The sequence below is a fragment of the Oncorhynchus clarkii genome, chromosome 5, assembly GCF_045791955.1.
Source record: "Oncorhynchus clarkii lewisi isolate Uvic-CL-2024 chromosome 5, UVic_Ocla_1.0, whole genome shotgun sequence".
NCBI lineage: Eukaryota > Metazoa > Chordata > Actinopteri > Salmoniformes > Salmonidae > Oncorhynchus > Oncorhynchus clarkii.
In genome coordinates, this window is record NC_092151.1 from 11648886 (window position 1) to 11714187 (window position 65302).

The 65302-nt window shown below is 44.5% G+C and overlaps 1 protein-coding gene across 1 annotated transcript; it reads right to left on the reverse strand.

Annotated features, from left to right (window-relative positions):
• Positions 1 to 1376: 1376 nt before the first annotated feature.
• On the reverse strand, positions 1377 to 28398 carry LOC139409844 (apical junction component 1 homolog). The gene is made up of 2 exons (XM_071155230.1): positions 28241 to 28398; positions 1377 to 4936 (listed from the first exon to the last, which is right to left on the reverse strand). Exon 2 carries the CDS (start codon positions 4880 to 4882, stop codon positions 1580 to 1582), a length of 3303 nt encoding a protein of 1100 aa, XP_071011331.1. The 5' UTR covers positions 4883 to 4936; positions 28241 to 28398; the 3' UTR covers positions 1377 to 1579.
• Between the last annotated feature and the right edge of the window lie 36904 nt (positions 28399 to 65302).

Consider the following 65302-nt stretch of genomic DNA (forward strand, 5'->3'; position numbering starts at 1 on the left):
AATTCATAGCGTAATGAAAAATTGTCAATTTCACGCAGAAACAATATATATGTACGTGAGTCCCTTGTCAAAGAGATCTGTCTAAAATAACATTTTAGAGAAATGTTCTCTGTAACATTTCCTGGATACTGAGGTTTTGTTCGATATTTTAATCTGCAAACTAAGGCTAAATAAAATTATAATTATGAGACAACATAGCTGTTCATATCCCATTTTCTTTTTGAAGGTTCTCATTCTCATACAACAAATATCACACACGTAATCAACCTAGTGCAGCACAAATACACAACTAACTTCTTCAAGCATTTAAACTTTACATACCATACAGCTACTGTTGCCAAACCTGGCTCACCTTTTTCTAAGGACCATAACTGTAACAAATCTCGCTCGCTAATTCATATATATTATGCTCTGTAAATTATGTAAAAATAGCAATTTATAAACTAGCTTATGTGAGATTGCATGATTCCACGGTACCAACCATGTCTAAGGTTGATGAATGATTGACTTATTTTACTATTCACAGTGTTTCAAATTGAACAGTACAAGCCAACACCTATTGTGTATAACACACGACTGGTACCATATCAATCATTTTACGTTTATCTTCAAGTCCGTTATTGCTCCAGTAATTCTACCAAGCATACATTAAAGCACCATTGAAATAATTAAACTCACGTCAATAAAATCACTTTCAGGAATAAGGTAACAATTTACAGCACTACCAATCTAAGCAGTGAGACTTTGAAACCCCTTTCTAAGACAATTAGATTAGCACAGCTTTCCTCTTTTTTCATTAAACAGTGTCTTTCTGAGCATTCTGAGGAACTAGTAGTTTAAATCCACCCAAAGTATTGTATTTTGTTAATCTCATTCATTTCAATTACATCAAAAACGGTTTATTTTTGTTAGAGTTTAATAAAATATGTGACATTCTAAAAGAAGGATTGTTATGTCCTGTGGATACTGGATAATATAATATAATATTGTATAATATAATATAAATAGTATTTCTGTATCCTTTTATCAAGCGCAAATAACAGTTTTACTAGAATGTGGAAATGATCCTATTAAGCATTTTCCTTTGCATAGAAAGTATTTGAGTAGCTAAGAAAATAATACATGTTTTAAAATGTTCTGCATTATATGCCACTTCAATCAGATATGAAAAATAGTCACGTTTTACTTAGCCTCAAATAATGCATTTAGAAATGTTTAATTAATACAAAAAAAAAAGTTTTACTACCAAAAGTCCTGCCCCAAAAAGAATAATGCAGAATAATAGAATAGAAAATGACCTGGCACCAATACATGATTAATGTTGTGAATACATTTACTAAATGGTGAATTAAGTTCAAAGATGAAAATAAATAAATAATGGAGCCGATTGTACTCATATCCGCATCTGACAGGCAATATTCCAAGAATGAATAATACTGACCACACAGACATGAATATATCTCTTTTCAATAGTAAAATACATATCTACAAACATTTATAATAAATAGGCTTGATATATAGATATGTATAACAATATATATGTATTTCTATACATATATATGTACAACCAAAGGTGCACTTAAATAATGTCATCGAGGAGATGGGGGGTGCCTACCCAGTCCAGTGTTCTGGGCTCAGAAGCAGCCATGATCATGCACATGAACTGCTTACCAGTCCTCTTGTCAATGGGGTAGATGGTTGTGGGGGTGAACCTCCTGTTACTTTCCACAAACTCGCAGAGCTGCTGGTATACCTTTGGATATTCGTGGCGTAGAAAAACTCCTCGAATTCGCAGCTCCCGCTGGATGTTGATGAAGCAGATCTCCCTGGCCTTCCTGCCCTCCTCTCCCTCATTGTCGATGTCAGCCATTCCAGGGGGTGGCGTGAGGATCAACGTCTCCATATCCCTCTCTTTCTTAAGAACCTTACTCTTCTCCGGGCTGTAGGAGGCGAGCGCCACCTTGGCATATTTTCTGACAGTTGGGGCTTGATTCCTTGGTGAAGGTCCTTCAGGCATTTGTTCGCCAACGGCAATGGATACATTCAAGAGGAAACATTCGTTTGGGTCATAGTCCTTGCCTGCCTCCTGGAGCTCCTTGCAATACTCCCCCAGGTTGTCCTTGAAGCCGTCCAGCTCCCGTAGAGACAGGTAAGTCGGGGACATCTGGAGGCTCTCCAGGCCGTACTGTAGGAAGTTACCGGACAGCCCTGGGTTTGGGAATCCCAGGAAGAGCACTCCCCTTCCCCGGGAAAGGAAGCCAACTTTGGCAATGCGCGAGAAGGCTTTGTGGACCTCGACAGTCTCCCGGCAGTGCTTGATGATATGGCGGCACACGCTGCCGATTCGGCCATACAGGCAACTCTCTTTGTGAATGTCCCAGTCCTCCCGGCGGCAGTTGCGGGAGCAGTAGTAAGTGTAGCAGCTGTGGCAGGATTTGAAGTAGAGGCAAGCATTGAATAGGGTCTCTGTCCGTCGGCATTTGTTGTTTGAGCACATCATGCTGTCGTCCTCGTCTGGGCTCTGGTCTGGGGAGCACTCGTCTCCACTCCTCAGGGCATCACTGCTGCAGTCCATATCTCGAAGGGCGTCAGGGTTCATTCTAATAGAGGTGGGTTGCTTGTCCAGGGGTGGTTCCTCTGACCCTGCCTTTGAACCTTTTCTGGACAGAGATGCTGCTTCTTCTTCATCGATCAGCTTCTTGAGTTGGTCCAGCAAATCCTCACTTGGCCTCCTAGTGGCAGGGGGTTTGTAGTCAGTAACGAGATCAGCTAGAAGCTCATCAAGTTGCTCCAGGCTTTGCTGTAGAGAGGCGCTGTTGTGCGTCTTTTCTTTGGTAGAGTCCACAGAGCAGGACATAGTGTCTGGCTGAGAAGCTTCTGGAACCACAGCACTTTTAGAGTGCAGCACATCCCAGCTGGCTCTTCGTGCCTCAAATTTGTTAAGGTTGCCTGGTCGAATGTCATTATCAGTGATGGTGATCTCAGGGGCGACGAACCAGAGCTTACTAGAAGTGGTCTTCCCTGACTCCGATGTTGGGCTTTTGTCAATTAGAGAGTTATCAGACAAAGACAAGGCTGCATAACGTCTCGGTGAACTGGAAAGGTTGACAACTACTGGCTGTGGTCTGTCATCTTCGGACGCAGTGCGCTTTGCTTGGGCAATAAGATTCTCATAACTCCGACCCCGCTGAACTGGAATAGGCTGCTCCCTCTCCACACGGGAGTTGAGGATATTATCCCAAGACCTCGAGTAAGGTTTGGAATCGGTGCCGATTCGTGGTGGCTCAATGCACGGGTTAGCATACCATGGTGTTAGCGCTGGCTCTTGCCTAACAGCTCTGGTCGGGGTGACCTGAGAGCCATACGAGGCAGGGTGATGGGTGGAATAACCAGACACCTCAGAGCCGTACCAGTCATCTGGTTGAGGCTGGACGACTCGCGCATGTCGACGTCCCTCTGTATAATATGCCCTTGCTGGAATGTGATGCTCCTGTGAAGGTGTATACATCTCATTCGCGTAATATATCCGCGGGGGAACAGACTGAATTTGATAAGTCCTTAGATCATCTCCATAGAATGTTCTTGCCGGCGGGGTTTGAATGATATATGGCCCTGGTTCACTTGCTGCATAGGCTTTCGGATATGCAGCTTGAACTGGGTATGGGTAAGATTCTACCTCCGTGTAATAGGATCGGGCTGGTACAGTATGCACCACGCGGGTCCTTGGATCCTGTACATACTGCATTTTGGGAGTGAGGTTTTGGCTTGGCATACTATAGCGATCATCCTGATAGTAAGTCCTAGGTTGGGGAGGGGCTGTGGCCACATACCTCCCAGGGTCGTCTGCATAAAATAATTTGGTTGGCACATTGGGGCTGGAATGAGCCCTGCGTTCCCTGCCATAATAATCACCTGGGGAAGGCATTCTTTGCAGAGGCATCTCCATGGGCTGAATGTAACTATTTGGCATGCTGCGGGAATACTGGTATGCCTGCCCATACTCACCACCAAAAGAGTCAGTGGGAGTTGAGGTCCTTGAGAAGGTGAAATGGCGAGGTACTGTCAGGCTCCTGCTTCCTCCACTAGGGTACCTCTGCCAAGGTATGTCAACTCTGGGTGTAGCAGGCTTCCGTCCAGCATTTTGCAAGACAGCCACATCTGGTTTGATGTCCACCCGACACCTGACGTGAGGGCTGGTGGCTGGCTTGTCAGGCCCTCCTCCCTCTTCTACATGCTCAGCAACATAGTGGGGTGAATATCGGCTAGCATCACTCCTCTGTGGCTGGAGCTTGATGGGATGCACCTCATGCATTAGTGCCCTGGTTGCTGCGTAGGAGCACTCCCTACGTGGTGACACCTCTGGTCTCCAGTTAGGGTCCCTAGGTGCCCTCCGGGCCTCCCTACCCCTCCTCCCCATGGAAGGGGACTCCTCAAAGGACACAGGGGTAAGGTTAGTTTGGACTCTGGGGGCACTTTTTGACCTGGTCCTTTTCCTTTGCACTGGAGCAACCACCTCACTAGCCATGTCTGAGACCAATGGCTGAGGGGTCAGTCTGTGGTTGAAAATGTCCGGTGCAGAAAAGCGGTATCCCTGCTGGCGGCCCAAGGCATTCCAGGCCATGTCTGGATTAGCAGCATGCCTGTCAGCCCTCCTGTACGGGTGCTCCATTGAGAATGTGTGGTGTTTAGGGTACTCCAGTGACTTGTAGTCAAAGGTACGGCAGTGCCTCTTGTTATCCTGATTGTTGTCCAGTGTGCTTCGGTTTGGGGAATCACATTGTTCGGGGGGTTGGGAGGACTTGGAGTGCGAAGAAACAGGGAACACTTTTATATCTTTATACACAGTCGATACCAGTATGTCAGGCGGGTCTGTGCGTGTCATCTTAAAGGGACTCTCCTAGTTTCCCCCATCAAGTTGGTTTAAGGTTGACGTTCCCTGCAGAGGTAAAAATAAAGAAACATGTGTAAGCAAAATTCTTGTTCATGTGTGCAATGTGATATGCATCACATGTATTAAATATATACAAATTCATAAAGGATGATTGTCAGAGTAGAGGGTGAAGAGCTTGACGTAAAACGTGGGACCATTATATAGTACACTCACATAGACAAAGAACTGGAATTACCACAGATTGAAACTGGTAAATCAAAAATATTCTCGATCAACATGCATTTGCTGTTGACACTGCATCTAGCCCTAAGGTTAAAATAAAACATTACTCAACACTTTTTGCCCATGGTGTACAGGAGAAGCACACAGAGCTATCTTAATCCTGATCCCCATAGATAGACCGATTAGAGCTCTAGCAAGCAGTCAACACTGTCTATCTAACTGGTCCTTGTTTACGCTAACACACACCCACACAAGCTTCACACTAAATAAACCAGCGTAAATAATTCTGTCAAATCCCCAAATAAGATGAAATGAGTTACGGATGAGTTACGGATGAGTTACGGATGAGTTAAGGGTGAGTTACGGATGAGTTACGGATGAGTTACGGATGAGTTACGGATGAGTTACGGATGAGTTACGAATGAGTTACGGATGAGTTACGGATGCGTTAAGGATGAGTTGCGGATGAGTTGCGGATGAGTTAAGGATGAGTTAAGGATGAGTTAAGGATGAGTTACGGATGAGTTACGGATGAGTTAAGGATTAGTTACGGATGAGTTAAGGACTGAGTTAAGGACTGAGTTACGGATGTTTGTAAATAGAATGGCAGTTAAAACCCCATAGACATAAATAATAAGAGGGTTAGTAAACATTTCTTTATGCATTTTAATCTTAATGTTGTTTGAGTATTGCATAGTAGGTTTGATTCATAACAGGCCTGTAATGACTACGTAATTACTAATATCAAAGCCGTGTGGATGGAACATTAATGGTATCAATGTGTTACATCTGCAACTGTTTTTCCATTATCATAAAGTATTCATATTTTGTGTATAAATGTAGATTGTTTTATAAACTTTTATCGGATCCCCAAATTAATATAAACTGCTGTATATTCCTAAACTGAAAATACTCCATTTCAAAATATGTAACTTCTCTCACTAAATGTTCCATTTGCACAACTTCATTAAAACACTTTTCTCAACTACTTGTTCTTATCACAGTTGACAGCAGAACAGCAAGAAATGGATTCAAGGCTCAAAATAGTTTCTCTTGAGGCTTTTCACTTCATCTCGTCTTAGATAAATGTCAAGGGACCAAGCTGCCAACACTGCCAGAGACGGAACAACAATCTCATTTACTAACGACAACAACCATGACATCAAGAGTACACCAAAATGCAAGAACACCATCGATTTACAAACGCCTGAAATAGTACTGAGCTCACTAACATACCTAATCTATCTGACAACAGACAAAGATAATGGATTTATGATTTAATTAAATACTTGGAAGCATAGCATGTTTTAAGGATTTGACCTACAGATAACCTTTGCTCCCAGTCAATGGGGGTTTAGTTATATTAGGGCATGAGTAAATACAGGTGTTCCCACAGCTTGGTGCTAAATCCATTTCCTCAGTCTAGACAGATATGCAGTGAAAAATGTACTGTACGTTCATATGGGCACCTGCAACGTAGCAACACCGCAACAACACCAGCTCTGTGACTCCTATGGGGCCCCAGGTAAGAGAACCAGAAACGGTTACCGCTGCTACTTGCAAACCAAGGTGCATTATTCTACCTAAAGGGCACACGATTGTTGTGGTATAATGTGCAAGTTGATTGAGAGACAGCATGTAGATATACCTGAAACGCCTTGCTGGCACATCAAAAAGCATGACACACTATGATACACATGATACACCTATGGCTAAAAGCATTAATGCTTGATGTAAGGTGAAGACTTATAGAAAGGCTTATAGAAGTTGATGGCTAAATGTTAAATAAGACAATACTTGTCATATACAGTACTTGTCATGTACCTCCTATTAATGCCTTCAGCCAAACCACAAGCTGCAACTGTGTTCCTGTGACACACAAGAGGAAAAAGAAAACTGGATTAAATTCGCTGTCCTCTGTCTACAAGAGAGGGAGGTTAAAACCAAGCCCCCCCCCCTTCTTTTTATCCTTTAAGGGTTAACTGTTTTCAGCATTCATTAAAAACACGCTCAAGTGTGAGGAACAAGAAGCTCGTATTGTTTTGTGTTTCTGGTCCGACCTCAGGGATATGTAAATGAGGACCATCAAGCATCACACACGTTCCCCACAGGATTATGTTAATCCGTTCCGTGGTGTGTCTCACTTGGCGGCTTCTCATGATCCCTCAAGATCACGTGACCATCATGTGGCCCACAGCCTCAACCTCTGCAAAGAGATATCTAAAAACAACCCTATATACATCACACCGATCCACAACGGAATCCCCACGTGATCTTTCATGAATACGGCTGCATGTATACGTGCCAACGTGGGAAGGGAGATGCATTCTCATCTCTCGTAACAGGATTATCTCGCCCTGTTTTAAATGGCTCAGCACAACTGGAACATAAAAGTGAATGACAGAGACACACAGTTGGCAAGGACAGAGAAATGCACTGTAATAGTATTAGTAGTGACGTCAGTGTTTCCACTAAATTAGTTGCCACCACTGCAGTTATTATTTAAAAAAATGTTTTCGTTTCTGCTAAGACTCGCTTTTAACATCAGTGACAAGTTACAACAAGTTACATATCTTCCTCAGATTCTACCCCCGGACCCCTCCAGGAAGGAGATAACTAGCGTTAGTGCAATGACTGGAAGCCTATGGTAACTGCTAGCATGCTAGTAGATACCATAGACTTACAGTCATTTTGCTAGCGCTAGTTAACATTGGCTCGCGAAACGACGTTTAACTTCCTTCATACTGGATACAGAGACATAACAATCGTATCCATGAGTTCATCTGACTCTGGGGAACTAAATAAAGGGCTTCATTGCCAAAATCCCGATGTATCCCTTTAAGGTCTAGCCATTCTATTACTACTCTATCATAGCACTACTGGGCCTCTCCATCCACCTTTCTCTTCCACGGCACTATGCTTTATTGGGGTCTTCACATCTGATCGTAATCGTGTGAATGTGTGTGAATGGTTGCAGGTGCCAGCTGAGCCTACCTGCCCATACTTCTGCCTGCGCAGATGGACATGAATTATTCAGCTAAGATTCTTCCTGGCTGTGCAGTTCATTCATGAGCAAAATTCCTTACATGGCTCATACAATCGCTACGCTGATCTGGCATGTGCACCGTCCCTATTTGCCAATTATTACAACAAACCTGGTCGTTCCAAAATGCTATTTTGGGAGAGAGAACTAAGTGGTCTGCTGCTGAAAATGTATTCAATGCCATATGGATACATTAAAATGCACCCGCATTGCCACCATGTCTGTACCAAGCTCATGCAGGCAGGTTCTTTATACAGTATTGTCCCCATATAGCATGTGACACAAACATTTTGAAAAACAAGCTAACAAACAAACTAAACAGCGAAGATATGAATAAGAGCCTTGTCTCTCAATCTTGAGGGACCGCGTAAAACAACGAGCTTTGGTAAGAAATGCAGTGATGTCACTTTGGTGAACAAGCAGTGGTGTGTAAAGCGAACTCGTCAGATGTTCACGTCATTCAGCACATGGAAGGAGAAATAGGCCTATGCATTGTCACAGAGGGCTCTATTTTAACAAACCTAACACAATGGTCAATCTAAGCGTTAGTGGTAGAGCTATAGGTTCGAGTGGACATTCGCTGTGTCAGAAATATTTGGCCTATTTTCACAACCACAATTATCGGTGGACTTGCTGGCATTGGTGCAAAAGTGCTTAGTTTTGATAAATAAACAAGTTGGCCAATCAGAACGTGCTTCATGGGAAAATATGTGGTTGCTTCAAGTTGTGTATTTACGGTCTTTTATGTATTGCCTTGGAATCAACTCCAATTCCAATGTCAGGCCGTTATGGTTTGTTACAGGCACCATCATTTCTCCATGTGGGCATTTGATATTCAAACAACACAGACGATGGAGGGTTTTAAGCACATCCAAACATGTCACAGTAGCTGGACAAGGATCCAATATAAAGAGAAAGGGAGAATGTCCACTCTGTTGTACTGCTCCCAAATATGTTTCAAGAACATAATCACAACCATTTTACAGATCAGATCCCATTCACACAACTCCAGAAGTTGATCTGTACACGTGCCACGGACGTCGTCACCATAAAACCAAGGTGAATCATTCTAATATGTTTGGTTGTAATAAATTAAAACAAGCAATCTTATATTTATTTTTTTACAACAATAAATACATGTGAAATGTAATGATATTATAACATGACCAGGATAAAAAAAGACACTAGCCATTGCTGTTGAACCAGCCTTCATTATAGTAGGCCTGGGCTAAAGGCAGCAGTTTCTAAATAGGAATAATACAAGCACCAAAAGCATATTATGCCATGTGCATATGGGCAGTGTGTGTCTAGACTGGTTAAGCTGCGTTACCGATGTCAAAATTCAAAATGTTCTTAAGGACACACCTCAAATAGTTTCAACCCTCCTCAGGTCTGAGGAGAACAAACAAGCAACAAACGATAAGACAGGTAAATTACCAATCCTTGCGCAACTTTTTGAAAATAGCAGATCGCTGTCTTTAATTGGTCGAAAATGCAAACTAACGTGCGCTTGACACTTGCGCCTCATTAACGCCAGCTGAAAATACAGACCAGAATGGACGCGCTAAGGACTAGGTTTAAATGGTCTCTTCTACAACTTGCTGAACCCAGCTGTGTGCTACTACAGTATGTGAAGACACTAGAAGCACTTAAGTCACCAAGAGGCATCACGTTCCTGTTGAAAGGCAATGGTCGTTACGATTCAAAGCCAGGGAGTCAAATCAATGGCTCCACTGAAAGCCCCTTATCCATCTGAATGTGTAACACTTAAAGACTAGTGCACTTGGAGCATTCAGTTTCCCTAAGCATTTCCCCTGCCAACCATAGTATTACGGCCTTCACCTGTTTCTGTGTTAAACCATTCATTAAAATCTAATAGACACTGATGAGCTGTGTAACAGATCTGGAAAGATAAAGTGGTATGAGTGACACGCATTGTAGCAACTCCCCCCCCAATTTTAAAGATACAAATATTTTCATATACTGTATCTTGGCCAAATTTAGACTTAAGCAGCCTGCATTTTGAACAAGACGTCAGCTGTGCTTTCATGAATATGAGAACAGAATGTAAGAAACTTAACCTCGAAAAAATTTCCAAACAAAGTCAACCCCACCACTTGGCAGTTACTTACAGAGCTGCCTCTTCCTATAGTAGACATTGCGCTGTGCGTAGGGCCACGACCCCCCCCCCCTTTTGGAGGGGGAACTGTTGAATTACAAAAGTTGAATACACAAGGTGCCATTTTGAAATGTGGTAGTGCATCAGCAGTTTCCCACTTGTTATGTCAGTCACTCAACTAGCTATGTCAAAAAAATATATATAATAAGTTAGTCTAGCCAGCTATCTAAACCTTGGCCTAATTATCACCAAATTACCGATCAGGCATGCAGGGCATGTGTTCAGGGTCCCTGACCTGCAGGGGGCCCCCATTGATTTTGTTAGTCACTTGCACACAGATATCATATGAACATGGCATAAGTCGAAGGCAAACTGTGCTTTTTTTAAAGGAAAAATGTTCTCCCCTAGAAAATGTGCAACATTGTCTTTGCACACCATGGCAAAATGTGTAGAATTGCAGGTAATTAATTTTAACACTGCAAAAAAACGCTAGAAGTGGGCGGCACTGACTACTTACTATGACAATGGTGAGATAGCAGCGGATAGCTAATTGTAGGATCATAAAAGCCTCCATCATCACTTCCTCATCCACATGTTTCTGTCTGGTGCCACTGTGTTGCCTATTAAATCATATGCAGCCTTGCATACTGTCTAACCTCTTTCTGCCAAATGAGCTGAGTGTCAAAGTAATAGGTCAGCTCCATGAAAGACCTGGCTCTCCAGCAATTCCTGTGTAACCCGCCCATTTGTAAGATAGCACAATGGCCAACCTTGTGAATGGCATATAGAACCCAAGCCCTGCTCACAATTACAACATACTGTCTATCTATATACGTGCGATGACCTGGACCTTCACTGTGTACAAAACAGTGCGGGCACAATAAGGACTAGCAGTACTTCCTCGTCGTATGGGAATTTGCAATTCTATGCAATTCTATTTTGTGGGAATTGTTTGAAAGAAGCAAAAAAACAAGTGAGTGGTGCAACGGGATGTTTTGTGAGGACACTATTGGAGTCCCATCAGTGGAAGGCTGATAAGTGCCTCTCCAATGTCCTCCTATTATTGGCTCCCTCCTGTCAGATCTTTCATAGGACCATCTGGCCATGCTGATCTGCCTGGTGACCAATCACAGCCACTCCACACCTCCCTCTAACACCACACCCTAAACCTCATCTGACCTCTAGCCTGACTCAGGGGACCACCTGGGACTTCTTCACCACACACAACATTATCAAATGCACATTAGCAGACACTTTACAGTACATACATTGTCCCCTGTGGGAATTGAACCCACAACCTTGGCATTTACAAGTACCATGTGCTACCAACTGAGCCACATCAGAGTAACAACACAACTAAACCTTTGTTTACCTAATAACACCTGGGGCTTTTTCAGTGGCGTACAACTTTCCAGAGCTTTGCAGATACTGGGAAAAGGAAATCTCCCTCCAACATTATACAGACTGTAATGAGACATGTTTTTCATTCAGTGGCTTTCATCAAAACTCCTGAGAGTCTGAGCTTCTGACCATGGTAACGCCGCAAGATGTAGTGTAGTGTGGAGTATTCCTTTTCCACTGTCACTTCTTTGCACCTGCAGCTTCTCTAGCAGGTGTGCAGAGAATTATGCAGATCTGAATATAGGCTAATGTATGGAGGTGAGGCACTTCTTCATTCTAAATGACAGTGAACCATGTCTGTTCTACACCATGTATTTCTCTATAGGATCTTTCTGTGACATCGTGCCCTCAAGAATAGTCCCTCCTGGCCTCATGTAATGTCAATGAGCTTGGCCCTTCACAGCTACAGTATGACTGTCTTGTCAAGTTGTGAGTTGGAGAAGTACTTCTGTCTTGATGTGTAACATCTTCCAGCTGGTTGTCATTCTGCTTAGCCATCTCACATGCAATATTACAACACATGATGTTACATTGACTGTAGTCCACATACAGAGTGGACAAACTGCTTGCTGAGGAGCAGAGAGAGCCTTTCTGAAAAGGTATCACTCGATCACGAAACAGTTTTAGAAGAGCTAGGCTCATATATAGGATAGGGGAAATGTTCAATCACTAGAGCTTAATATGTCACTTAACTGCTACAGCTGTCCAGGGGCAGTCACTCTTAAGTGTATTGGTGTAGCATGATTTGTAATCGAAAAGACATCTGCTGCCCCCCCCCCCCCCCCAAACATGCAAGGCTACTATCATTCTGAAGTCTTTTTTTTTTAGATGATATATTATTAATGATCCAATATTATGAATTTTATCACAATTTCCCCAAAATGTTCATTAATGTAACAGTCCAAAACAGTTAAAAACAAATAAATGTTTTATATTTTTTAACATTGCTCCCCTAATGAAAAGGCCTGAGTTAAACATAACTGAAAATATAAATATTTAAAATGAAATTCTATTAAAATGAAATCAGACGTTTTTTCTTCCAAATCTGAGCTCTTTTAGCCATTTCAGTAATGAGAAGCCAAGTGGGGTGAGGGGGTGTTTGAGAATAATAACCTAATTCTGAAGGCATATAAATGAATAAACTAACTTAGCTTCCACTACTCCACTAGACGATGCATCGTGGGTAAATAAAACTTTATTTAAAACTGATTGGTTTTTACAGGAACTTGAAAAAGTATTACGTTAATGACATACATGTCCACAGAAACTGTGTTTGATTATAATAAATATTATAGTTTAACGTAAACTTCAACTGGTATACAATTTTTGTGATTTATGGACAAACTACAACATGTTTTGTGTTTCATGAGAATCACCCACATAGAGATCTCTTGATAGAGAACTTTTAGCTTGGAGTAGAGATGCTCTATTATAAGCAGTACATCAACCTCAACCCCCTTATCACCTTTGTTAGTGAATGAATGCGTCAGAACAGCAATGCAACGCATTCATCACCTCTTCGTCTTGATACTCTGAGACCTCTATTAGCAAATGCCTGTCTTGTCTTCATCACAAAAGCTACAGCTTTGTGTCACCGCTGGCTGGGTAACAACAGATGAGAATGAGTGATCAACGTTGAGTTTGGAGCTAAGCATGCAGAGGACACACTGGATGGTATTTCTACGAAAGGTTCTGTTGGGACGCCATTCGTGGCCTAGCAGTCCAGTTTACCATGCATTGCCAAAGGCCTCTCTCTCTTTCACTCTCTTTCCATCACCATATCCCTGTCTTTCTCTGCCCCCTCTTTCTCTCTTTATCTATCCCCCATCTCATTCCCCAGTTGCCCCATTTTCACAGCCCCTAACCGTTTTCGTTAATTCCATCGCAATCAGACTCTCTGACAGCATTCTATCTGCCCTGTCGGAGGCTCGTCCCATCCCAATATTTGTCCTGTCACTCAATCCACCCCTCCACTTTCTAATCTGTCTAATCCAGCCAGAGGCCCCGGGTACTGCATGAAGTCATCTAAACAAACCCACTAAAAACGCCGAGCAAAGGCACCCAACGCCACTCCAGTCTTTCCCCTAACATTGCTTTCCAGGCGGGGCGCAAAGACACACCAATGAAACATCTCTTTTAGGTGGATGGCAAGTTGCAACAGAGTGGTTGAGGAAACACTGAAACTGTATAAATAGAACAGTCAGATATTGAGATTGGACCACACTTCATTGTAAAATCAATAGCACCAAAACCGGGTTCTTCGTTACAGAATATCACTATGTTGCCAGGTTTGTCATATTGTGGCAATGTATGGTATATCCATTGAAAGGATTTCAATGGCCAATTTAAGGCTTGGACCTTCTTTATAGTCAAGTGATAATACATTTTTTTATATGTTAGGAGTGATAATCCAGATATGTAGCTGTTTATTCTGCAGCCCAACAATACAAGTGTGTTTCAGCCTTTCTATCTGTGAGAGCTGGACAGCACAAGCTGTCATGCTGTGTACTACAGTGGAAGCTATGTGTGGGGGGGTATACAAATGGTAAATCTCTTACAAAGGGACAACATATTAATGGGCGCAACCTTGACGTAATCTCATATTCTCTCCATCTGTATAGGTTGGCAAGCTCATGATCCAATCATCTTCTTACTTTAACCACCACATAGTTTTTCTTCCAAAGCGTGTGGCGGCCTCAGCCACGCTTCTGTTCCAGTGTTTCCCATCCTCAAAGGTGCAATGCATCAGTTTTACATCTGGTGGTCCTAGTGATCGCTCATGCTGACTGCGTCAATGGATTTGTCCTCGAAAGGAGTTCAGAATTATACAGTGCATTCGGAAAGTATTCAGACCCATTGACTTTTTCCACATTTTGTTACATTATTGCCTTATTATTAAATTGATTAAATTGTTTTTTTCCCCCTTTATCAATCTACAAGCTTTCCCCTTAATCAATCTTGTAGGTGTGACAAGCTTGTAGCGTCATACCCAAGAAGACTCGAGGCTGTAATCGATGCCAAAGGTGCTTCAACAAAATACTGAGTGAAGGGTCTGAATACTTACGTAAATGTGATACTTCATTTTTTTTCTCTCCATTTTTTACATTTGCAAACATTTCTAAAAACCTGTTTTCGCTTTGTCATTATGGGCTATTGTGTGTAGATTGATGAGGGAAATGTTTTTATTTAATAAGGCTGTAATGTAACAAAATCTGGAAAAAGTCAAGGGGTCTGAATACTTTCTGAATGCACTGTACATTCCAGATGTGCCTTTTATTGGCATATGTGTCATTTTATGTATGTTCAAAATACCTCAAATCAGTTTGTTCAGTTATTAAATGTTGCACAAAATGTTTGGAGTTCAGATATCCATAACTACACTTCAAGGGGAATTTCACCCTGGGGGAATCTGGGCTTGTTGTCATCATATCTGAGGCATTTCTAGGACAGTGAGATGTGTTTCACATATATTTGCCCTGAAGGAAGGCAGGTCAGGGCTTCGCGTGCTGAATGATACACCCTATGACGGCTTCCGGTGTATTGAAGGGGGGGGACGAGATCTAAAAATACATGTAGTCCTGCTTTGTGGCATTTCGCGAAGGCTCTATGTTACACGGATCGGACTATACATTTTTTGTGGGTGTAGATATGTTGTCCTTGTTCGATAGAGCCATTGGACTTCTTTCAGCGATGTTCCTATCGGTGGATTCATTGCTAAATATACAAGCAGACATATTTTTTCCAGTCTCTGAAAGGCTACAGCTTGTGTTGGGAGGTCTTCGGTTCTCTGGCCCCCGTCCCTCCCCCAAGACGGCCTTTATTTAAAAGGTGGACACTAACAACAATAATTTGAGCAAAACTGAAAGAACTGACCAGTTGCAATGGCTTCAAGTGATTCCTCTCATTAACATAAATTTGATGATTAAGCATCTCTTAGCTAAGAGGAATCGAAACAAAGACTTGAATTTAGCTTACATTTGAAGCTCAGCTACAGCCGATGCCAGCACCAAGAGGGCAGATGAGAAATACGGTGCCTAGCTAAGTAATTTATTTTTTCCTGAAAGCCACATAGCTAACTTTAGTTTATCTACTAAAACCCATATTGTCTATTGCTGGCTAATATACTGCTGTGTTACAGTGGGGGAAAATCAAATAATTCAGACAGCTTGTAGCTAGCTAGAGTGCTAAGTTAGCTAGCTAAACAACTACCGGTAGCCATATCTATGACTAAAAATACATATTTTGTATCTTGATTGTAAAACCTCTTCTCTTTTTAGTCATAGATATGGCTAACTACCAAACAGCAAGCTACAGCATTACAATCAGCCAACTAAACTAGGTTTACCAGCAAACAATAGCACATGACTGGAGTTGGCTAGCTAATTAGCCTGGCGCCTGCTAACAAATGCGCCACACCTCGCATTTGTAACTTTTTAGCAAACATTTCACATCAGCAACTTTAAATAATTTACTAGCTAGCTATGTAGCACAATTGTCAAGGGTTGACATTGGTTATGATTATGATTTCAATCACAAAATTATAGGCATGACGCAAGATACGATTCCAAACAGATGTAAATAACAATTATTGCATATCCAGCAAACTAGCTAAGTTTACTAGCAAACAGTGAGGAGAAACAATAATACAACAATTTACAGTTATAAACCTCTAAAATTGTAGTTGGTATTACTTTAAAAATCATTGCCTAAGCATGCCTGATAGACATAGCTGTAGGTAGATACTGTCTGCCTACCTACCTAAGCTAATTTGTACGGTCTGGTCACTGTGCAAAGGTTGAGGGTTATGCCCTGTCTCTTTCTATTAGTCTAGATATTGTTGTACATGTAATCTCTGTGTGTGTGCACATGTATGCATGTTCAACTAGTCTACCCTGAGGTTGACATTATGCTGGCATGGTTAAACTGTTGTCCAAACTGTATAATAGAGTATAATTTGTTTTGTTTTTTGTCTAACAGACAATACCGTGTGGTGCCTGGGCATCTTCCTGGAGTGGATTCTAGATACAGAAACATAATTCCTTTAACTGGGTGTGTCATTGTAGCATAACTGTTTCCTGTGAACTGTATCCCTCTCGAGGGATTAGACATTATGCTCAATTTTTCAAGCAGGTGACTCATGAGGAGCTGAATGGCAGCTTGATCATAACACTCCTCCCACAGCTTTACAAGTATTCCCTGAACTTACTGTATGTTTCTTTGGAATGGCAATTTCATCATGACCACCTCTCCCATCATCTGCTGATCACCAGTTCTCTTAGCTACAGATTGTTACACCAGATAATGTGATTTAACGTTGGCCTCAGTTTGGGGAAACAGGAGTCTCATAAAATGTATGTGACCAGCTGCAGGGGGTCAGTTAGAATTTAGAAAATTCTCCATTATGAAAATACATTTTTTGCTCCATAAAGTAATCCAATAACATGTGTGCCGCTATCATGTCTATTTCAACACTTCTCACTCATTGATCAAGACAGGCCTCTGTCATCATGACATGCAGCCCTTTGGGGTGGACACCCACCTGTCTCGATCAATGAAAGAAGACATGAAATAGACAAGATGTCTGCAAAAATCTTTGGGTAAATCACATTATCTGGTGTAACAATCTGTAGCTACAGTTCTCTGCGCTTGTGTCTCTACAGCTGAGACACACTCGGACACACTGAACTAGTGTTCATAGAATTGGTTTTGTATGTTACTTGTACCATTTAACATTGTTGTTGAGTTAGCATTACATAGTGTACACTCTTGTGTTTTAGAAATCCCAAAGAACGTTTGTTTATTTGTCAATCTGAATGTCTAGCATCTGTTTGGTGCTACAGAGCCATGCTTATACTGTATAAATATCTTCTGTGAATCCATAAAGGCTGACACATTTGAAAGATTGATAGAAAATATTCACATGTATTTTATGATGGTTCTACATCAGGGCTCTCCAACCCTGTTCCTGGAGAGCAACCATCCTGTAGGTTTGCTGATATTTTTTTAAATTTAACCTTTATTTCACTAGGCAAGTCAGTTAAGAACTAATTCTAATTCACAATGACGGCCTACCCCAGCCAAACCTGGACAACACTGTGCCAATTGTGCACCGACTTCCAATCACGGCCGGATGTGATACAGCCTGGATTCATGCTATTCAACCGATCACTGCCCGCACCTGCTCATCCGTCCAGCATAACTACTCTGGACGGCTCTGACTTAGAATACGTGGACAACTACAAATACCTAGGTGTCTGGTTAGACTGTAAACTCTCCTTCCAGACTCACATTAAGCATCTCCAATCCAAAATGAAATCTAGAATTGGCTTCCTATATCGCAACAAAGCATCCTTCACTCATGCTGTCAAACATACCCTCGTAAAACTGACCATCCTACCAATCCTCGACTTCGGTGATGTCATCTATAAAATAGCCTCCAACACTCTACTCAACAAACTGGATGCAGTCTATCACAGTGCCATCTGTTTTGTCACCAAAGCCCCATACACTACCCACCATTGCGACCTGTACGCTCTCGTTGGTTGGCCCTCGCTTCATACTCGTCGCCAAACCCACTGGCTACAGGTTATCTACAAGTCTCTGCTAGGTAAAGCCCCGCCTTATCTTAGCTCACTGGTCACCATAGCAGCACCCACTCGTAGCACACGCTCCAGCAGGTACTGCTGGCTTTGGTCACCCCCAAAGCCATTTCCTACTTTGGTCGGCTTTTCTTCCAGTTCTCTGCTGCCAATGACTGGAACGAACTGCAAAAATCTCTGAAGCTGGAGACTCTCCCTAACTAGCTTTAAGCACCAGCTGTCAGAGCAGCTCACTGCACCTGTACATAGCCCATCTGTAAACAGCCCATCTATCTACCTACCTCATCCCCATACAGTATTTTTTTTTATCTTGCTCCTTTGCACCCCAGTAACTCTACTTGCACATCCATCTTATGCACATCTACCATTCCAGTGTTTAATTGCTATATTGTAATTACTTCACCACCATGGCCTATTTATTGCCTTAACTCCCTTATCTTACCTCATTTGCACTCACTGTATATAGACTTTTTGTTTTATTTTGTTCTACTGTATTATTGACTATGTTTTGTTTATTCCATGTGTATTGTTGTATGTGTCGAATGCTTTATCTTGGCCAGGTCGCAGTTGCAAATGAGAACTTGTTCTCAACTAGCCTACCTGGTTAAATAAAGGTGAAATAAAAAAATTCACACCAGGAACTATAGTGATGACTCTTGCACTGTCAACTAGCCTACCTGGTTAAATAAAGGTGAAATACAAAAATTCACACCAGGAACCATAGTGATGACTCTTGCACTGAAATGCAGTGCCTTAGACCGCTGCGCCACTAGGCGCATATCTAAGCCGTTACACTTAGGCATGAACAAATCTACATATTTTCAGAAATGTATCATTACCTGATCATTTAAGTATCTGAACCCCCCCCCCCCTCCCCCCGAAATAATAATTTCAACAGAAATCCTTACATGATATGTACTATTCATCCTCATATGTCTAAATCGAAATTATGAAATGTCCAGCCAAATTATTTTACCTGTTCAGGTGCCAAAAATCATAGTCCTTCTTCACAAGAAGGTGATGTATCTGAGCATACATTTGCACCATATTCAGTAGTTGTCACGCTCTGACCATAGAGAGCCCTTGTTTCTCTATGGTGTAGTAGGTCTGGGCGTGACTAGGGGGTGTTCTAGTTTATCATTTCTATGTTGTGTTCTAGTTTATATTTTCTATGTTGGTGTTTTGTATGATTCCCAATTAGAGGCAGCTGGTTATCGTTGTCTCTAATTGGGGATCATATTTAAGTAGCTATTTTTCCCACCTGTGTTTGTGGGATATTGTTTTGTTGTTGTTGTTTATTGATTTATAGTTATTTTTTCTTTGTTTCACTTTGCAATAAATATGTGGAACTCAACATCCGTTGCGCCGTGGTCCCGTTCTTACGACAACCGTGATAGAATATCCCACCCACAAAGGACCAAGCAGCGTGAAAATGAGGTAAGGAAGTTATGGACTTGGGAGGACACGAGACCCTTCCTTGGCGGGAGTTGCCAAGGAGCATGGAAGGACAGCGACAACACCGGGGACCACGGCCACAGCAACCCCAAGATTTTGGAGAGCTGGCGGACGAGCAGCAGAGAGTGCCAGAGCCTGTTTGGGAGTCGGAGGAGGAATTTGAAGAAAGATTCCGGAGAGAGGTGGTAGCGATGAGAATGCTGCCGTAAAGGTGTGCTGAAGAGCGTGACGCCAGTCCAGTGCCATCTGCACCGGTTTCATGCACCGGTTGCGCCTTCCCAGTCCGGTACGTCCTGTGTCAGCTTCCCGCACTCGCCCTGAAGTGCGTGTCACCAGTCCGGTACCACCTGGACCGGCTCCACACACTAGGCCTCCAGTGCGCCTCCCCAGTCCAGTATGTCCTGTGTCTGCTCCTGGCACTCGCCCTGAAGTGCGTGTCACCAGTCCGGTACCACCTGGACCGGCTCCACACACTAGGCCTCCAGTGCGCCTCCCCAGTCCAGTACGTCCTGTGTCTGCTCCTGGCACTCGCCCTGAAGTGTGTGTCACCAGTCCGGTACCACCTGGACCGGCTCCACACACTAGGCCTCCAGTGCGCATCCCCAGTCCAGTACGTCCTGTGTCTGCTCCTGGCACTCGCCCTGAAGTGCGTGTCACCAGTCCGGTACCACCTGGACCGGCTCCACACACTAGGCCTCCAGTGCGCATCCCCAGTCCAGTACGTCCTGTGTCTGCTCCTGGCACTCGCCCTGAAGTGCGTGTCACCAGTCCGGTACCACCTGTACCGGCTCCACGCACTAGGCCTCCAGTGCGGATTTCACAGTGCAGAGCTTTCGGCGACGGTTCACAGTCCAGAGCTTCCGGTGACGGTCCAGAACCTCCCGGCGACGGTCCGGAACCTCCCGGCGACGGTCAACGGTCCGGAACCTCCAGGCGACGGTCCACGGTCCGGAACCTCTCGGCGACGGTCCACGGTCCGGAACCTCCCGGCGACGGTCAGCGGTCCGGAACCTCCCGGCGACGGTCAGCGGTCCGGAACCTCCCGGCAACGGTCAGCGGTCCGGAACCCCCCGGCGACGGTCAACGGTCCGGAACCTCCAGCGACGGTCAACGGTCCGGAGCTTCCAGGCAAGGCGTCCAGTCCAACTCCAAGGCCGGAGCCTTCCTCTGCACCGATGCCCAGTCCAGGCACGGCGTCTAGTCCCGCTCCATGGCAGGAGCCTTCCTCTGCGCAGATGCCCAGTCCAGGCACGGTGGCCAGTCCAGTTCCATGGCCGGAGCCTTCCTCAGCGCCGGTGCCATCCAGGCACAGCGACCAGCCCAGCTCCAAGGCGGGAGCCTTCCTCTGCGCCGGGGCCCAGTCCAGGCATGGCGGCCAGTCCAGCTCCATGGCCGGAGACTTCTTCTGTGCCGATACCCAGTCCAGGCACGGCATCCAACCCAGCTCCAGGGCCGGAGGCCTCCTCTGGTCGGATCCGGGGTCTGGGCTACGACCCGCACCGGAGCCGCCACCGACACTAGTCACCCATCCTAACCCCCCCATTTGGTTTCAGGTTTTGCGGCAGGAGTCCGCACCTTAGGGTTGGGTACTGTCACGCCCTGACCATAGAGAGCCTTTGTTTCTCTTATGGTGTAGTAGGCACAGAAAGGCTATACAAGGCACAGAAAGGCAAACATCGTCATATTTAATCTAAATCTAAATAATCTAAATCTTTCCAAAGTACCACTATTTCTGTTTAAAAATGCAGCATAGCAAATCCAGAGCTCCAATCAAAACATGTTTTCTGTAAAGATGCAAAAGTAGGCCAATCTTTGCTAAAAATGTATTTAATTTATTTAACAGAAAATAAAAGTTGCACACCCTCAATCCCCCTGTCTGCCCTGTTTGTTATGGACGATGGATGCAGATTGGGTCGTCAGCGATGGTCCCTCGCAGTCCAGATCCAACGTGGTGGCAGTGTTGGTCTGTGATCCACTCCAAACTGTCAATGCCTAAAACATGAATCCAAATTGTGTCGATATTGCAAGAAAATATTGTCATTTCACATAACCATCTACCTGCTTCATTCATGATGAGAAAACTAACTGGAACAAGCTAGCTATCTTATATTAACCAGCAATACAAATACAAAAACCAGTAATACAATATTAACCAGTAATTAAATGTTAGCTGTCACATAAAAATTATTTTCCCTGAAGGGAAAGCAATTTTGTTATTTGTTAGCTAGCTAGGCTACCAGTTAGCTTTTACTTCCCAAACAAGTCTGGATAGCTAGCTCTCCCTACTGGCTGTTTGCCAATTTAGCTAAATTTCTTGATTCTAGTTACTAAAATAAATAAAACATCTCACTTTAGCGTTAGGTGAGGTATTTTCTGAACAGCTTCTCACTTCTTTGTTTCTCCAGTCCTCAGTTTGAGCACACACCGTTTACACACTAATTTGTGGCGCCCCAATAAAAAAAAACGACAGTTGGAACTCTTGTTGCTAGGCTACCAGTTACAATGCTTTTAGCTTGAGGTTTGTGCACTCTTTATCTAGAGGGAAAACAAACATTATAGCTAGTGTCTGAAAGAATTATATGAATGTCATATTGGTCAAATTACTGACGATGTCGTCAACTCAAATAACCATCAGAAATGTATTTAGCTAACCAAAATGCATATCAAGACCCTAATATGGTCCTCAGTCAAGAGAATATGCATTGTATGTGCTGAGAAAATATACGATGTAGGCCTACTGTCAGTAATAAAATGTCCACATAGGCCTATCACAAGATATCTAATGAGTCAATATCTGCCCATACCATGTATGATATCCAATGGGAATCTAAAACTGATTTGTGCATAAAAGAAAAATATGGATTGAGCATGTGCTCATTTTCAGCATATCAAAAAGCATATCAATATCCAGATATGGACCTCAGCCAAGGGAAGCATATCTGGAATCAATCTAGCTTCATATCTTGAATGTGTTGAGAAAACCAAGATATGCGATGTATACAGTCAATATTCGTCAACATGAAGAGAGAACATAGGATGTCTCATATCTCAGGATATTCAATGAGTCACAGGAAATGCCCATGTGCGATATTGGGAGTAATCCCAATATCATATATGTCTAAAAGACACATCTAGATTCAGAATTTGTCAGGATATGGTGCAAATCCACAAATGTAAAATATGCATTGGAAATGGTCTGTATTCTGTAGAATATCAAAAATGTGTCATGTAAAGATATCCCCTGATATGGAAACATTTTGCCCAGTGATAAAGCTTGTAAACAGTGGGGATGTGTCATTGTTATTAGGCCACGGTAGGGTAGGGGCGAAGGACACAGAAGGCCATGTTTTTCAATTTGTAGAAACACACATTACATGGCATACTCCAGCCCTCAGGGCAGTTCAGCTGGCCTAGTGAGTCAGGCTAGCGGCTAACCATTAGCAACTGAGCTGTACTCAAATAAATAGTATGGATACTTAGCAACATGCTACACGTGGATAGTGTAGGTCAAGTGAGTGAAGCCCATTTTAATTTAGCCATGCAGTCAACCAAACATTGCCAGTGCTCCATGATCCTTAGAGCTGAACATAAAGGCATGGCCAGCTACAGGGGGAAATATCAGGGCTTTCATGTACTGGGTTATGTGTGAGACAGTGATATCTAGGCCAACATGGATGAAGGAATGAATGAATAAGTCATCACAGCTGTACAGTGAGGCTATGTTCAAGATCACTTGGTCGTCTTGGGTTTCCAAGAGGTTAGGCCTATGTTAATTGTAAGGTGTTAAAGTACATCATGTATTACTGGTCATGAGTTGAGAAGTATTGAGAACTTTGATAGGCCTGGAAAATTTGCCAAATTAACAATTTCATATTTGTATATTCATGAACACAGCAAAACAACAAACGTCCTCACACTGTCGACTGAGTTTATTTTCAGCAAACTTAAAATGTGTAAATATTTGTATGAACATAACAAGATTCAACAACTGAGACATAAACTGAACAAATTCCACAGACATGGGACTAACAGAAATGAAATAATGTGTCCCTGAACGAAGGGGGGTCAAAATCAAAAGTAACAGTCAGTATCTGGTGTGGCCACCAGCTGCATTAAGTACTGTACTGCATCTCCTCCTCATGGACTGAGCCAGATTTGCCAGTTCTTGCTGCGAGATGTTGCCCCACTCTTCCACCAAGGCACCTGCAAGTTCCCAGACATGTCTGTGTGGAATGGCACTCCAACAGGTCCCAGACGTGCTCAATGGGATTGAGGTCCGGGCTCTTCGCTGGCCATGGTAGAACACTGACATTCCTGTCTTGCAGGAAATCATGCACAGAACAAGCAGTATGGCTGGTGGCATTGTCATGCTGGAGGGTCATGTCAGGATGAGCCTGCAGGAAGGGTACCACATGAGAGAGGAGGATGTCTTCCCTGTAACACACAGCGTTGAGATTGCCTGCAACAAGCTCAGTCCAATGATGCTATGATGGACCCTCCACCTCAAAATCGATCCCACTCCAGAGTACAGGCCTCTGTGTAACTTTCATTCCTTCAACAATAAACACGAATCCGACCATCACCCCAAGTGAGACAAAAACGCGACTCGTCAGTGAAGAGCACTTTTTGCCAGTCCTGTCTGGTCCAGTGACAATGGGTTTGTGCCCATAGGCGACGTTGTTGCCGGTGATGTTTGGTGAGGTCCTGCCCTACAAGCCCTCAGTCCAGCCTCTTTCAGCCTATTGCGGACAGTCTGAGCACTGATGGAGGGATTGTGCATTCCTGGTGTAATTTGGGCAGTTGTTGTTGCCCTCCTGTACCTGTCCCGCGGGTATGATGTTCGGATGTACTGATCCTGTGCAGGTGTTGTTACACGTGGTCTGCCACTGCGAGGACGATCAGCTGTTCGTCCTGTCTCCCTGTAGCGCTGTCTTAGGAGTCTTACAGAACGGGCATTGCAATTTATTGCCCTGGCCACATCTGCAGTCCTCATGCCACCTTGCAGCATGCCTAAGGCACGTTCACGCAGATGAGCAGGGACCCTGGGCATCTTTCTTTTGGTGTTTTTCAGGCAGTAGAAAGGCCTCTTTAGTGTCCTAAATGTTCATAACTGTGACCTTAATTGCCTACCGTCTGTAAGCTGTTAGTGTCTTAACGACTGTTCCACAGGTGCATGTTCATTAATTGTTTATGGTTCATTGAACAAGCATGGGAAACAGTGTTTAAACCCTTTACAATGAAGATCTGTGAAGTTATTTTGATTTTTACGAATTATCTTTGAAAGATAGGTTCCTTAAAAAGAGGCGTTTCTTTTTTTGCTGAGTTTATATTAGAGGTCGACCGATTATGATTTTTCAGCGCCGATACCGATACCAATTATTGGAGGACCAAAAAAACAGATACAAATCGGCCGATTTAAAAAAAAAAGTATTTGTAATGATGACAATTACAACAATACTGAATGAACACTTATTTTAACTTAATATAATACATATAAAATCAATTTAGCCTCAAATAAATAACGAAACATGTTCAATTTGGTTTAAATAATGAAAAACAAAGTGTTGGAGAAGAAAGTAAAAGTGCCATGTAAGAAAGCTAACGTTTCAGTTCCTTGTTCAGAACATGAGAACATATGAAAGCTGGTGGTTCCTTTTAACACGAGTCTTCAATATTCCCAGGTAAGAAGTTTTAGGTTGTACTTATTATAGGAATTATAGGACTATTTCTCTCTATACCATTTGTATTTCATTAACCTTTGACTATTGGATGTTCTTATAGGCACTTTAGTACTGCCAGTGTAACAGTATAGCTTCCGTCCCTGTCCTCGCTCCTCCCTGGGCTCGAACCAGGAACACAACGACAACAGCCACCCTCGAAGCAGTGTTACCCATGCAGAGCAAGGGAAACAACCACTCCAAGGCTCAGAGCGAGTGACGTTTGAAACGCTATTAGCGCGCACTAACTAGCTAGCCATTTCACTTCGGTTACATCAGCCTCATCTCGGGAGTTGATAGGCTTGAAGTCAGAAACAGAGTGATGCTTAACACACAACGAAGAGCTGCTGGCAAAACGCACGAAAGTGCTGTTTGAATGAATGTTTACGCGCCTGCTTCTGCCTACCACCGCTCAGTCAGATACCTAGATACTTGTATGCTCAGTCAGATTATATGCAACACAGGACACGCTAGATAATATCTAGTAATATCATCAACCATGTGTAGTTAACTAGTGATTATGATTGATTGATTGTTTTTATAAGATAAGTGTAATGCTAGCTAGCAACTAACCTTGGCTTACTGCATTCGCGTAACAGGCAGTCTCCTTGTGGAGTGCACAAGGACTAGTTAACTGTAAGGTTGCAAGATTGAATCCCCCGAGCTGACAAGGTGAAAATCTGTCGTTCTGCCCCTGAACGAGGTAGTTAACCCACCGTTCCTAGGCCGTCATTGAAAATAAGAATGTGTTTTTAACTGACTTGCCTAGTTAAAAATATTAAATAAAGGTGTAAAAAATAAAATAAAAAAATCGGCAAAATCGGTGTCCAAAAATACCGATTTCCGATTGTTATGAAACCTTGAAATCAGCCCTAATTAATCGGCCATTACGATTAATCGGTCGACCTCTAGTTTATATTCATGTTTATATTTTCCTATTCATAAATTAATGTACAAATTGTTTTATTTAAATCAAAATACTAATCATATTACAGAGCAAGATGTAAAGTTTCTTATGACACCAATTTTTTCTTTGTAACATCAACAGAGGAAACATTATGGAGTCTTAAAAGAGGCCTAGGTAAGGCAAAAATGTCATTAATATGCCAACTTTAATTATTTCTAAATTATGCTTTTATATACAAATGTCAAACATGTGTCAACAATCCTTCCTCCAAAGGACTTTTCTATGGATTACACTTCGGGTTTCATATGGGAATCATAAGGAATCACTCAAAAGCAGGGTGTGTGTGTGTGTGTGTGTGTGTGTGTGCGTGCGTGTGTCTGTCACATGCCACGTGTGAGTTCATGTGGGCATGGCTAGTCAATGTGTAGTGTACATAAAGAACAATCATTTTTCACATGCCAACCTCAAGGGACACTTTGAGTCCAGAGAAACAGACTAATAATACCATCTACCACTTAGGCATATTATGAACAAAATATTATTTATGAATTTTAACAAACTTTACAAAAATAACTCAAGACCAGGGCTGGACTACAGCATTTGGGGCCCCCTGACACCGACCTCCCCCACCCCCCAAAAAAATACTTTAATATTTTGTTTGTTTTTTACTATTATTTTTGGAAATAAGTGCATTTCCTGCTATTACACACATTTTGCCATGAGGCTGAGAGAAAATGTTGATGCAAGCTGGCCTGGCCCTTTCTTAAATACCACAGACCATCCATTCCATATCCCTAATCATGGCATTGAGTATATTTATTCATATTGCATATTTTATGCGAATATAATTTCACAGTCAACAGCAATACTGCCTGTGGATGTACTGCTACACACCTTATCTACAAACCTATCCTTAAAACGGATATCTCAATTGTAGCATAAACATGGAATAATTTATACTCAACAGTGATGAGCCAAGAAAAAGGCATCATACCTCCTGGAGTTGTATGCTTCATTGACTGCACCCAGTAATGCATTATGGACCTATAACACTCTGCTCTTGTTGCAAGGCAAGGCATGCATTGAGTCTCAGCATCCAGCGCCACGTGACCTGAGCAGGCCATTTCATCATGCTTAGCTGGAGGTTAATCTCAGTTGGGAAACCCATGAAGCTTGTTTTTTTTTCCTGAGTCACGTGGTTACTGTGTAGTAACAGTGTAGTAAAGCTACGTGCTTGGGGGATGATAAGGTTATTACCATGACAGCACATGCTTTGAATTCGTCGAGTTGTGAGGTCCCACGTTATCAATTCCAGATGTGAAACAGGCTATTGCGGGAACCAGATGGTTTTATTGTGGAGGAAGAATGCTATATTTAAGGATATTTGACCTCTCTATAAGAACGCAAAATGCAGCAGTAAGCATTAGCCTATATTCGGTGAAAACAGATGAGTTGGTAGTCTATATGGTTGTGAACAGGACAGATGCTGACTATTAATGATGGTCTTATAGGTTATGATGGTAGAGTTCAAACACATTTGATGCGCATTTTAAGCACATCGAAATTGCGTTAGGCTACCAAAGTGTACAATTGATTTTAAAACGTAAATTAATTGTAATCGATCCAGTATGGAGTATGGACGCAGTCGCTCTGTGAAGCGCGCTCAAAATAAAATCATTGCATGATGATCTGTCCTTCCAGTGATTAGTTTAAGCATGCATCCATAGTTTGCCAATGAGTAGATGAACGCTAGAAAATGGGGATGCGGGGACAGAGGACGCTTGAGATGCAAACGACTAACAACTATAGAATGTTACATCCCCTAAAATGTATTTTCTTATGTCGATATCTGTTGAACCGTGAAGAACCAATAACGTGACTCTTACCGCTTTAGTCCATATTCCAAGCGAATGCTTGTCCATTTTTGACAGGGATGCAATGCTGCTACACAATGACGACATCGAGCATCTTTAGAGGTAGAACTGTAATCCGCCTTATCGGTGAACCATGTACTACTCTTCCTTCTTTCCCAACTGCTAGTGGATTTCTGCGTATGCTCTGCACCATCTAGCCTACGATGGATGACTGACTACACACTACCTGCACCCGGGGCTTCCAATGCGTCTAATATGCATTTAAAAGGGGCGTGCCGATTCGTGTGTGTGTGTGTGTGTGTGTGTGCGTGCGTGTGCAAAAGAGAGAGACTACACGCTAGGCTACCGCTACACTGACGCACTACATTATTACTGCTCATCCAAGGACCTATCTATATAACATCTAGTACTGATGTTAGACCTATGTGCTATCGACGCATGACAATCAACATTGACATTTTCTAAATTCTAGGCATACATTTCGTAGATGTATTATATCGCCTTCATAATCAATATGTATAATGTTGTAGTCCACATTTGTACATGGTTACATTTATAATGATTGCCTCATGATCTCGCTCATCAATTTAATTATTGAACTTGATTAATTACTTAAAGATACAAGCATATATTATATACCCTTTCTTTTAAAGTATCACCCTACATTTTTTGGAGGACTGAGTTTAAGGGGGAGGGTCTTTGAATATAAAGCCAAGGAAGAAGAGGTGCAGTCATTGGCATGGTAAATCGAACTATATTCTTGTAAGTGTGTTTTGTTCTTGGTGTTTGTTCAACAATATCCATAGTGGAGTTTAAGATAGTTTCCATGACCATGATTTTACATCTTACCCAGGAGAGCAAGATGTAAAGGGTTATTGTGATTGAGGAGCTTACTGCTGGTCATGGAGTGTCAACTTGGAGTATATCCCAATGGACTATGTTATTTCTGCAGCATGGTTACCAACAGCAATGTAAAGTGTCTGCTAGTACAGTGGTTTGTAGCCTTGACCTTAAAAGAGACACGTGGTATGTTCTGATTGCAAAACAATTGAACGGAACATTCCCTGTTCAAGAGTATTTGTTGAAATAAGTGATATTTCCTGATAAAACAAAGCAAATGAAACGTCACATTTTTATGTCTAGACTCCAAAACAACATTATGCCTAATGTCAACAATGTCAACAATGTCAACAATGTTACAAACATTCCCATAAAGGGAATCAACGATGGAATCTTAGCTCACTGTTTCACAGCTTAAAATAAATAGTGTCTGCCTTCTGATTCTGTTTAGATATGGGTTTTTAGAAATGGAAACTCATTACTACATCATTAATATTCATAAGTAATGTGTATCTGGAATTGTGGAGGCGGGCCTTGCTGTCTCAAGTGGCTGGATATGCTTTGAGATTGACTCTCAGTACGAACCCTGGGGGGATATTTTTGAAAGTAGGGACCTTATCATGAACAAGCCCAGACTTGTAGTTAGGTCAGGTGGATCAAGAAACGTTCCCATCTTATCAACAGCAAGGACTTGGATAACTCTAGTTATATATTACTTAGCCTCTGCCTGTCCATCTAGTCAAGGACACACACCACTGTGCCAGCTGGTTACTTTATTAGTAAGAAAAGTAATTGGGATGAGTAATCCCTCTCTGGGGTTTGTGTAGCTGTTGGGACAATAGTTAACATGCTGACTCGCATACCTGACTCAGACTAGCGCCAACCCAAACTGTACCGCGCTGGCCTGTTATTGTCCTTTCATATTGTCCTGCATGCTTCCGGGAACTATAAACCAGGCTTCCGATTGTTCCTCAGAAGTGCAGTAGTAGGATGCTGAAACATACTAATGTCCATACTTTGAGGTTTCACAATAAATAATGTTGAAGATGCTGTCCATCAATATATTTTACAGTAGCTGTTTAACCTCTATATACAGTGCATTCGGAAAGTATTCAGACCCCTTGACTTTTTCCACATTTTTTTACATACAGCCTCATTCTTAAATGGATACAATACGTTTTACCCTCATCAATCTACACACAATATCCCAAATGACAAAGTGAAAACAGGTTTTTAGAAATGTTTGCAGATTTATAAAAAATAAAAAAAACTGAAATACCTTATTTACATAAGTATTCAGACCCTTTACTATGAGAATGAGCTCAGGTGCATCCTGTTTCCATTGATCATCCTTGTGATGTTTCTACAACTTGATTGGAGTCTACCTGTGGTAAATTCAATTGATTGGACATGATTTGGAAAGGCACACACCTGTCTATATAAGGTCCCACAGTTGACAGTGCATGTCAGAGCAAAAACCAAGCCATGAGGTTGAATAAATTGTCCGTAGAGCTCCGAGACAGGATTGCGTCGAGGCACAGATCTGGGGAAGGGTACCAAAACATTTCTGCAGCATTGAAGGTCCCAAAGAACACAGTGGCCTCTATCATTATTAAACGGAAGAAGATTGGAACCACCAAGACTCTTCCTAGAGATGGCCGCCCGGCCAAACTGAGCAATCGTGGGAGAAGGGCCTTGGTCAGGGAGGTGACCAAGAACCCGATGGTCACTCTGACAGAGCTCCAGAGTTCCTTTTTGGAGATGGGAGAACCATCCAGAAGGACAACCATCTCTGCAGCACTCCACCAATCAGGCCTTTATGGTAGAGTGGCCATTAAAGAAGCCACTCCTCAGTAAAAGGCACATGACAGCCCGCTTGGAGTTTACCAAAAGGCACGTAAAGGACTCTGACCATGAGAAACAAGATTCTCTGGTCTGATGAAACCACGATTGAACTCTTTGGCCTGAATGCCAAGCGTCACATCTCAAGGAAACCTGGCACCATCCCTACGATGAAGCATGGTGGCAGCATCATGCTGTTGGGATGTTTTTCAGCGGCAGGGACTCGGAGACTAGTCAGGATCGAGGTATTTCCTTTAGCGTCTCCTTATTTGATTCAAGTGTGAATTATCTCAAAGTGATAGTAGATCTTTAGATGGTTGGACGCTCCAGGTTTACAACACCTAGGAGAAACACAAACAGGAGAGCACCTCCTTTAACAGGCCATTAAACAAGTGATTTGTGCCTGTTTGACTGAGGGTCTACCACAGTGGGATGGGTAATGTGTGTGGGGTTGTGTGTGTGTGTGTGTGTGTGTGTGTGTGTGTGTGTGTGTGTGAGAGAGAGAGAGAGAGAGAGAGAGAGAGAGAGAGAGAGAGAGAGAGAGAGAGATTGTGTGTGCATGTCTACAATGGAACAAGATTGCCTCCCGTCCTTGGGGTGGGTAACGTGTGTGTGTGTGTGTGTGTGTACTACTGTATCCCGACTCATTACTGTTTGAATAGAATGACCTTAGGGTTTCCAATTTTCATGCCCTCTCTTTCATTCAAAAAAGGAGGAAAAAAATTGTGCTTTTAAATGTAATACTCTAAAATGCATTTTGTTCGGTTCAAATGGAATTATTTATGACAACGTAATTTATGAAATGTGGAGGACTTCATGCTGCGTTGAATCTCTTCAATTCAAATCACAAGAATTTCAGGGTTCTAAGTGGGTGGTAGATACTTCAATTCAAGAGCTGGCTTATCAGTTGCTATGCTGGTTTATCAGTTGCTATGCTGGTTTATCAGTTGCTATGCCAGTGAGTTCATGTCTACCTATTGCTAGTATTGACTTCTCAAATTCCTAGGGAGAATTTCTCCCATGTTTGCTGTGTTTTGTGGAGATTACATGGATTTGCCAAGGCCTTCAGGGCTCTCATTGTACAGTAATGTGATTATTTTCTAGGCTCTCATTTCTACAGTCATGATGCAATAGATTCTTTATTTTGCATGAAAAATACAAATATGGAATTGATAATGAATGTACACGACAATACATAGTTAAGTACATGTAGGCTGTTGGTTTCCTACCTTATCGTTGTTCCACAATATGCGATAAATGCATCATATCAAACTTATCCCAATGTTTTCTTAAAACCATAAACCATATTTTACCTAATATTGCAGTCCCCTGCATGTCGCCATGCAGATATAATCCTATCGGGGTATCATACTCCAAACCTACAACCTAATTTTGACCAAAATTAACCCGGAGAGATTACTGCTTCCAAGGCTTCCTTTTTCCAAGCTATACGGAGGTTGCTCTAGACAAAACAAACAGCAGAGACCTGTGGACACCATCCAACCTGGAATTGAGTGAGTAGTGTTTGGTCTGATGCTATTTTGAAAGACAAGAATATATATATATATATATTTTTAAAGGATATTACAATGATATATTTGACTTTATGGGGACTGAATGCTGAGTTAAGGCTGCCAGGCTTGCAAGGACAGACAATATACAACTTCACTTAGCACTAAGGTGGGAAGTAAAAGGTGTCGAGGCCTTTTGGACCAACAAGTGGCAGGAGTCTTTGAAGCGTCCTCTGAAGCCCCCACCTGATGTTCAAAGACCATTCACTGGCATTTTCTACAAGAAATCTGCACTGTTGGTGCGAGTGACTGAGCTTACAATGGCTAGCCCCAAGGCATTATATATTTACATTTGTTCTTGTGCATTTTGCTATTTGCCTCATGACTCCTGCATACTTTGTTGACTACAAACTTTCTTTACCAACCATGGAACAGACATCGTTTGTTCCCAGACTCAGGACTCTGACTCTCTATTGGTTACATAGACTTTTGGCATCCCATACCATTTCTAACCACCTCTCGCCGGCTTTGTATTCATGTTACCTAATGACATTTCTGTACAATATGATCTTTTTGCCATCTGATGTACATTCAGATGTCATAAATCAGCACTGCAGAGCTCTCCATGTCCTATGTCGTGCCTTGATTGTATTACTGTTGATGATATCTGTAAATGTGCATGTACACCCTGGCCCATCTACTGTTGCTAGCCCCAATTCTGACTTGTGCTCTGATATCTGCTTCACTGATTCCTGCTCTCATAAAAGCCTGGGTTTTCTGCACGTTAACAGTAGAAGCTTATTCGTTAACACTAGAAGCTTATTACCTAAAATGGATCAATTGAAAGTGTGGTTTCACAGCTTCAATCCAGATGTGTTGGTCATTACTGAGATGTGGTTAAGGAAGAGTTGTTTGAATACTGATGTTAACCTTTCTGGTTATAACCTTTTTCAGGTTATTACCAATCCAACATGGTATGACTCCAAACACCCAGAAAAGGCAACTCTCCTCGACAAAATAACTCAGGCAGTAGGAAGCTCTCTCATCCATTTATATGCAGATGAGACAGTTTTATACTCAGCTGGCCCCTCCCCGGATTTTGTGTTAAACGCTCTACAACAACGCTTTCTTAGTGTCCAACAAGCTTTCTCTGCCCTAAACCTTGTTCTGAACACCTCCAAAACAAAGGTCATGTGGTTTGGTAAGAAGAATGCCCCTCTTCCCACAGGTGTTATTACAACCTCTGAGGGTTTAGAGCTTGAGGTAGTCACCTCATACAAGTACTCGGGAGTATGGCTAGACAGTGCACTGTCCTTCTCTCAGCACATATCAAAGCTGCAAGCTAAAGTTAAATCTAGACTTGGTTTCCTCTATCGTAATCACTCCTCTTTCACCCCAGCTGCCAAACTAACCCTGATTCAGATGACCATCCTACCCATGCTAGATTACGGAGACATAATTTATAGATCGGTACTTAAGGGTGCTTTCGAGCGGCTAGATGTCCTTTACCATTCGGTCATCAGATTTGCCACCAATGCTCCTTATAGGACACATCACTGCACTCTATACTCCTCTGTAAACTGGTCATACCTGTATACCCGTCGCAAGACCCACTTGTTGATGTTTATTTTTTAAACCCTCTTAGGCCTCACTCCCCCCTATCTGAGACATCTACTGCAGCCCTCATCCTCCACATACAACACCTGTTCTGCCAGTCACATTATGTTAAAGGTTCCCAAAGCACACACATCACTGGGTAGCTCCTCTTTTCAGTTTGCTGCAGCTAGCAACTGGATTGAGCTGCAACAAACACTCAAACTGAACAGTTTTATCTCAATCTCTTCATTCAAAGACTCAATCATGGGCACTCTTACTGACAGTTGTGGCTGCTTTGTGAGATGTATTGTTGTCTCTACCTTCTTGCCCTTTGTGCTGTTGTCTGTGCTCAATAATGTTTGCACCATGTTTTGTGCTGCTACCATGTTGTGTTGCTACCATTCTGTTGTTATGTTGTGTTGCTACCATTCTGTTGTTATGTTGTGTTGCTACCATTCTGTTGTTATGTTGTGTTGCTAACATTCTGCTGTTATGTTGTGTTGCTACCATGCTGTGCTGTCATGTGTTGCTGCCTTGCTATGTTGTTGTCTTAGGTCTCTCTTTATGTAGTGTTGTGTTGTCTCTCTTGTCGTGATGTGTGTTTTGTCCTATATTTATATTGTTTTGTTTTTTTAAATCCCAGGCCCCTGTCCCCACTGGAGGCCTTTTGCCTTTTGGTAGGCCGTCATTGTAAATAAGAATGAGTTCTTAACTGACTTGCCTAGTTAAATAAAGGTTAAATAAATAAAATACGCTTCATGCTAGCATTAGTGATAGATAGCATCCCTGTAGATAGATACTTAACATGTTTGCACTCCACTAGCTTAGCCATAGCGCCTGCTAACTACATGCAGATGGGTTCTTAATGGGCTATACACCAGTAACATTAGCGCAAGCCAGCTGTGCATTCACCGAGCTATCAGTGTGTAGAATGGAGGCGACTGCAGGACAGGATCAATGCCCCTCTTCCATTCAGCCTGCCTTGGTGAAGAGGCCTCTCAGGAACTATCAGTCAATCTAGCGCTGGCAGGACCAAAGAGCATAATCTGCCTCAAATAGGATTATGCAGGGATTTGCAGAGTATAGTTTAATCAATGACTATCATAGGGGACAAACATGCATGCCTCCCAGACAGATTGTATTATTTGGGGGGAGGGGTTGTTGGTATATGGGTGGTGAAAATCCCAATAATATTGATTTACATCAACTAGTTTCGATCAATATGAAGAGTAATGTGCTCGGATCATATGCATGTACAGTACAGTATGGGATGTATGCTGGATATCCAGCCCGTTTTTTTTCACGCAACAATTGACAGCAATGATATTCTATTCAGTGTATTACTCATGCTAGGCCACTGGTCTACCATTACTAAACAAAACTTGCTTTTTGCAATAGGAGGAGAACACTTTAGTAGATATTGACTAAGACCAGAGCTTTTGGCCCATTGTAGCAAGACTAAGATAAGCTATACGTGCCACGGGATGTAAGGGTGCTGAGCCTGAAAAATCTTTTTTTTTTTTTTAATTAAACAATGTTCTTTGAGAGGGACAACAACAAAAAATCTCACGGAAGTTGTGCCCTGGGGCTTTACTAGACCTGAATTAGTGGTCTGATACAGCCGCCCCCCAGAAATTGCAGAAAATTGCAGCACCCCCACCCCCAAACTACTTCCTCCGACCATGTACACGTGGAAAGTAACAGGTCACATTTCTGCTTGTGCTCCTCAAAGTTAATTGATATCTACTGTGTATCATTTAACACTACTGAAGCAATTCTGTAAAGGTCTGATATACCCCCCTTCGATTAAATCATTTCCGGACAGAAAGAGCTACAACATAGTCTAGACATACTATCTGGCATCAAAATCGCCAATGCTTGCAATGACCTTGGAATGAATGCACACATTGGCCACGTTAATTCCCACAAGCGCTCATATGGATATACGATTCCCACAGACCCACGGCAACACGCATAATGTAGGAAGCTACAGCAGGATCTGGTGAAACAAAGTATTGATTGGACTCTGCAGGGGAAATGTGCAACTTGACAACACCCACATGCCTTTATATCACAAGACGGGCAGCTAGTATATTTGGCAGGTTTGAGAAATACAACCAAAATGGAGGGAAAAACCAATGTTAGCCTAGCTAGCGTGGCATAGCCTAGCGCGTTGCTAATAACTTAGCACATTAGCCTATTAGCATTCATCCCATCCTGCTCTGTGGGAGAGGGTTCCCCCCAATCATGAGCGCTCTGCAGTCCTGATGCTCAGCTAACGCTCAGCCCTGTCCATGAATTATTAATGCGCCCTGCTCCTTGTCTATGACTGCTGTGCCCATCAGCCTCCTATTCACCCCTGGGTCGACGAAGAGAAGGAGACAGAAATACAGGCGAAAAAGAGCCTGCTAAGCAGATCAACTTCTGAATGGAATCCATCGGTACGACACACACTCTCTCTCACACACACACACACACACACACACACACACACACACACACACACACACACACACACACGCACACACACACACACACACACACACTCAATAGGTCATTAATCTCGGCAGGTTCTTCCACTGGCTCAAGATCTATCACAGTCAGGTCTTTGGTATTGACCTGGAATACAGCCATCTCCTGCTGGGTAACATAATGTACATAGTGAATACAGCATCTCCTGCTGGGTAACATACTGTACATAGTGAATACAGCATCTCCTGCTGGGTAACATACTTTATATGGTGAATACAGCATCTCCTGCTTGGTAACATAATGTACATAGTGAATACAGCATCTCCTGCTGGGTAACATACTGTACATAGTGAATACAGCATCTCCTGCTGGGTAACATACTTTATATGGTGAATACAGCATCTCCTGCTGGGTAACATACTTTATATGGTGAATACAGCATCTCCTGCTTGGTAACATACTTTATATGGCGAATACAGCATTTCCTGCTGGGTAACATACTGCTCATGGTGAATGCAGCATCTCCTACTGGGTAAAATACTGTACATAGTGAATACAGCATCTCCTACTGGGTAACATACTTTATATGGTGAATACAGCATCTCCTACTGGGTAACATACTTTATATGGTGAGTACAGCATCTCCTGCTGGGTAACATACTTTATATGGTGAATACAGCATCTCCTACTGGGTAACATACTTTATATGGTGAATACAGCATCTCCTGCTTGGTAACATACTGCTCATGGTGAACACAGCATCTCCTGCTGGGTAACATACTGTACATAGTGAATACAGCATTTCCTGCTGGGTAACATACTGTACATAGTAAATACAGCATCTCCTGCTGGGTAACATACTGTACATAGTGAATACAGCATCTCCTGCTGGGTAACATACTGTACATAGTGAATACAGCATCTCCTGCTGGGTAACATACTGTACATAGTGAATACAGCATCTCCTGCTGGGTAACATACTGTACATAGTGAATACAGCATCTCCTGCTGGGTAACATACTGCTCATGGTGAAAACAGCATCTCCTGCTTGGTAACATACTTTATATGGTGAGTACAGTATCTCCTGCTGGGTAACATACTGTACATAATGAATACAGCATCTCCTGCTTGGTAACATACTGCTCATGGTGAATACAGCATCTCCTGCTGGGTAACATACTTTATATGGTGAATACAGCATCTCCTGCTGGTTAACATACTGCTCATGGTGAATGCAGCATCTCCTGCTGGGTAACATACTGCTCATAGTGAATACAGCATCTCCTGCTGGGTAACATACTGTACATGTTGCTAGCCAATGATGATCACGTCAGATGATGTCTGTTGTAACTTTACTTACAGAAATTAAGTTTATTTGACCACTGTCTCTAAATACACCGCATTTCAGTATGAATTCCGTACCCAACTAAGGTCCTGCATTCTCCATTCAATGCTTTACATGTACCAGTGTTACCCCAGACAGCACCGATGGAACACCTCAATTGTAAACTACACTATTTCAATGGTGGAAATGACCTTACTCACCATGGGGTCTCAATGTTGTGGTGTTTAGAATATTTAAGTCTATCTAAAGCCCCTTACACCCCTACAAGGACTGATTATTGTTTTTGGCATTCAGGACATCATGTGGTAGACAGCCCAAACCAGGCCCATTATTAATAGATTAACCCCCCCATAGAGTTTGGCGATGGATTATTGTCATTTCCACACTCTGATGGTTTGTTTAAAGGGGGAGCACTTCCAGCCGCCTCACAAATCTGTAAAATGTTGTGGTTTTGATTATTTGTTTAGTTACAGTCTACGGCAATAGCGGTGGAGGCTACTGAAGGGAGAACGGCTTATAATAATGCCTGGAATGGTGCAAATGGAATAGAAACCATGTTTGATACCATTCCAATTATTTCACTCCAGCCATTACCACGAGCCTGCCCTCCCCAGTTAAGGTGCCACCAACCTCCTGTAGTCAATAGCATTTCTGTAAACCCTTGATGTAGCCTGCCATTATTAGTTGTTGTGAACTCTCTATGAACTTCTTTCTCTCTTGCCAAGTTTGAGTCAGTTCCGCAATGCTTGGGAGCCTGGCGCCCTCGAGCTCCAGGGGTCAAGCTGGCTGGGCGTAAACTCCCGACGAACCGGCAGAGGCATGGGAGCCTGGCAAGCCGGCTAAGGCATAGGATCCTGACAATCCAGCTGAGGCGTGAATGGCTGTTGATCCCGCTGGGCAAGCCGGCTGGGCGTTAACTCCCAACGAACCGGCAGAGGCATGGGAGCCTAGCAAGCCAGCTGAGGGATAGGATCCCAACAATCCGGATGAGGCTTGAATGGCTGTCGATCCCGCTGCGGCGTGGGAGCCCGATGAACTGGCGGAGACGTAGCAGTCTGACAAGCCGGCTGGGCGTAAAAACCTGACGATCCGGCTGAGGCCCGACGTGGGAAGGGTGCCTTCGGAGCCAACCGGGGCAAGAACCTTTTGATCCATATAGGGTGGTGTGACATCCCGACGAGCTGGCTTAGGTACCCTCGGTTCCATCGGTGTCGGCCCCCGGACCAGACGTCACCACCAAACGGAACACCAGCACTCCCCGATGCTTCGTATGGTGGCTTCAGCATTCTAATAGAACCGACGCCGGAGATGAGAAACAGGTACAGGGAGTCAACATTTAATCAGGAACAAACCGTTAACAAGACAGGCACACAGGTAAACAGGGACAGGACAATCATTACTGAAGCCGGGAACAGAGCGGGGAACCAGACACATATAGGGATGGTAATGACAGAGGTGATAGAGACCAGGTGAGTCCAATAATCGCTGATGCACGTGATGGGCGGAAGGCAGGTGTGCGTAATGATGGTGGGAGGAGTGAGCAATGCTGGGGAGTCTGGCGCCCTCGAGCTCCAGGGGGGAAGAGCGGGAGCAGGCATGACAATGCCCATGTGTTACATTGAAAGGAAATTAAACCAACCAATCAATCAATCAGTCAATCAAGTTGTCTTCGTACAGCTCATGAAACCTGCTGGGATCTGACCTTGTTGGGTGACAAAGTCAAAGTAATTGACCTGAAGGGACATTCGTGTAAAAACCAAGTTAAGCAACATGTGGGTGAATGTCTCGGCAACACATTTCATAAATCCGTTCATTTTTGGGGCCCACTTGAGAGAAGTTGCAAAAATGTAATGAAATGGACCAGTTAATTGGAAGATGATTTGTTGCAATGGGGTCCATCAAGGCCAATCTTGTCTGAGCAGAGCTGGGAGACTGGGTCATGCTGGTGGGTTAGTCATAGTCAGTTATGTAGACAAACACAGCGTCTGCTCAAAGGGCACATCCCTGGGATCAGACGACGCTTTGATCAGCTAATAGCATCTCTGCTCTGATGAAATGCACACACACACACACACACACACACACACACACACACACACACACACACACACACACACACACACACCAGGGTTTCTGTTAGGAAAATGTGGCTCTGGACATTTGACCAGCAGCATTTTAATTTACCAGCCCCGTATGCATCCTTACCAAATTCCTATGCACAAGATGATAGAATAACTGTCCACATGAACTTTTCCTCAACCAACAAGATGAGTAACATACAGAAAAATCCCTAGCCTATGTCAATCTACTATCCCCCGTAGTAGAAACGTTTGCCTATTCTATTGGTCAGCTTGTCATCTGTTCGAGAAAGAAATAAGCTAGCCTATTCCAAACAGACTCTTGGGACATTTGTGGAACGATAGATCCCAAATTCATACAACCAGTCGGCCACATAAAAATAAATGTTCAAAAACAAGGAGGCTCAGGCAACAGAGCAGAATGTTTAGCTTAAAATGTGCAGCAATGTGCACAAGGCAGTAGGCTTCATTCCATAATGCAATTAGCCAGAAAACACTGTTGTCAAAAGTGCACGAAAAAGTGCATTTCATGAAACAGAGATACAAATGTAGAAAGCCTGGAGATCTAAAGATGCAACAACATGGGTTGCTAATATGACTAGGATTGTGCCTTTGGCTACTGGACAATGAAAGAAAGTTGATTTGAATACCGATAGAACATGTCTTTATAAAATAATAGCCTGCACGTTTGGTTGGATTTTGGCTGAGCTACTTTGAAGCAAGGTAAGACATGCCTCATAAAATTTAGTAAAACTTTCAGGTTTCAAAGATATTAAGTATATATTTAAAAAATGCATACTGCCTCCAGATCACCAGCTCCCGAGTGGCGCAGCGGTCTAAGGCACTGCATCTCAGTGCTAGATGTGTCACTACAGACCCTGGTTTGATTCCAGGCTGTATCACAACCGGCCGTGATTGGGAGTCCCGTAGGGCGGCACACAATTGGCCCAGCATCGTCTGGGTTAGGGTTTGGCCAGGGTAGGACGTCATTGTAAATAAGAATTTGTTCTTAACTGACTTGCCTGGTTAAATAAAAATACATTTAAAAAATATAAAAAACAGCTCATTGCAAAATGGTGTGTGACTCGCTAAAAGCCTGCTTATGCTTATGCACTTGAATGGCAAATGGGAAGTGCGCTTCAATAACCAGTTGAGAAAGCAGCCCTTTAGTATGGGCTCTGGGTAGAAAGTGATCCTATAGGCAGAGATCTAGGATCAGCATACTTTAACAATCAATGACCGTTTGCACCAGTTGGGCGGAAAACATTTAGTCTTAATCGCTAGGTCAGGCGTAGCTATGTCCGATTTTAGGATTAGAATTTACACCTGTTGCACCAACCAAAAATAAGACTAGTGTCTGAGTGGGCATTCTATGTTGTGTGTCTAGTTTGTCTGTTTCTGTGTTTGGCCAGATATGGTTCTCAATCAGAGGCATGTGTTAGTCATTGTCTCTGATTGGGAACCATATTTAGGTAGCCTGTTTGGTGTTGGGGTTTGTGGGTGATTGTTCCTGTGTTAGTGCCACATGGGACTGGTTTCACTTTGTTGTTTTGGTTATGTGTTTGGTCATGTTCAGTTTTCTAATTAAAAAACCATGGACAACTACCGCGCTGCATTTTGGTCTGCCTCTCCTTCGACACAAGAAAGTCTGATGTAAGCAATATGCGTTCATAGGTACCCGTTTTCCCTTTCATGAGATTTGAGGCTTTATAATGATGGTTGCTAGGCAGCGCCCATTACTAGGCTGTTACCATCCTCGTGGCAGTTCTAAACATAGGCTATGGATAATTTGATTGAGACCACAATAAATAGCCCATAGGCACATTTGATATTGTGTGCCCAGTGGAGAATCAGAGATGAGAGGGGCATCGGGAACACATCAATACATAGCCTAATAAGCAACAAATTCTAAAACACTGAGAAATATTGACATTTCATCAATAACAAATTACATGACCCTCCCCTGGACTACATTTAAAAACTAACTAAACCCTAAGCATGATCCTTCACCCATTTCCCTCCAGGTAACCGTTCTGTAAATTGTGAACATCCCTTACTGAAACTCCAAAAGTCATCCAACCGTTTTAAATACTTTTAAGCAATAGCCGTGTGTGGTCAACCATAATTTCAGCACCGTTATGATTGGGACAGCGTTATTACGTTGCTGTAATGAATACTTGGGGAGAAAAAGCTTAGATTCACGTGCAGAGCGCGGCAGGTGTTTATTTCGCCTTCACGGAAAGCAGGAATCGTGGTCACAGGCAGGCAATGGTCATACACAGGTAGGCAAACAGGCAGGTGAGTCAAAACTGAAGGCTATAACTGGTTCTCACAAACGAGCTAGGAAAAGGCTTAGTAAAGTCAAAACTAACAAAATCTCACAAAGGCACAAACAGAATGAACTGAACTAAATAAGGAGCTGATGAGACCAGGTGAGTAACTAACACAGGTGAAAGAACACAAAGAAACAGGGCTACGTTCAAGAACACAACGAAACAGAACACAAGGTTGACTAAGAAAATAAATACAGAACCTTACAGTTGCTTTGAGACAGTGTGGTGTAGTGGTGCCTGTATACACTTCCCAAACGACCCACCCGGTGAAGGAAAGGCAACCTGTGTGAAAAATGATATGACAAACAGTGACATACACTCTGAATGACCTAAAATTATGAATCCCATATTGGTCTTTGACAGTCAGGCCAACCCCAGTTGTACTGTGCAAGTAGGCTAATAATAGTCCTACTATTGAAACAGATAAATAAGGCTGTTAAAGGAGTCAAAAATTCACAGGTTTCAGATTTTGTAAAAAAATATGTGCTCTCAAAGTCACACTTTTTTTTAAATAGAAAAACATCAACATTGGCTGTTCTATGTCCATTTTTTATATATATATATATATATATATATATATATATTTTTTTTTAACAACAACAGTTTAAACCAAACTGTTGTTAGGTTAGGAGTTAGAGGTGATTCATTCCTTTACTTAGATTTGTGTGTATTAGTTATTTCTTGTGAAATTGTTAGATATTTTTTTTACCTTTATTTAACTAGGCAAGTCAGTTAAGAACAAATTCTTATTTTCAATGACGGCCTACAAACAGTGGGTTAACTGCCTTGTTCAGGGGCAGAACAACAGATTTTTACCTTGTCAGTTTGGGGATTCAATCTTGCTATCTCTCGGTTACAAGTCCAATGCTCTTACCACTAGGCTACCTGCCGCCCATATTGCTGCACTGTTGGAACTAGAAGCACAAGAATTTCGCTACACCCGCAATAATATCTGTTAAACACGTGTATGTGACAAATAAAATTTGATTTGATTTGATTTCTGTAGCACATGACATACTTTGTAGCTAGTTAACATTTAATTGAGAAGGTTTTTAGGAAAGCCTTTTTATCTACCAAAAGATGGTTAGGCCAATCATTAGCATGTTTTTGTCACTTCAAGATGTTTCCTGTTCCTGTTCCTTGTTTGAAACCTGGACCTTAACTTTCCATCTCTGTCCATGAAATCAAATCAAATTTTATTTGTTACCGTGAAATGCTTACTTTACAAGCCCTTAACCAGCAATGCAGTTGAATAAATAGTGTTAAAATAATAAGTAAAATAAAATCGAATCAATCAAAAAGTAACACAATACATTTACATTACAATAACGAGGCTATATACAGAGGGTACTGGTAACAAATCAATGTGAGGGGGTACAGGTCAGTTGAGGTAATTTGTAAAGTGGCTATGCATAGATAATAAACAGCAAGTAGCAGCAGTGTGAAAACAAAGGGGGAGGGGGGGCAATGTAAATAGTCCAGGTGGCCATTTGATTAGTTGTTCAGAAATCTTATGGCTTGGGGGATAAAAGCTGTTCATGAGACTTTTGGTCCTAGACTTGGCGCTCCGGTACCGCTTGTCGTGCGGTAGCAGAGAGAACAGTCTTTAACTTGGGTGACTGGAGTCTGACAATTTTTAGGGCCTTCCTCTGACACCGCCTAGTATATATATGTCCTGGATGTAAGGAAGCTTGGCCTCAGTGATGTACTGGGCCGCACGTGTAGTGCCTTACGTTCAGATGCCGAGCAGCTGCCATACCAGGCGGTGATGCAACCGGTCAAGATGCTCAGATGGTGCAGCTACAGAACTTTTTGAGGATCTGGGGACCCATGCCAAATAATTTCAGTCTCCTGAGGGGGAAAAGTTGTTGTAGTGCCCTCTTCAGAACTGTCTTGGTGTGTTTGGACCATGTTAGTTTGTTGGTGATGTGGTCACCATGGAACTTGAAACTCTCGACCCGCTCCACTTCAGTCATGTTGATGTTAATGATGTCCTTTTCAGCTTGCATGGGTGCGCATTTTAGAATGGTGTTTTCCAGCAAATTGCATTTTAGAACATTCACACATAGGCCAAACGCTGTGTGCACATTGCTGCACATGAAGAAATAATAGTTTGTTAACCTTTTAAGATAAACATTCTGATCTGTTCCTCCACTATACAACTTTGATAAGCATCGTGGGGATTAAAAAGTGAGTATACGCAATAACCACAAAAGTTAAAGTGGGTATACAGCATATACCTGCCTATACCCTCCACTACATTACTGCTCATCATGATAAATCAATCAATGTCAGATTTTTGGTTTTCACAGAAACATTTTGATATTTGGTAACAATTAGACTGGGAAAATATTTGCCAGATTGAGGTGCGTTTTCCTGATGATAATATTTAGTGTAGTTTGGTCCATCGGTGGATTAGGGGATCTTTGGCTGGATTAGGGGATCTTTGGCTGGATTAGGGGATCTTTGGCTGGATTAGGGGAGATTAGTCACAGAGTTTGTCCAGAAACATCACAAGAAAGGAATTTGGGACATTCTGCTAGCATGTTAACCATTTAGCTATGCAGCCTGCGCTAGCGTAGTAAAACAGGTGGATTATTTGCCTTTGACTCCCAAGAAACAAAGACATCTCCTGTATGATCTGACACTAAATATTGATGGTTGTACAGTCGTCTCAAATAAAACTGTGAAGGACCTCAGCGTTACTCTGGACCCTGATCTCTTTGACGAACATAGAAAAAATATTTCAAGAGCAGTCTTATTTCCATCTACGTAACATTGCAAAAATCAGGAACTTTTTGTCAAAATGTATTGCAGAAAAGCTAATCCATGTTTTTGTCATTTCAAGATTAAACTGCTGCAATGCTTTACTCTCCAGCTACCCGGATAAAGCACTAAATAAACTTCAGGTAGTGCTAAATACGGCTGCTAGAATCCTGACTAGAACCCCAATAATGTATCATATTACTCCAGTGCTAGCCTCTCAACACTGGCTTCCTGTTAAGGATAGGGCTGATTTCAAGGTTTTACTGCTAACCTACAAAGCATTACATGGGCTTGCTCCTACCTATCCTTTCGATTTGGTCCTGCCGTATATACCTACACGTACGCTACGGTCACAAGACGCAGGCCTCCTTATTGTCCCTAGAATTTCTAAGCAAACAGCTGGAGGCAGGGCTTTCTCCTATAGAGATCATTTTATGTGGAATGGTCTGCCTCTCCATGTGAGAGACGCAGACTCGGTCTCGAACTTTAAGTCTTTACTGAAGACTCATCTCTTCAGTAGGTCCTATGACTGAGTGTAGTCTGGCCCAGGGTTGCTAAGGAGAACGAAACTACCCTCGCTGTCTCTGCCTGGCCGGTTCCCCACTCTCCACTGGGATTCTCTGACCCTATTACAGGGGCTGAGTCACTGGTTTGCTCACGCTCTTACATCCTTCCTGTCCTTGGGCTTGTGCGGTCAGGAGCTCTTCATGGGCTATACTCAGCCTTGTCTCAGGGTAGTAAATTAGTGGCCTGTTTATTTCCATTTAGTGGTGTGAGGCTGTGCTTTGGCAAAGTGGGTGGGGTTATATCCTGCCTGGTTCTCCCTATCCGGGGGTAACTTTAGACGGGGCCACAGTGTCTCCCCCCCCCCCAGTCTCCTGTATCTATGCTGCAATAGTCTATGTGCCGGGGGGCTAGGGTCAGTCTGTCATATCTAGTGTAATTCTCCTGTTATCTGGTGTCCTGTGTGATCTTAGATACGCTCCCTCTAATTCTCCCATCTCTCTCTCTCTCTCCCCCCTCCCGGAGGACCTGAGCCCTAGGATCATGCCTCATGACTACCTGGCCTGACAACTCCTGGCTGTCTCTGTCCCTAGTCCACCTGGACGGGCTGCTGACCCAGTTTGTGCTGTTCTGCCTGCAGCTATGGAACCCTGACCTGTTAGAGCCTGGTTCTTTCTATTTTTTTCCCTAGTTTTTCCTGGCCACTGTGCTTCTACGTCTGCATTGCTGTCTCTCTGGGGTTTTAGGCTGGGTTTCTGTATAAGCACTTTGTGACAACTGCTGTTGTAAAACAGGCTCTATAAATACATTTGATTGATTGACTCACGTATGTAAGGGTTTTCCTCTTGTGGTGAAGGAGAAGCGGACCAAAACGCAGCGTGGTGATGATTCATGTTTGTTTAATAAAGAAAAAACTATACATAAATAAACTACAAAATAAGAAAAGTGAAAACCTAAACAGTCCTATCTGGTGCAAACACAGAGACAGGAACAATCACCCACAAAACCCAACACCAAACAGGCTACCTAAATGTGGTTCCCAATCAGAGACAATGACTAACACCTGCCTCTGATTGAGAACCATATCAGGCCAAACATAGAAATAGACAAACCAGACACACAACATAGAATGCCCACCCAGCTCACGTCCTGACCAACACTAAAACAAGGAAAACACACACGAACGATGGTCAGAACGTGACAGTACCTCCCCTCCAAGGTGCGGACTCCAAACTCACAGCCTAAACCTATAGGGGAGGGTGTGGGTGGGCGTCTGTCCGCGGTGGCGGCTCTGGCGCTGGACGTGGACCCCACTCCATAATTGTCTTAGTCCACCTCCTTAGCGTCCCTAGATAGGCGACCCTCGCCGCCGACCTTGGCCTAGTAGTCCTCACCAAGGGCCCCACTGGACTGAGGGGCAGCTCGGGACTGAGGTAGCTCGGGACTGAGGGGTAGCTCGGGACTGAGGGGTAGCTCGGGACTGAGAGGAAGCTCAGCACTGAGAGGAAGCCCAGGCAGGTAGTTGGCTCTGGCAGATCCCGGCTGGCTGGCAGTTCTGGCAGATCCTGGCTGACTGGCAGTTCTGGCAGATCCCGGCTGACTGGCGGATCCTGGCTGACTGGCGGATCTGGAAGATCCTGGCTGAATGGCGGATCCTGGCTGACTGGCGGATCTGGAAGATCCTGGCTGACTGGCGGATCTGGAAGATCCTGGCTGACTGGCAGCTCTGACTGCTCCATGCTGACTGGTGGCTCTGGCTGCTCCATGCTGACTGGCGGCCCTGGCTGCTCCATGCTGACTGGCGGCCCTGGCTGCTCCATGCTGACTGGCGGCACTGGCTGCTCCATGCTGACTGGCGGCCCTGGCTGCTCCATGCTGACTGGCGGCCCTGGCTGCTCCATGCTGACTGGCGGCCCTGGCTGCTCCTTGCAGACTGGCGGCTCCTTGCAGACTGGCAGCTCTGGTGGCTCCTTGCAGACTGGCGGCTCTGGCGGCTCCTTGCAGACTGGCGGCTCTGGCGGCTCCCTGCAGACTGGCAGCTCTGGCGGCATCCTGCAGACTGGCAGCTCTGGCGGCTCCTTGCAGACTGGCAGCTCCTTGCAGACTGGCAGTTCTGAACAGGCGGGAGACTCCGGCAGCGCTGTAGAGGCGGAAGGCTCTGGCAGCGCTAAACAGGCGGGAGACTCCGACAGCGCTGGAGAGGAGGAAGGCTCTGACTGCGCTGAACAGGCGGGAGACTCCGGCAGCGCTGTAGAGGAGGAAGGCTCTGGCAGCGCTAGATAGGCGGGAGACTCCGGCAGCGCTGGAGAGGAGGAAGGCTCTGGCAGCGCTGGACAGGCGAGGCGCACTGTAGGCCTGATGCGTGGTGCTGGCACTGGTGGTACTGGGCCGAGAACACGCACAGGAAGCCTGGTGCGGGGGGCTGCCACCGGAGGGCTGGTGTGTGGAGGTGGCACAGGATGGACCGGACCGTGAAGGCGTACTGGAGATCTTGAGAGCAGGGCTGGCACAGGACGTGCAAGGCTAGGGAGGTGCACAGGAGGCCTAGTGCGTGAGGCTGGCACAATCTTCACCAGCAGACTAACACGCACCTCAGGACGAGTATGGAGCGCTGACCCAGGTGCCATCAAATCCCCGACACGCTCCGTCGGGCAAATTCCGTACCTAAAGCACCAACACAGCAACTCCCTCATAACTCTCTCCTCCAATTTCCCCATTAACTCATTAACTTCACAGTCTCTGCTTCGCTCACCTCCAACACCGTCTCTGGTTCTGGTCTCCTCCTTGGCTCCTCACGATAAACAGGGGGAGTTGGCTCAGGTCTGAACCCTGACTCTGCCACACTCTCCCTGAGCCCCCCCCAAGACATTTTTGGGGCTGACTCTCGGGCTTCCTTCCGCGCCGCCGTGCTTGCTTCGCCAACTCCATTCTCCGATAACCTTCCGTGCACTGCTCCATCGAATCCCAGGCGGGCTCCGGCACTCTCCCTGGGTCGACCGCCCACCTGTCTATTTCCTCCCAAGTCGTATACTCCAGACTTCGTAGCTCCTGCTGCTGCTGCCTGTCACCACGCTGCTTGGTCCTGTTGTGGTGGGTGATTCTGTAAGGGTTTTCCTCTTGTGGTGAAGGAGAAGCGGACCAAAACGCAGCGTGGTGATGATTCATGTTTATTTAATAAATAAAAAACTATACATGAATAAACTACAAAATAAGAAAAGTGAAAACCTAAACAGTCCTATCTGGTGCAAACACAGAGACAGGAACAATCACCCACAAAACCCAACACCAAACAGGCTACCTAAATATGGTTCCCAATCAGAGACAATGACTAACACCTGCCTCTGATTGAGAACCATATCAGGCCAAACATAGAAATAGACAAACCAGACACACAACATAGAATGCCCACCCAGCTCACGTCCTGACCAACACTAAAACAAGGAAAACACACACGAACGATGGTCAGAACGTGACAACGTAGTAGCCTAGCCTTCACTATATCCTGACTAAAAGCCCTGGACTTGACTGATAATCAATCAATGTGATTATGTTTCACTGAATCTGTATATTTGGCTATTTGATCTCTGCCTGGGCAAATACGTGGAGGTGACAGCTCATACATTAGTTCGCTAATATCTGATCAGACACATTTAGCATGCTATTGACACATTTAGCATGCTATGTAGCATAAATCAAGTGTTTTGCCATTGAATTGCGCGTAGGCAATTCGAAAAGCCCTTAGAGATAATGAAATTTGAACACGAGACTCACATTCTTTTCAAAATAGAGATTGCTATTATTTTCTGTGCATATCATGAAAGAAGATAGTTGCCATCTAACACCCTTCGTATGCGCCCTACTGGGGTAGAATCTAGTCCCAATCTAACACCCTTCGTATACTCTCTACTAGGGGTAGAATCTAGTCCCAATCTAACACCCTTCGTATGATCCCTACTATGGATGGAATCTATTCCCAATCTAACACCTTTCGTATGCTCCCTACTAGGGGTAGAATCTAGTCCCAATCTAACACCCTTCGTATGCTCCCTACTATGGATGGAATCTATTCCCAATCTAACACCCGTCGTATGCTCCCTACTATGGATGGAATCTATTCCCAATCTAACACCTTTCGTATGCTCCCTACTAGGGGTAGAATCGAGTCCCAATCTAACACCTTTCGTATGCTCCCTACTAGGTGTACAATCTAGTTTATCAATCTAGATTATCTAGCGTAGTTTATAGGAGGGTGACGCCCAAGTGGTGCAACTGGTCAAATGTTTAGTTCCGGCGTAGAGCACATTTTCCAAAGTAGAGTTACGACCAACTGGTGCAACCGGCCCCAGGAGGAATAACACAAAACTGACCTTAGATCACTATGTATCCAGGGACGGCATCACCCTACTTTCTCAGTTTGGCAAGGAGATCTTTGGCTGGATTAGGGGATTTTTGGCTGGGCAAGAGGATCTTTGGCTGGATTAGGGGATCTTTGGCTGGGTTAGGGGATCTTCGGCTGGATTAGGGGATCTTTGGCTGGGCAAGGGGATCTTTGGCTGGATTAGGGGATCTTTGGCTGGGTTAGGGGATCTTCGGCTGGATTAGGGGATCTTCGGCTGGGTAAGGGGATCTTTGGCTGGATTAGGGGATCTTTGGCTGGGTAAGGGGATCTTTGGCTGGATTAGGGGATCTTCGGCTGGGTAAGGGGATCTTTGGCTGGATTAGGGGATCTTTGGCTGGGTAATGGGATCTTTGGCTGGATTAGTGGATATTCGGCTGGGTAAGGGGACCTTTGGCTGGATTAGGGGATCTTTGGCTGGGTAAGGGGATCTTTGGCTGGGTAAGGGGATCTTTGGCTGGATTAAGGGATCTTTGGCTGGATTAGGGGATCTTTGGCTGGATTAGGGGATCTTTGGCTGGGCAATGGGATCTTTGGCTGGATTAGGGGATCTTTGGCTGGGCAATGGGATCTTTGGCTGGATTAGGGGATCTTTGGCTGGGTAAGGGGATCTTTGGACGGGCAAGGGGATCTTTGGCTGGATTAGGGGATCTTTGGCTGGATTAGGGGAGATTTGTCACAGAGTTTGTCCAGAAACATCACAAGAAAGGAATTTGGGATCTTAAAAGGAATTTCACCACCGTATCTCCAATGCAACAGAGTTGGTTCGGTTAACCGCTGACGTGATCAGTAACCTTGGCTAGGAACTTGCCTTGACCAATACCTAGACTTTAGCTCAGCCGCCTAACACAGTCCTGTGGCATCCAGGGGACCTGGGATCCAGCCAGGCCCACAAACAAACAGACACTGAATTGCCTATCGTACCAGGCCAAATGTATTCCCAATTCATCTTCAGCAGTGGCATGCAGCACTGGCATGCAGATTAGTCAGTGAAACGGAAAGTCAAATGGATTACCCTATGTTCTCTCTTTCAGTGGTAGTACAGTGAGTGCGCACAAGACAACATAGCTCCACACGGCTGCAGTAAAAAGCCCAGTTTGCCTAGTGACAGTGCAGCAAGCAGCTTGTGCAAAAGGACTGGGAGGATATGTGGAATGGGTGAGAGAGTATGTGAGAGAGACAGGCAGCACAGGTATTTGTTACCACCAAGTGACATCCTAGACTGGGTTGGGAAGGACTGCAGTATGTGGTGATGGCTATTCACTCTAACCACAAAGTTGGTTCATACGATTCACTCTGACCTCGAGGATTGGTTCATATGATTCACTCTGATTACATAATTGGTTCATATGATTCCTTCTGACCACAGAGTTGGTTCATACGATTCATTGTGCTGCATTGGCACTCCCTATGCACTGTTGGTATTCAGCAGGGGTCTAACCTGGCCCCCACAATATGGTGTGTGTGACTGTGTGTGTGTGTGTGTGTGTGTGTGTGTGTGTGAGCGTGTGTGTGAACGTGTTTGTGTACACGCTCCGATACGTGTGTCTGTATGTGTTTGTGCATGCATGCGTACCTGCCTGCATTTCTGTGTGCACGTGTATAGAACTATGAATAAGGGGATCCCATTGATCTCCGGTCCCAACAGGAATGCTGCATTGCAGCTCCTCTCACTGCTGCAGCATCAGGTAATTACAGTAGCAAGGAGGGAACCTCTGCCATCTGCTCAGGCTCTGACAGCTCCACTAGAAGGGGGGATGGGGGACACACATATACAACCACGGCACACTGAGAGATTGCAATGTGGAAGTACTGTAAATAACCCTTGCATTGGGGAGACCAGAGAGTTGAGTTATTGCTGCTTGAACTCACTGAGCTAGAAGGAAAATGGCTGCTCACACAAGCGTGTCTAGAGAGGGAGTTAGCTCTCTTGCTTTGTCCCCCAAAAAAGGTTCTGGCAGCAGCACAAAAGCAGGCGACAGACAAGAGGAGACCAGGCTTTTCTGCTTGCAGGCCTTTAGAGCAGGTCTCAGCGGTTTGTGGAAACATCCCTCCTGCAGCATGCTATATGTGACATGTACATTCCAGGGAGGAAACAGAGGTGAGAAACAGAGGGAGGAAACAGAGGGAGGACAGGGCAAGGTGCTGGTGGCATACATTCCCAATTCGGTATGTTGAAGGGATTTTGAGTGTGTGTGTGTGACTGTCTAAACAGCATATAGAGTTGCTTGTCAAATGCAAACTATTTTATATTCTCCTTTAATATGCACAGTGGAAGAGAGGCTCCCTTCTTTGTTGCAGCATGACTAAGTAAAGGTTTGCCCATTGTCACTGAACCCCTAGGACCAACCACATGGAATGACACATAATATTATGGATTATGCAGTGTAGTTGTGTTTGGCAACTCATAGATACAATGAGTGTACAAAGCATAATGAACACCTGCTCTTTCCATGACATAGTCTTACAGGGTGAATCCAGGGGAATCCAGGGGAATCCAGTAGGTGCCAGGTGCACCGGTTTGTGTCAAGAACTGCAACGCTGCTGGTTTTTTTCACACAGTTTCCTGTCTCTCTCTCTCTCTCTCTCTCTCTCTCTCTCTCTCTCTCTCTCTCTCAGCCAGCCAGCCAGCCTGCCAGCCAGCCAGCCAGCTAGCCAGCCAGTCAGCCAGCCAGTCAGTCATTCAGTCCGCCAGTCAGTCATTCAGTCAGCCAGTCAGCCAGACAGTCAGCCAGCTAGTCAGCCAGTCAGCCAGCATTCAACAAAAGTGGACGGAGGAGGACTGGTGTGTAGTATGAATGTGAAGGAGATAGAAACAGAGAGAGAGAGAAGAAGAAATATTGAAACAATAGTGTGTGCATGTGTGTGTGTGCATGTGTGAATGTGATTGTGTAAGTGTGATTGTGTACATGTGTGCCCGCTGGTGTGTATTTGTGTGTGTCTGTGCATGCATGCTGTGCTGGTGCCTGGGGCTTGGTGGTTTTAAATAGGCTGCAGCAGAACAAGGAAAACCAGCTCCACAGTCAGTATGTCCTCTACACAGGGTTTCCCTGGCCCTGTCTCACAGATTCAGCCCTTCACTGGTTTCCCTGGCCCTGTTTCACAGATTCAGCCCTTCACTGGTTTCCCTGGCCCTGTTTCACAGATTCAGCCCTTCACTGGTTTCCCTGGCCCTGTCTCACAGATTCAGCCCTTCACTGGTTTCCCTGGCCCTGTTTCACAGATTCAGCCCTTCACTGGTTTCCCTGGCCCTGTTTCACAGATTCAGCCCTTCACTGGTTTCCCTGGCCCTGTTTCACAGATTCAGCCTTCACTGGTTTCCCTGGCCCTGTCTCACAGATTCAGCCCTTCACTGGTTTCCCTGGCCCTGTCTCACAGATTCAGCCCTTCACTGGTTTCCCTGGCCCTGTTTCACAGATTCAGCCCTTCACTGGTTTCCCTGGCCCTGTTTCACAGATTCAGCCCTTCACTGGTTTCCCTGGCCCTGTCTCACAGATTCAGCCCTTCACTGGTTTCCCTGGCCCTGTTTCACAGATTCAGCCCTTCACTGGTTTCCCTGGCCCTGTTTCACAGATTCAGCCCTTCACTGGTTTCCCTGGCCCTGTTTCACAGATTCAGCCCTTCACTGGTTTCCCTGGCCCTGTTTCACAGATTCAGCCCTTCACTGGTTTCCCTGGCCCTGTTTCACATATTCAGCCCTTCACTGGTTTCCCTGGCCCTGTTTCACAGATTCAGCCCTTCACTGGTTTCCCTGGCCCTGTTTCACAAATTCAGCCCTTCACTGGTTTCCCTGGCCCTGTCTCACAGATTCAGCCCTTCACTGATTTCCCTGGCCCTGTTTCACAGATTCAGCCCTTCACTGGTTTCCCTGGCCTTGTTTCACAGATTCAGCCCTTCACTGGTTTCCCTGGCCCTGTTTCACAGATTCAGCCCTTCACTGGTTTCCCTGGCCCTGTTTCACAGATTCAGCCCTTCACTGTCCCTGACAGAAACAGACTTACTGTGCTACATAGTCTTATGCCAACCATATCCATTCTATTACGCTCAGTTTACCCTCTCCACATCCTAACCTTAAGATGGGAACGAAACTACACCCTCTCAGTCCTCCAGTCCCCTCAACACGAACCAAGTGGCTTCTGATTTTGACTGTAATCCAATGATGGCCAGGACACACAAGTTCCAAGAGAGCCAAGAGAAAGCAGGCTGCTCTCTGGTTGGCACTGATAGGGCCTCTGGGATCAAAGCCAGCCAGGCAGCTGCAGTCTGCAGGCTGGAGCTCTGTCCCACGGGCAGACTGGGTGTTTGGCTACAGCTGCTCCCAGGACCCAGGATGCTCCAGATAGGAGTGAGCTGAGCTGCCCCAGGGGCTACATTAAGATGAACTGCATCTCGCTCTTGGACTCTTTCTCTCTCTTTAATTTCTTCCTTACTCTCTATTTTCTCTCAGCCGTTCTCCTTTATTTCACTGTATCTGTCTCTCTCTCTCTCTTTCTCTCTGTCTCTCCCCCCCCCCCCCTCTCAATTCAATTTCAATTTAATGGCTTTATTGGCATGGGAAACATATGTTTACATTGCCAAAGCAAGTGAAATAGATAATAAACAAAAGTGAAATAAACAAAACAAATTAACAGTCCACATTACACTCACAGAAGTTCCAAAATAATAAAGACATTTCAAATGTCATATTATGTCTATATACAGTGTTGTAACGATGTGCAAATAGTTCAAAGGGGAAATAAATCAATATAACATAAATATGGGTTGTATTTACAATGGTGTTCGTTCTTCACTGGTTGCCCTTTTCTTGTGGCAACAGGTCACAAATCTTGCTACTGTGATATTTCACCCAATAGATATGGGAGTTGATCAAAATTGGGTTTGTTTTCAATTTTTTTGTGGATCTGTGTAATCTAAGGGAAATATGTGTCTCTAATATGGTCATGCATTTGGCAGGAGGTTAGGAAGTACAGCTCAGTTTCCACCTCATTTTGTGGGCAGTGTGCACATAGCCTGTTTTCTCTTGAGAGCCAGGTCTGCCTACGGCGGCCTTTCTCAATAGCAAGGCTATGCTCACTGAGTCTCTACTTAGTCAAAGCTTTCCTTAAAAACATCTAGTAACTCCCCATCCCGGGTCCGGGAGCATAATCATCGACTGACACTAATTAGCATAACGCAACGGACATAAAAATTCCTAGAAAATATTCCTATTCATGAAAATCACAAGTGAAATATATTGAGACACAGCTTAGCCTTTTGTTAATCACCCTGTCATCTCAGATTTTCAAAATATGCTTTACAGCCAAAGCTAGACAAGCATTTGTGTAAGTTTATCGATAGCCTAGCATAGCATTTTGTCCAGCTAGCAGCAGGTACCTTGGTCACGGAAATCAGAAAAGCAATCAAATTAAATCGTTTACTTTTGATGAGCTTCGGATGTTTTCACTCACGAGACTCCCAGTTAGATAGCCAATGTTCCTTTTTTCCAAAAATATTATTTTTGTAGGCGAAATAGCTCCGTTTGTTCTTCACGTTTGATTGAGAAATCGCCCGCAAACGTTGTTGATAATCAATCCTCAAGGTGTTTTTCAAATATCTATTCGATAATATATCCACCGGGATAATTGGTTTTTCAGTAGGATCGATTGGAATAATGGCTACCTCTGTATTTTACGCTAGAATCACTCTGAGAGAAATCAGGTGACCCCTTGCGCAATGTAGCCGCTTACGGGTATTCTTCAACATAAATGCGTAAAACTACGTCACAATGCTGTAGACACCTTGGGGAATACGGAGAAAAAGTAATCTGGTTGATAGCCCATTCACTGCTCAATAGGGACGCATTGGAACGCAGAGCTTTCAAAAGATGAGTCACTTCCGGATTGGATTTTTCTCAGGCTTTCACCTGCAATATCAGTTCTGTTATACTTACAGACAATATTTTTACAGTTTTGGAAACTTTAGAGTGCTTTCTATCTGAAGCTGTCAATTATATGCATATTCTAGCATCTTGTCCTGACAAAATATCCCGTTTACTATGGGAACGTTATTTTTTTCAAAAATGAAAATACTGCCCCTTGTCACAAAAGGTTTTAAGTTTGGGTCAGTCTGTTTCTTTTGATGGCATAGAATGCCCTTCTTGCCTTGTCTCTCAGCTCGTTCACAGCTTTGTGGAAGTTACCTTTGGTGCTGATGTTTAGGCCAATATATTGTTTTTTTGTGTGATCTAGGGTAACGGAACTCTTGCTCTCTTTCTATGTCATTTTTTATTTATTTGTTATTTTACCAGGTAAGTTGACTGAGAACACATTCTCATTTGCAGCAACGACCTGGGGAATAGTTACAGGGGAGAGGAGGGGGATGAATGAGCCAATTGTAAACTGGGGATTATTAGGTGACCATGATGGTTTGAGGGCCAGATTGGGAATTTAGCCAGGACACCGGGGTTAACACCCCTACTCTTACAATAAGTGCCATGGGATCTTTAATGACCTCAGAGAGGTCAGGACACCCGTTTAACGTCCCATCTGAAAGACGGCAGTGTACAGGGCAATCACTGCCCTGGGGCATTGGGATATTTTTTAGACCAGAGGAAAGAGTGCCTCCTACTGGCCCTCCAACATCACTTCCAGTAGCATCTGGTCTCCCATCCAGGAACTGACCAGTACCAACCCTGCTTAGCTTCAGAAGCAAGCCAGCAGTGGTATGCAGGGTGGTATGCTGCTGACATTTAATTACACAGCGGATATTATCCTAAAATGTTAGAGTTTTGACTTAATCATACACTGGACATAGAAGGACTGCACTTGTCTCATGATCAGTAGACAAATGGAGTACTCCCCTTGGCACCTCGCTTTCCATAAGAGCATAAAAATACCATTCTAAATGACACATGTTGACATTTACTCTTGGAAAAAAGTTGCTGTCTAGAACTTAAAAGAGTTCTTTGGCTGTCCCCATAGGAGAACCCTTTGTAGAACCCTTTTTGATACTAGGTACCAAACCCTTTCCATAGAAGGTTCTATATGGAACCCGAAAGTGTTCTACCTGGAACCAAAAAAGGTTCTACCTGGATGGGGAACCCTATTGGAACCCTTTTTTCTAATGTAGGCATCCGTGCAGACTTTTGTCACTCCTCCTCCCACATTACAGGATTTTGTGTTGTCATAGAGGGATCATCCATTCTCCCTCTCCGCCGTCTCCATGACTCATCACAATCCCTTCTCCCCTCCTTCTGTTTCTTGCCTTCCTCTGTTGATCTGAAAGCAGCTGCCATTACCCACTTAGTCATGGCACTGTTTATCTTACTAAGATCCATTGCTTTCCCCTCCTTCTCTTTCTCCCTCCCTCTCCTACAAGTCTGTCGCTGACTCATTAGTGGTGTCTCTCCCTTTCTCTCCCCCTCCTTCTCTCTCCCTCTCGATCCCTTTCTCTTACCGCTACATGTTTATCGCTTACTTGTTAGTGGGTGTCTCCTTTCTGTCTCTCTGTCTCTCATTCTGTCTCTCTCTCTCTCTCTTTCTCTGTCTGTCTCTGTCTCTCTCTCACTCTCCCTCTTTCTCTCTCTGTCGCTCTCTCCCCCCTCTCACTCTCTCTCTCTCTCTCTCTCTCTCTTTATGTCTGTCTCTGTCTCTCTCTCACTCTCACTCTTTCTCTCTCTGTCTCTCTCTCCCCCCTCTCACACTCTCTCTATCTCTCTCCCCTCTCACTCTCCCTATCTCTCATTCTCTGTCTCATTCTGTCTCTCCCCTCTCTATCTCTTTCTTTCTCTGTCACTTTTTCTCCCCCTCTTCCTGCTTCACATTTATCGCAATACTTGTTAGGGATGGTTTGAAATGTACAGAATGGGTACCAGGGGGGTCATGCTTTTTCAATATCAGTCAAGGGGAGTGTTTAGAATGTTTTAAAATCTAGTTCAGGGGATATATTTCTCAGAGTTGTAGAATTAGCTGCTTATTAGGCTATATACGGAGTCTACAAAACATTATGAACATCTGCTCTTTCCATGACATAGACTGATCAGGTTAATCCAGGAGAAATGTATGATCCCTTATTGATGTCACTTAAATCCACTTCAACCAGTGTAGATGAAGGGGATGAGACAGGTTAAAGAAGCATGTTTAAGTCTTGGGACAATTGAGACATGGATTGTGTATGTGTGCCATTCAGAGGGTGACTGGGCAAGACAAAACATTTAATTGCCTTTGAACGGGGTCAGGTAGTAGGTACCAGGCACACTGGTTTGTGACAAGAACTGCAACGCTTCTGTGTTTTTCACAATCAACAGTTTCTCATGTGTATCAAGAATAGTACACCACCCAAAGGACATCCAGCCAACTTGACACAACTGTGGGAAGCATTGGAGTCAACATGGGCCAGCATCCCTGTGGAACACTTTCAACACCTTGTGGAGTCCATGCCCCCCCGTCCCCCCAACAGTACCTCAACCCTGGTCCTCCAGTACCCCCAACAGTACACCAACCCTGGTCCTCCAGTACCCCCAACAGTACCTCAACCCTGGTCCTCCAGTACCCCCAACAGTACACCAACCCTGGTCCTCCAGCACCCCCAACAGTACACCAACCCTGCTCCTCCAGTACCCCAACAGTACACCAACCCTGGTCCTCCAGCACCCCCAACAGTACACCAACCCTGGTCCTCCAGTACCCCCAACAGTACCCCAACCCTGGTCCTCCAGTACCCCAACAGTACACCAATCCTGATCCTCCAGTACTCCCAACAGTACCCCAACCCTGGTCCTCCAGTACCCCCAACAGTACACCAACCCTGGTCCTCCAGTACCTCCATTAGTACACCAACCCTGGTCCTCCGGTACCCCCATCAGTACACCAACCATGGTCCTCCAGTACCCCCAACAGTACACCAACCCTGGTCCTCCGGTACCCCCAACAGTACACCAACCCTGGTCCTCCGGTACCCCCATCAGTACACCAACCCTGGTCCTCCAGTACCCCCAACAGTACACCAACCCTGGTCCTCCAGTACCCCCATCAGTACACCAACCCTGGTCCTCCGGTACCCCCATCAGTACACCAACCCTGGTCCTCCGGTACCCCCATCAGTACACCAACCCTGGTCCTCCAGTACCCCCATCAGTACACCAACCCTGGTCCTCCAGTACTCCCATCAGTACACCAACCTTGGTCCTCCAGTACCCCCAACAGTACACCAACCCTGGTCCTCCAGTACCCCCATCAGTACACCAGCCCTGGTCCTCCAGTATGCTTTATGCTAGAAACAAGCTGTGAAATACCCGGGAAAGACGTGACTCCGATGCATATGGCGATATCATTGATTTGTTTCTTTGACATTAAGAGGCTGAGCTACAACCTTCTATAGCCGAGGAGATAAAAAATTACTTTGCTTGGGAAGTCATACAATTCTGTTACTATCAATTGATTAAGCTATTCACTTTCTGTACAACAGTAGATGTGAAAACCCAGACAGCTTTTAGGGAAACACTTGTGACCTTCTCTCGTTGGGTTAAGAAGAAGAGTAACCAGCAGTTAAAGTTGACATTTTCTGCCTACTCTGTCTGGGGTGGAAAGGTAGGCCTACTCTGTCTGGGGTGGAAAGGTAGGCCTACTCTGTCTGGGGTGGAAAGGTAGACCTACTCTGTCTGGGGTGGAAAGGTAGACCTACTCTGTCTGGGGTGGAAAGGTAGACCTACTCTGTATGGGGTGGAAAGGTAGGTCCTACTCTGTCTGGGGTGGAAAGGTAGACCTACTCTGTATGGGGTGGAAAGGTAGACCTACTCTGTATGGGGTGGAAAGGTAGACCTACTCTGTCTGGGGTGGAAAGGTAGACCTACTCTGTCTGGGGTGGAAAGGTAGACCTACTCTGTCTGGGGTGGAAAGGTAGACCTACTCTGTCTGGGGTGGAAAGGTAGGCCTACTCTGTCTGGGATGGAAAGGTAGACCTACTCTGTCTGGGGTGGAAAGGTAGACCTACTCTGTCTGGGGTGGAAAGGTAGACCTACTCTGTCTGGGGTGGAAAGGTAGGCCCAACTTTTTAAAGTACCATGGTCAGATTCCTAATGATGTCTCAGATTTAATTATTTGCAAACAGGGACAAGACACTCTGATTTGCATTGGAGAAATATGATAAGATGAACACACAGGCCATCTTTCTATCCATTCTCAGCCTGTCATTTCATTTGTGTGGTATTAAAAAAGATTCAGCTAATATGTAAAATGAGGTATAATTGCATGACATTTTTATAAAGTACATTTTTTCTCAGACTTCCAATTCTTTTACTTTGAAAAGGTCTTACTCTTGTCCACAGTGGTCTGCAAAGCCACAACCTTCTGGCAAGCAGCCCTAATTCTTGTGTTGCCATGTAATTCTTACAGGACAAATTGCATGACTCTTGCTTGATTTTTTAAGCATTTAGGGAGGGTTTAGGTCAAATATATTTTGCTGAAGGGAGGGCCATCCACGTTCACTTCAGAGAGGTCAAATTTCCTCCATGTAACCCTTATTATAAATAACGTTCACTCCCTTAGTGTGAGCTTTCTCTCCCTCCCCCTATAATGTAAATGTCTACCGCTTACTCATCAGTGGTCGCTCTCCCTCTCTTTATCTCTCTCTCTCCTCTCCTGTGGAAGCGAAAGCTGTCAGGCAAGCTGCCTTTGATGGTTCCTTTAGTCCCATGCTGTAAAATGCATTTTTTTTTCTTGAGTAATGAGTAGACTTGGCTGCATGCCAAACTTTCTGTTGACGAAAATAATTACTGTCTGTTGGTGGCTGAATGGAAGATGAGAGATGGGGGAGGGGGGGTGATAGGGGGATAAGACTGCAGTGAGATGGGGGGTGATAGGGGGATAAGACTGCAGTGAGATGGGGGGTGATAGGGGGATAAGACTGCAGTGAGATGGGGGGGTGATAGGGGGATAAGACTGCAGTGAGATGGGGAGTGATAGGGGGATAAGACTGCAGTGAGATGGGGGGTGATAGGGGGATAAGACTGCAGTGAGATGGGGGGTGATGGGGGATTAGACTTCAGCGAGATGGGGAATGATAGGGGGATAAGACTGCAGTGAGATGGGGGGTGATAGGGGGATAAGACTGCAGTGAGATGGGGGGGTGATAGGGGGATAAGACTGCAGTGAGATGGGGGGTGATAGGGGGATAAGACTGCAGTGAGATGGGGGGTGATAGGGGGATAAGACTGCAGTGAGATGGGGGGTGATAGGGGGATAAGACTGCAGTGAGATGGGGAGGTGATAGGGGGATAAGACTGCAGTGAGATGGGGGGGGGTGATAGGGGGATAAGACTGCAGTGAGATGGGGGGTGATAGGGGGATAAGACTGCAGTGAGATGGGGGGGTGATAGGGGGATAAGACTGCAGTGAGATGGGAGGGTGATAGGGGGATAAGACTGCAGTGAGATGGGGAGTGATAGGGGGATAAGACTGCAGTGAGATGGGGGGTGATAGGGGGATAAGACTGCAGTGAGATGGGGGGTGATGGGGGATTAGACTTCAGCGAGATGGGGAATGATAGGGGGATAAGACTGCAGTGAGATGGGGGGTGATAGGGGGATAAGACTGCAGTGAGATGGGGGGGTGATAGGGGGATAAGACTGCAGTGAGATGGGGGTGATAGGGGGATACGACTGCAGTGAGATGGGGGGTGATAGGGGGATAAGACTGCAGTGAGATGGGGGGTGATAGGGGGATAAGACTGCAGTGAGATGGGGGGTGATAGGGGATAAGACTGCAGTGAGATGGGGGGTGATAGGGGGATAAGACTGCAGTGAGATGGGGGGGTGATAGGGGGATAAGACTGCAGTGAGATGGGGGGTGATAGGGGGATAAGACTGCAGTGAGATGGGGGGTGATAGGGGATAAGACTGCAGTGAGATGGGGGGTGATAGGGGGATAAGACTGCAGTGAGATGGGGGGGTGATAGGGGGATAAGACTGCAGTGAGATGGGGGGTGATAGGGGGATAAGACTGCAGTGAGATGGGGGGTGATGGGGGATTAGACTTCAGCGAGATGGGGAATGATAGGGGGATAAGACTGCAGTGAGATGGGGAGTGATAGGGGGATAAGACTGCAGTGAGATGGGGGGTGATAGGGGGATAAGACTGCAGTGAGATGGGGGGTGATGGGGGATTAGACTTCAGCGAGATGGGGAATGATAGGGGGATAAGACTGCAGTGAGATGGGGGGTGATAGGGGGATAAGACTGCAGTGAGATGGGGGGGTGATAGGGGGATAAGACTGCAGTGAGATGGGGGTGATAGGGGGATACGACTGCAGTGAGATGGGGGGTGATAGGGGGATAAGACTGCAGTGAGATGGGGGGTGATAGGGGGATAAGACTGCAGTGAGATGGGGGGTGATAGGGGATAAGACTGCAGTGAGATGGGGGGTGATAGGGGGATAAGACTGCAGTGAGATGGGGGGGTGATAGGGGGATAAGACTGCAGTGAGATGGGGGTGATAGGGGGATAAGACTGCAGTGAGATGGGGGGTGATAGGGGATAAGACTGCAGTGAGATGGGGGGTGATAGGGGGATAAGACTGCAGTGAGATGGGGGGGTGATAGGGGGATAAGACTGCAGTGAGATGGGGGGTGATAGGGGGATAAGACTGCAGTGAGATGGGGGGTGATGGGGGATTAGACTTCAGCGAGATGGGGAATGATAGGGGGATGAGACTGCAGTGAGATGGGGGGTGATAGGGGGATAAGACTGCAGTGAGATGGGGGGGTGATAGGGGGATAAGACTGCAGTGAGATGGGGGGTGATAGGGGGATAAGACTGCAGTGAGATGGGGGGGTGATAGGGGGATAAGACTGCAGTGAGATGGGGGGTGATAGGGGGATACGACTGCAGTGAGATGGGGGGTGATAGGGGGATAAGACTGCAGTGAGATGGTTGGTGATAGGGGGATAAGACTGCAACCTTGTTATATCCCCTGATTATGCAATAAGGGGGAGCTTGTCTCAGTGCATTGTCAGTAATTGGCGGTGGTTGCATGGGGAATTGTCCCGTACCGAACCGTTATGAGTTATTATTGTGTTTGTGTTTGTACCATGACCAGCTAGTGACAGGACCATCTGTTGCCATGCTGTTGAAGAGTCTTCATAGACCACGTCTTAATAGGGATGTGAATGGACCTGACCCACTCACACACGTGTGGATATTAGCATATGTATGACGTAAGCTCAGAAACACACAGAAGTCACCTACAGTACACTCCTGATTACATAGCAGCATTCACAAATAGGCCTACACATGCGCAGATATACACTATCCCAGGAAACATCTGCGGGGAAAACTAAGTAGAGCAATTGAGGAGCTAATATTTCCTCCTCAGTAGAGGCTTTATCGTTCAACGCCTCTCCACCACCAACAACAGAGAGAAAACACCTAAACACGTAGACGGTTCACGAGTAACACCCTACGTCACATTTCAGACGTTCCCTGACTACATTTCACCGTAACTTTACGCCCTGGTTTGTGTGGGTTAACCTTGGCATTCTGTAGAAGTAGAAATCGATGTCCAGAAAGGACAACTGTCAATTAGAATATGACATAGGTAGGAAGTCAAGCCTATGGAGACCATTGACAGTAGGACCAACACAGCACTATATTATACATATACATTCATTCACAGCACCCTCTTTAAACCTTGTTGGACAGGGGAGGGTTGTGATCTGGAGATCACGTGTGTCAAACAGCCTCTGGAGATCATAATGGTGATAATGTCATTGGAAAAGTGATCTAATAGCAACATCCATTTCCACATAGGAAAAAAAGAAAGCCTGCTTCTAGGTCAGAAACTTTGGTTCAATACTAGTCTCAGTCAATTAGTCTCAGTTGATCATTTACTAGATTCCATTATGTCAAGGATGCACACGTACAGTAACATCTGTGTCTGAGAGTTGTCCGTTTGTCAGGATGGTGCTTTCCAATACCCTTTATACACCATTGCACTGACCCGAACCAAACTGTGCTGGTTTGGATATGAGCTTTTCACACTCATTTACAGCTCTGTTAAACCACAAGAAAGTGATATTTTCATGCTCTCATATAAATCTGTTCAATTTATTCGGCCTGTCTGTTGATCCTAAAGCACAGAACAGGGTGGGATTAAATATGGTGCAGTCAAGTGCAGGGTCAAACATCTACGTTTATTTTATGACCTTGCATGGTCAAATGTCTCAGTTGAGCTAATGCTGTACCACGTTAGTGTATGGTTCATAACAGGCCATTCATAAGAGCTACACAGCTCTATACATTTAGATCAACAACCACAACCACAACAACCACATAAAGTATGCTGTGACCTCCAAACTGTAGTTATTGGAAGAAGAATATAGGAGTGTTAAGCACTTCTGAAAATAATTCTAAGTTGTACTTCTGAAGGGTGTATACTTGGTATACTAAGTAATACTGATCAAATTAATTCCCAAAGATGCTTTAATTGGAAATTAAAGAGTGATCCAATCACATACATAATCCATTCTAGCATTTCCACGTAGGCTATGCAGGGAATTTCAACAACATTGAATTGATCAACTGTGGGGAACATTGCCAGCATTTTCCTGGATGTGAAAAGGAATTAACCAAGAGAGAACATCACTCACATTCAGACAGCGCTGGCTCTCTCAACTGCCTATCAGGACATTGTCTGTCTCCTGGGCAACCAACCTCAACAGCCAATAGGATGGAGTCAGGATGCAATTTCAGAATACGGGACCATAGCAGTGTCATACATTAATGCTGCTGTGAGGGGTATGCACCATCACACTGCAAGTTGTTTATTTATTTTTGGAGTGTATGTATGTATTCGTCCTCCTGGGAGTGCAGCGGGGAACTCAGAATAAGGTATTCACTTCCTCTGGAAAAGCCTTAAACAAGAGTACCCAGGTCTGTGTGGATGGTTCCTTCTTTTAATTAAACAAAAGTCCTAAAGTCCACATTATGATAGAAGCTTATTTAAATAACTGTGTTCAAAGATGTGGTGTAAACAAAAATGACCACTCCACTGGATCGCTTTTGAAACCTGTTTTCTCTGCGTTGAATGAAAAACAATGTCAAGTATCCAGTGTCATTCCAATAATTGGTTCCCTTGTGCAAAAATGAATTGTGCTAAAAATAAAACTCAGGCCAACGAAAGGGCAATACAAGAGAGAGAGAGAGAGCAAGAGAGACGGAGAGAGTGATAGAGTGAGGGAGAGAGAGCAAGAGGGAGGGAGAGAGAGTGAGGGAGGGAGATAGAGAAAGGGATAGTGAGAGAGAGAGGGAGGGAGAGGGAGAGAGAGTGGAAGAGAGAGAGAGCAAGAGAGAGAGAGAAGGAGTGAGGGAAAGAGCGAGAGAGAGGGAGGGAGAGAGAGCGAGAGAGAGGGAGGGAGAG

Coding starts and splice junctions, on each gene's coding strand:
- LOC139409844 (XM_071155230.1), bottom strand. CDS start 4,882: ATGACACGCACAGACCCGCCTGACATACTGGTATCGACTGTGTATAAA.